Source organism: Suncus etruscus, chromosome 14 (genome assembly GCF_024139225.1).
Source record: "Suncus etruscus isolate mSunEtr1 chromosome 14, mSunEtr1.pri.cur, whole genome shotgun sequence".
Lineage (NCBI taxonomy): Eukaryota > Metazoa > Chordata > Mammalia > Eulipotyphla > Soricidae > Suncus > Suncus etruscus.
The window spans coordinates 94,629,278-94,701,366 of record NC_064861.1 but is presented as its reverse complement, the minus strand read 5'-3'; the positions used below and the strand labels follow the sequence as shown (position 1 = coordinate 94,701,366).

At 39.7% G+C, this 72,089-nt stretch overlaps 3 protein-coding genes across 3 annotated transcripts; 2 read left to right on the top strand and 1 right to left on the bottom strand.

Moving 5' to 3' along the window:
* Positions 1-20,645: 20,645 nt before the first annotated feature.
* Positions 20,646-44,684, bottom strand: LOC126028666 (vomeronasal type-1 receptor 4-like). The gene is made up of 5 exons (XM_049787603.1): positions 44,654-44,684; positions 42,812-42,924; positions 26,383-26,411; positions 23,757-23,878; positions 20,646-21,550 (listed from the first exon to the last, which is right to left on the bottom strand). Exons 1-5 carry the CDS (start codon positions 44,682-44,684, stop codon positions 20,646-20,648), a joined length of 1,200 nt encoding a protein of 399 aa, XP_049643560.1.
* Positions 44,685-45,979: 1,295 nt separating this feature from the next.
* On the top strand, positions 45,980-46,906 carry LOC126028664 (vomeronasal type-1 receptor 4-like). The gene has a single exon (XM_049787602.1). It carries the CDS (start codon positions 45,980-45,982, stop codon positions 46,904-46,906), a length of 927 nt encoding a protein of 308 aa, XP_049643559.1.
* A 3,247-nt stretch (positions 46,907-50,153) lies between these two features.
* On the top strand, positions 50,154-54,373 carry LOC126028663 (zinc finger protein 350-like). Its single transcript, XM_049787601.1, has 2 exons — positions 50,154-50,287; positions 54,067-54,373. The coding sequence occupies exons 1-2, from the start codon at positions 50,154-50,156 to the stop codon at positions 54,371-54,373; spliced, it is 441 nt and encodes a 146-aa protein (XP_049643558.1).
* The last annotated feature ends 17,716 nt before the right edge of the window (positions 54,374-72,089 follow it).

Here is a 72,089-nt window from a genome sequence, read left to right as displayed (position 1 = left end):
CAAATTTTAAATCCTGAGGAGTTCATGTATCCTTATTTTTGTTATTTTTTTTCTTTTGAATTTTGTACCATACCCAGAAGTGCTCAGGGTTTATTTCTAGAAATATGCTCGAGATGACTCCTGACAGGATTAGGTGAAATATGGGGTGTAAGGAATTGAATGAACCCTGGCTATCACTAGAGAAACACCCTTCCCACTATACATCACTCTGACCCCTGTGTCCTTGTTTTTCAAAGCTAACTGAATCCTGGTGATACGTTTCAGTGACCGAATGTATGCTCTACAAGTGTCGATCCTTGCATCAAATCTCAGCATTGTTAAAAAAAGAAACCCCCAAAATCTAACAATTTTATATACATAAAGACAAAAACATATAGATACATGCCAGTACACTTCCATTTTCTTCTTTCTTTGTTATCACATATATTCATTTTTTAAACCTACATGAACTAAATATATGAGTTCACATAGTGGTATAAGATTACACACATATCAAATAATAATTCTTTGGTCTTTTTTTTTACTCACCCATTTTAAAATATTTTACATCAGTCTCTAAATAGAAATACACAGCACTCAGCACAATAGATAAAATTTGGAATCAAACTAGATGTCCAACGACAGATAAGTGGGTATTGTAGATGTGGTACATAAAAATAATGAAATACTACATGGACATAGAAATAATGCAATTTGTAGAAACATGGATAAAAAATGGAGGATATTATGTTAAATTCAGTAAGCCACAAGAAGCATTAAAAAGAATGATATCATTTATGTAAAGCCTTTAGAGTAAATGAATGAAGAAACAATGGTCTAAATGAAAGTGTCTTGAACACCCTTTGCCTCAGAATATAGTAAGAAGGAAAGAAACTGAGTGGAAGAGGACAAAGGAAATTATGAAATAATGGGGGCTAGGGGCCAAATGGCCTCAGGTGTATTATTATTGTTAAAAAAAGACAGAACCGGGGCCGGAGAGATAGCATGGAGGTAAGGCGTTTGCCTTTCATGCAGGAGGTCATCGGTTCGAATCCCGGCGCCCCATATGGTCCCCTGTGCCTGCCAGGAGCAATTTCTGAGCCTGGAGCCAGGAATAACCCCTGAGCACTGCCAGGTGTGACCCAAAAACCAAAAAAAAAAAAAAAAGACAGAACCGGGGCCAGGAAGGTGGTGCTAGAGGTAAGGTGTCTGCCTTGCAAGCGCTAGCGTAGGACGGACAGGACAGCGGTTCAATCCCCCGGCATCCCATATGGTACCCCCAAGCCAGGGGCGATTTCTGAGCGCATAGTCAGGAGTAACCCCTGAGCGTCAAACGGGTGTGGCCCAAAAACCAAAAAAAAAAAAAAAATTAAAAATCTTATTTAAAAAAAAAAAAGACAGAACCAAATATCCAATCCAATAAAAATAACAATGGAATCTAAGAGACACAAACTAAAACAATTAAAAATTATAAAGGGCCTGTTAAATGGGCAGGTTGGGGGGGCAAAAGAGGTGGTATGGGGAATATTGTCAGAGGAAAGTGGACACTGGTGATGGGATTGGACCTGATTCATTTTATGTCTGAAACCCAACCATGAAGGACTTCAAAATTACAATAATTTCGATATACTAAAAAATAAAAAAAGATTTATATATAGTATTGTTATGCTAAATTATTTACTAATGTTACTTGTTTCATATGCTACATTTTTTTAATTTTTTATTTAAACAGATTTATTACATACATGATTGTGTTTGGGTTTCAGTCATGTAAAGAACACCACCCATCATCAGTGTAACATTCCCATCACCAATGTCCCAAATCTCCCTCCTCCCCACCCAACACCTGCTTGTACTCTAGACAGGCTTTCTATTTCCCTCGTACATTCTCATTATTAGGATAGTTCGAAACTTAGTTATTTCTCTAACTAAACTCATCCCTATTTGTGGTGAGCTTCATGAGGTGAGCTGTAACTTCCGGCTCTTTTCTCTTTTCTCTCTGAAAATTATTATTGCAAGAATGTCTTTCATTTTTCTTAAAACCCATAATGAGTGAGACCATTCTGCATCTTTCTCTCTCTCTGACTTATTTCACTCAGCATAATAGATTCCGTGTACATCCATGTATAGGAAAATTTCATGACTTCATCTCTCCTGACAGATGCATAATATTCCATTGTGTATATGTACCACCGTTTCTTTAGCCATTCATCTGTTGAAGGGTATCTTGGCTGTTTCCAGAGTCTTGTTATGGGAAATAGTGCTGCAATGAATATAGGTGTAAGGAAGGGGTTTTTGTATTGTATTTTTGTGTTCCTAGGGTATATTCCTAGGAGTGGTATAGCTGGGTCGTATGGGAGCTCGATTTCCAGTTTTTGGAGGAATCTCCATATTGCTTTCCATAAAGGTTAAACTAGACGGCATTCCCACCAGCAGTGGATAAGAGTTCCTTTTTCTCCACATCCCTGCCAACACTGTTTATTCTCATTCTTTGTGATGTGTGCCAATCTCTGGGGTGTGAGGTGGTACCTCACCATTGTTTTCATTTGCATCTCCCTGAGGATTAGTGATGTGGAGCATTTTTTAATGTGTCTTTTGGCCATTTGTATTTCTTCTTTGTCAAAGTGTCTGTCCATTTCTTCTCCCCATTTTTGATGGGATTAGATGTTTTTTTCTTGTAAAGTTCTGTCAGTGCCTTATATATTTTGGAGATTAGCCCCTTGTCTGATGGGTATTGGATGAATAGTTTCTCCTACTCAGTGGGTGACTCTTGTATCCTGGGCGCTATTTCTTTTGAGGTGCAGAAGCTTCTCAGTTTAATATATTCCCATCTGTTAATCTCTGCTTTCACTTGCTTGGAGAGTGCAGTTTCCTCTTTGAAGATGCCTGTAGTCTCAATGTCCTGGAGTGTTTTACCTATGTGTTGTTCTATATATCTTATGGTTTTGGGTCTGATATCGAGGTCTTTCATCCATTTGGATTTTACCTACGTACATGATGTTAGCTGGGGGTCTAAGTTCAATTTTTTGCAAGTGGCTAGCCAGTTGTGCCAACATCACTTGTTGAAAAGGCTTTCTTTGCTCCATTTAGGATTTCTTGCTCCTTTATCAAAAATTAGGTGATTGTATGTTTGGGAAACATTTTCTGAGTATTCAAGCCTATTCCACTGATCTGAGGGCCTGTCCTTATTCCAATACCATACTGTTTTGATAACTATTGCTTTGTAGTAAAGTTTAAAGTTGGGGAAAGTAATTCCTCCCATATTCTTTTTCCCAATAATTGCTTTAGCTATTCTAGGGTGTTTATTGTTGCAAATGAATTTCAAATGTGCCTGATCCACTTCTTTGAAGAATGTCATGTGTATCTTTAGAGGGATCGCATTAAATCTGTACAATACTTTGGGGAGTATTGCCATTTTAATAATGTTAATCCTGCCAATCCATGAGCAGGGAATGTGCTTCCATTTCCGCGTGTCCTCTCTTATTTCTTGGAGCAGAGTTTTATAGTTTTCTTTGTATAGGTCCTTTACATTTTCAGTCAAATTGATTCCAAGATATTTGAGTTTGTGTGGCACTATTGCGAATGGGGTTGTTTTCTTCATGTCCATTTCTTTCTTATTACTATTGGTGTATAGAAAGGCCATTGATTTTTGTGTGTTAATTTTGTAGCCTGCCACCTTGATATATGAGTCTATTGTTTCTAGAAGTTATTTTGTAGAGACTTTACGGTTTTCTATGTAGAGTATCATGTCATCTTCAAACAGTGAAAGCTTGACTTCTTCCTTTCCTATCTGGATTCCCTTGATATCTTTTTCTTGCCTAATTGCTATAGCGAGTACTTCCAGTGCTATGTTGAATAGGAGTGGTGAGAGAGGACAGCCTTGCCTTGTGCAAAAAAGAAAATTACAGACCAATATCACTGATGAATACAGAAGCAAAGATCCTCAACAAAATCTTGGCAAATAGGATTCAATGCCTCATTAAGAAAATCATCCACTACGATCAAGTAGGTTTCATCCCAGGAATGCAAGGATGGTTTAACATCTGTAAATCTATCAACATAATACACAACATCAGCAACAAGAAAAATATAAATCACATGATCATATCAATAGACGCAGAGAAAGCATTTGATAAGGTCCAACACCCATTCTTGATCAAAACTCTCAGCATGATGGGAATGGAAGTAACCTTTCTCAATATAGTTAAGGCCATCTACTACAAGCCAGAGGCAAATATTGTCCTCAGTGGAGAAAAACTGAAAGCTACTTGTTTTTCTATAAAGAGTCTCAACATTATAAAGTCTGTTGAAAGTCTCAATATCTGGAATGTATAAACCAGTGGTAAAAGACTTTTTAATGAATAAAAGAAATTTTTATCTTGAAACAAATATAAATACACAGAGAAATATATAGACCTTGTCCGTAAAGTTGAAAAAATATAATGTTTGTTGCTTGAAAATCCAAAGCATAAGCACCATAAATATGATAAATACTTCCTGCCTCTTCTTGTAGCTACTATGTTTTAATGTCTATTCAATGAGTTTCAAAGGATCTGATTCCATTACTCAAGATACCAGAGAACATGTCCAAACCCCTTTCATGGCAATATACCCAAGTCGTTCTAAGGACACTGAGATATTAACCTACATATTCCCATCTTTGTCTTGATTTGTTTGGGGGCACATTCAACTATGCTCAAGGCTTATTCCTGGCTTTATGCAATGTTTTTCTTTTTTAATGATCAACACTCAGTGGAAGTTAAATTCACATTACATTATCTTTGGACTCATTGTAGACTGCTCCAATTCAACCCACACATTTTTACCAAAACATGTTTTTTTTATCCTCCTCTACTGCTACTGCTAAGCAGTGTATGACCTCTGTCTTTAAAGATGATTTGTACTCAAAATTCACATCACCCAAAGAGAAAAAAATGATATTGAAAAGCACTGCAAGGATCAGCCACAAAACTCAAAGCACAGAAAACTTATCGCTGACTCCCTCCTACCTAGGGCAGACTTGTCCTTCATCCTAAACTTGGTCTACACTTTACTATATGGGTCAGGGCATTCTTCAGTTCCTGATGGAGGGTTACAATTCTGGTCCTTTGGCCAAGTGCCTATATCGCTTTGTCCTAAAACTGTTATTCCTGGGGAACATGCATATTGAAGGCTGAAAATCACTTTGAGACTTTGTCTCACCCTGTTGACTATTGTTATTATTGTTATTATTGCAGACATTTGTGGCATTTGCACAACTCTATTCACCCATAGTTTAACAAGGTAACTCTTTCCAAATGTGATTATGTTGTACTTGAAATGGAATGCTTGGGAAATGCTCTCTATATTCTCTTGAAAATTCAAGAATTCATTCAGGACACTTGAGTGAACTGGCAGTCCAACATCATGGAAACAAAATATTCTATGTCTTTCCCACTGGACCCCCAAATTGGGGCTTCCTCATCCAGATACAGCAAAGCCTGAACACACAAGTTTCCTGTCGCATGAGCACAAAGAGGCTGACAACTGGGAAACTGGCAGCCATGACTGCAGCAAAGCTCTCTAATGTACTGGGATTATCAATAATTGCCATTGCCACTTGAGAGGAGCAAAAAAGGGTGTAAAAGCAGGCAAAAGTGCTCACCAGGAGAATGATGCTTTTGGTGGCTCTGGTCTCGGGGGAAGACCGGAGGGAGATGTTTGTGCGTAGATGCAGGATCCTCTGTTTGTGTCTGTACAAGATGTAAACCATGGAACTGCTGGCCCAAAGACCTTTTTTGTCAAAGCTGCTGTTGCTGGATGTGGCAGTAATAAATAGAGGGAAGGGACTGTTCTACCAGCATGACAACAATCCACCATAAGAAAAGAGCAACCCCTGAATGCTTAAGGACTTTTGTTCTTAGATGGGCCCAACTGCTGAATCTGGAGCTGATGGTGAAAACCTGAAATACACTCAAGAAACAGACACTCCCGATGGAGACCCCTCTCCCCACTCGGTGCAGATACAGAATAAGTTGGCATGCAAGATCACTGATGAAATTCTTCCATCCAAATATTGCCACTGCATTTAGGACCCCTTTACAAAGGGCCAAGATATTAGCAAATGCCAGATGCTTAATAAACAAATCTGTGCCTTTTAACTGGCACTTGGTGAAATGAAGGACCATGAAACACTGAAGAAGTAAAAGGCTGCCCAGGACCCCTACATTAAAATCATTAAAATCTACATTAAAATCATGCTTATTGTCAAATACATCTTCCCAGTCCTGGGACATCCCCAGTTCCCTGACACTGGTCTTCTGAGCTAGAAATTCTGAATTGGGATCTGATGCATGGCCAGAGCTTTGAGGCACAGTCCACTGAAATCCAATATTCTTCACTTATACATAGTTGTTTTGCCTATTGTTTTGCTTCTCCTAGGCATTTTGCAATGGTTGACTAACTCTGAAAGAACAATTTTGTGTAAAATCAATCCCATGAATGTACCTTACAAAGAACTTTACTGTTCAACACCATGTGGCAGTCTTGCCAGTAAGTTCATTTGACACTTTCATTGCAAAGAGTTGCAAAGTATATACTCAGATCTGCATGTAGGTCAGGCCCAAATGGAGTGATGACTGAACCCCTAAGTGCAATAGTAGCTAGAAAGCAGTGCTCACCTAGATCAATGCAGTGATGTGTCCAATTTTATCCCTGGTTTAAAACTGTCTCTCTTATTTTATCCTTTAATTTTTATTTATTTATTTATTTATTTATTGGTTTCTGGGCCACACCCAGCAGTGCTCAGGGGTTACTCCTGGCTCTGCTCTCAGAACTCAGTCCTGGCTTGGAGGACCTTCCGGAATGTCAAGGATTGAACCCAGGTTCGTCATTATTCAGCCATGTGCAAGGCACACCCTACCACTGTGCGATTGCTTTGGGCCCCTGTTTTATCCTTTAATCCTAAAAACATTTTATCTGTACTTCCTTAAGTTTCATTCTGTCATTCAATTCCGCAGAATAAAGTCAAAGATGAGATGATCTAAAAGGAGTAAAAGATTATATGTAAAAGTAAAAAAGTATTAGAAAAAATAGCAATATTTAAATAAATATTAATATTATTAATAGATAGTAAAGTTTTCCTAATAAGTATTAGGAAAATAGTAAAGAAAATTATTATAAGGAAGTAAAAGTTGAGATGATCTAAACAAAAAATATCCAAGTCGTTAGACAGAACCACTCACCACCTACCCATGAAAAATTGCATGCAGTGAATGTAACAGTGACACGTGTGCTTTTATGTCAGGAACACGAGCATCATGGAAACTATCTGCAAAAATTGAATTCAGATCAGTTTCCTAAGTTTTGCCACAGAAGATCTAGTACATGATAAAACACTGTAAAACCAATGGAAATATGATTCTATTGAAGATCACACACATTAATGTCAAAATTGTTATTCTGAGTGAAGTGAGTCAGAGAAAGAGGAATGACACAAAATAATCTCACTCATCTGTGCAATTTTAAGGAAAATAAAACACAGTGTGGGGATGTTATCTTGAAACAATAAAGAGGATTTAGATGGTCAAGCCATGGTATGAAGCTTACCACAAAGAGCAGAAAGTACAGTTAGATTAGAGAAGAGTCTCTTAAGAAAGGGGCATGCATGGCACCCCTTCATTAATATCAGTGCAAACTGTGTGCCAAAAAAGAAAAAAGAGAGAACTGAAATGTTTGTCCCCAGAAGTAGGTAAAGCATGGTGGTTTGGATGGAAGAGGGTATCAGTGACGGTAAGAGGAAATCTGTTGAGATTGGTGATGGTAATTGCACACTTGAGAAGCTTATTGTAGATTATATGACTGCATTTTAATCCTAACAACTTTATATTTAAAAACTGTAGTATGCACACCCTTTTATCCATGGCGTTTAAATAAAAAATTCATCAGCTAGGAATACACAAGATTTTGTGAATAAACCTGAAAAGACATAAACTTCATTACTATGAAAAGGCACGAATTAAAATCTTCAAGGCACATTTTCTTGAAGTTCTTCAATTTGCTGAGATTTCTTAAGATGCTAACTTATGAATTGATAGCAGAATATTTTTAATCCATAGAAACCACATGTGAGACACTTCTCACATTGACACTCTTATGATGTTAATACTTGCTACTATTTTCTATACATATATCTCATCCATTTTCACTTTTGATAGGGAAAAGGCTCACCTAGTCAAGTCACTATGAAAAATATATTTTTGAAATTTTATTTCAAAAATAAAATTGAAAAGAAAAAGGGAAATAATATCAAGGAGACAGGAGAGAGACCATGAAACATTTCATGCACACAGAATTCCTTCCTGTCTAACCACATCACAATGAAAGAAAAACTCTTATCATTCTATTTGTTTGTTTTTTGTTTTTGTTTTTTTAATCTTTATTTAAACACTGATTACAAACATGATTATAGTTGTATGATTACAGTCATGTAAAGAACACCCCCCTTCACCGGTGCAACATTCCCACCACCAATTTCCCAGATCTCCCTCCTCCCCACCACCCTACACCTGTACGCGAGACAGGCTTTCTACTTCCCTCATTCATTCACATTGTTATGATAGTTTTCAGTGTAGTCATCTCTGCAACTGCACTCATCACTCTATGTGATGAGCTTCATGTCCTGAGCTGCACCTACCAGCCCTCATCTCTCTTGTAACCTAAAACATTTTTTTCTGGACAGTATTATGTGATTCCTACAGTCACTCTACAATTTGATAGCCAAGGAGGGTGGTAGAGTCCAACTCTATTCAGTAGTGATTCCTGAAAGGCATGTAGCATAGCAGAAATAAATAACTATATCCATAAACATCCTAACTCCACAAGCTGGGCCTGTCCCATCTTCCCAAGACTGTATGTTTTCCTTCTGATTACTTCCACAGATTCTCTTATCTCTGCCTCTAAACGATTTAAACACTCACCCAGCTTCTTCTGCCTTTGTTAGCACACACGGGGCTCAGGCTGAGAATCACGGCGTAAGTGTGCTCAGGAGGGAGGCCCCCAGAATGAGATGTTATGTAGTTGGGATTCTCCCGCCCTCTCCTCCACATGGAACAGCAATTACAACTCACAATTCGCACACAGACTTGGAGGAGATACCTCTGAAAACTTCTCTAAGTTTATTTACTAATAAGCAATTACGCGTTTACTATTAACTCTCTTTGGAGGCCTGTGTCATCTCTCAGAAGCTCTGTCTCTTGCTGGATCCCTGGAGTTGCTGCTTCTCAGAGGCATCAAACTGGAAATGTGGAGTGTGATAAGGGAGGACTCCTGAGTCCTGCTGGATTTCTTGGTTCCCTGAGCAATTCTCTACTCAACTTTCCTTTACCAACTTCATAGCTTTCAGCACATCTATCAAAGGAGATGAGTTTTGTGGGTTGGACATTGGTGCACATTGATCTTTAAAATGAAAGTTCTTGCATCTTGTGGGTTTGATATTTAGCAACTTAACATCTTACTGGTGTGAGATGGTATTTGTTCATACCTTCATTTGAGTTTCCCTCATGATATGTAAAAGTGAATGCTTTTTTTTTTTAATTTTATTTTTGGGCCACACCTGGTGATGCTCAGGGTTTATTCCTGGCTATGTGCTCAGAAATTGCTCCTGGCTTGGGGGACCATATGAGATGCTGGGGGATCAAATCATGGTCCGTCCTAGGTTTGCACATACAAGGCATATGCCCTACCACTTGCGCCACCACCCCGGCCCTGAAAGTGAATGCTTTTTGATGTTCCTACTGGCCATCTGGCTTTCTTCTTTAGAGACGTGTTTGCTCTTTTTCTTTCCCCATGTTTAATATGATACCTGGATTCCTTCGTGCTTTTCATCACCCAGTCCAACTGCTCTGACCTCCAGGTTACCAATATTTAGATCCCAATTTATCATGACCCCCAGTGGGTCACTGTCTATGTGCCATGTTCTCTTAGGTTTAACAGCTACTGCGCATGCCCTTTGGCAGCTCATGAATTCCACCTATGCTATGCTTAACTATGCCAGGCCTAATTTAACTAAGGGTTGCTGGCTTTGTTTTGATACAGCTCCCCCTTTTTATGAAGCTATTGCCCTTAATCAATCATTTTTTATATAAATACAACTGTAACTCATTGGTGTTCCACCTCTGACACCCAGAGTCTGACATTTGGACAGGTCCAGGGTAAAGGCTCCTGCCTATATAGTGGACAAGGGAGACGGGTCAATCATCCCCCGTATTGCCTCAATTTTACCAATTAGACATCTCCGTTTCCTGATTGGGCAGTTCCAACCACCAAGCAATGGCTGTAAAAAATATAGGCCTTACCTATACCATATCGTTCCACATTTTTAAGCAATGACCCGGATATATGTGTTGTTGTCTAGTTAATTCCCCAAGTTACTGGCATTCTGTTCGAGATATGTACGCCTCTGCCACTGTGACTCACTTTAAGTGGGACCCAGGCGCTGTGGCTGCTATTACTGCATGGGGTGGAGGGAGCTTTTCTGTTGCACCTTCTAACGTACTGATTAGGGCACTCACAAAATTAAATTTATTTGTAACATTATCCACCCAATTTTTAGGACTGTCTAAAGTCAGAAAAACTTATTTTTTAATTTTTAGTAGCAATTCAAAAATACAATTTTTTTCTTTCCCTAGCTATTTAGGTTACCTATTAGCATAGAGACAACAATCTGCCTAGGGCAATTTTTTTGTTGTTGTTGTCAGATAACGAACAAGTTCTAAGGCTGCTTGGTTTTAAATAATACACATTTTTTTTCTCTTTTCAGCCAAGTTTTAACCTAAAATGTGGCAATACTCAATCATAAACATAGCAAAAAGCACAGCACAATTTGAACACACATTTAAACAAACAAAAAAAAGAACACAAACTGACAAACAAAACAAATAAAAAGCAAATTTTTTTTCAATTCTCATCCCTTATGGGGATAGAGAAAAAACAATCCTCAATGTCAATAATTACCAAATGCAAGTTACTAGGAATGGCTGAAATTCATGGCATGCCCATTAGGGGGAGGTCCTTTGAATTATTCTCTTATTAATCTTTTTAAAATGTACAACATACGTCACTTACAGAGGTTTTTTGTAGGCTGGTTGATAGTCTAATGAGGCCGAATTTTAGATGTTATTTGATTATATGGTTTAAAATTTCCAGTTTAGTTGAGAACAGAGGAACAGAAGCCACTGTTCCATGCAGACTGGGTCCTCCACTATTTTAATTTTGGGGACCCATGAAACAGACTTTTGGGGGTGTGGCACATCCTTTTTTTGTTTAGAAACACGTGCTCTTGCCTGCCCCCGTATATTCAGCCCTAACAAATTATTTCTTAAACCTTAGACTGCTAGAAGCTTAATAAAATCAGAATCTCCATTTCAATAAAATCCATTTAATAAAAATTTAGTTTCAAAAGTTTCAAGTGGAAAGATGCCCACATCTTGCACTTTGGGTCCTGCAGACAGGTTCCATTCACTTGCAGTTTCCTCAATTTTAATAATGGTCCTATTTGCCCCATAATTCAACAGTGAAGAAAACAATGTTGACAGATTCCCATGGGGGGGGGGGAGCTGTGGCCACTGGAGATACTGCTAGAGGGACACTCTTAACTGAAATTACAGTGAAATTACATTTCCACTCTCAAAAACATCTTGATTGTTCTGGCCCTTACTATTCTTATCTGATCTTAGCTCTCTAAGGGCAGTTTTTCCTCTTTTGGAGAAAAATGTCCTATAGCTAGAAGGGAGAGATAAAGGTACCAGTGGTGGCAGAAACACAAGGAAGAAAGTGGAAGCAGTCTGCCAAATATTTGGTTTTTGTTTTTGTGCCACACCCAGTGTCGCTCTGGGCTTACTTCTGGCTATGCACTCAGAAATCACTCCTGGCTTGGGGGGACCATATGGGACACCAGGGTATTGAACCGTGGTCCATACTAGGCTAGCATGGGCAAGTCAGACACCTTATCTCTTATGCCACCACCCTCTTAGCATTTTGGACATTCTTAGCAACACAAGCCTGGGAAGCAGCATATGTTCAGGCCCTTGCAAGGAAGCACTGACAAACCTGGTCACAAACTACCTTTGGGAAGGGCATCTCAGTTCTCTGGAGCAAATCTGTGAGATGCTGCCCAAACTACACATAAATCATTTCAGTTCACACCATGTCAATGGCATTTTCACTCTTGAGACACATTAGAAAGAAATAAAAATATGTATATATTACAGGTTAAAATATTTAATAATGTGAAATGTTACATGTACAGTGCATACAGGAAGTGCATTCAAAGCATTCTTTATCTTAAAGATTGGCCAAAATCTAACTCGACCTGAGAATGGTCCTCAATCTATCTCACTTTTTTTGGTGGGGGAGCCACACCCATTTGATGCTCAGGGGTTACTCCTGGCTAAGCGCTCAAAAACTGCCCCTGGCGTCGGGGACCATATGGGATGCCGGGGGGTGGAACCGCGGTCCTTCCTTGACTAGCACTTGCAAGGCAGACACTTTACCTCTAGCACCACCTCACCAGCCCCAATCTATCTCACTTTTAATCGCTCTCACACTTCTCTAAATATAACTATTACATTTTAAAGAAGTATATCTAAAGTAACAACACTGCCAACACTGTTTAAAGGTATGCAATATCATAGGCTGAAGTTTTCTAGGAAAAACTAATAATACAAGATTTAAATCCTATACATATATCCTTATTTTTTTCTTTTGAATTTTGTACCATACCTTGCAGTGCTCAAGAATTGCTCTTAGCATATGCATAAGATGACAGGATCAGGTATCATATGGGGTATAGGGGGTAGAATGAACCACAGCTATTACTGTGCTAGATAATTGTCTTCCCGACTAAACAGTCTGACCATGTGTCCTTATTTTTAAAAGTTAACTGAATGCTGGTGATATGCTTCAGTGACTGCATGTATGCTTTTCAAGCGTCAATCCCTGCATACAATTTCTGACACTCTTAAAAAAGAAACACAAAAATATCTAACAATTACTTTATATGTATAAAGACACAAATACATGGATACATGCCAGTATACCTGCATTTTTCTTTCTTTGTTATATATATTCAATTTTACACTCACTTGAACTAAAAATATAAGTTCACATTGTGGCATAAGATTACACATGCATCAAGTCAAAAATTGTTTGATTTTGATCCTTTTTAATCACTGATTTCTAAACACTTTACATCTGCCTTTAAATGGAAGTACACAGCACTCACTCAGTCCAATAGCTAAAACTTGGAATCAACCTAGGTATCCAAGAACAGACGAGTGGGTCATGTAGATGTGGTACATATACGTATATGCATAAAATACAATACTACATGACTGTAAGGAATGATGCAATCATGCAATTTGGAGGAACATGGATGGAAATGGAAGATATTATGTTAAATGCAGAAATCCACAAGAAAGAAGAGAAAGAATGATATTGTTTACATATGGTTTTAGAGTAACTGTATGAAGAAACAATGGTCTATATGGAAGTTATCTTGAACACTCTTGGCCAGGGTATATCGAGAAGAAAAGAAACTGAATGGAAGAGGACAAATAGAATTATGAAAGAATGAGGATAAGCGACCCAAAGGCCTCAGGTGCTTTTGTAATGTTAAAAAGGACAGAAGTAAATATCCAAGCCAACAGCAACAACAATGGAATCTAGGAGACCCAAACTAAAAAAAAAAAAAAACTTGAAAATGATAAAGGGCCTGTTAGAAGTGCACTTTGGAGGACAAGAGATTGGTATTTGATATACTTGGGTAACATTGGAGGAGGGAGGTGGACAATGGTGGTAGGAATGAACTTTATGCTTTGTATGTTTGATACCCAACTATGAAGGACTTTGGAAATCACAATGGTTTCAATATAGTAAAATTAAAAAATAATTTTATATAGTGTTGTTATGGTAATTTATTTACTATTGTCAATCTTTTTGTGTGCTACTTATTTTTATATGAAAAGTCTCAACCTTTAAAAAGTCTGTTGAAAGTCCCAAGAGTTCAATATCTGGTATCTATAAACCACTGGTAAAAGACTTTTCTTTTTATTCAATAAAAACAATTTCTAACTTGAAACAAATATAAATACGAAGAGAAATATATAGGATTTGTCCTTAAATTTGAGACTACTTAAGGTTTGTTCCTTGAAATCCAAAGCACAAGCACCATAAACACGATGAAGACTTCCTGCCTCATTCTCATAGCTACAATTAATTTAATGTCTATACCGTGAGCTTCACAGGATCTGATTCCATTACTCAAGATACCAGAGAACACATCCAAACCCCTTTCATGCCAACACACTCAAGTCATCCTAAGGACACTGATAAATTGACCTACAGATTCCAACTTTTGACTTTGACTTGATTTCTCTTTGGGGGCTATATTCGTCAGTACTCAAGGCTTACTCCTGGCTATTTGCAATGTTTTTCTTTTTTAATGATCAACAATCACTCAGTGGGAATTAAACTTACATTATGTTATCTTTGTTACTTATTTTAGACTGCTCCAATTCAACCTGCACATATTTAACAGAAAATGTTATACTTATGCTCCTCTACTGCTACTGCTACAGCTGAGCAGTGAATGACCTTTGCCTTTATAGGTAATTTATTGTCAAAATTTCTAAGACCAGAGAGAGAATATGGTATTGACAATGCTGCAAGAATCCACCAAAAAACTCAAAGTGCAGAAAACTTGTCACTGACTCCTCAGGCCCTCCTGCCTGGGGTGGACTTCCTCTGAATCCTCACCCAAGTCGGCACTTATTGTATGGGACATGACATTCTTCAGACCCTGATGAATGGTCACAGTGCTGGTCATTTGTCCAAGAGCCTATATCGCATAGTCCATGAAGCTGTTATTACTGGGGAATATGCATGTGGAAGGCTGAAAGTCACTTTGAGATTTATTTTGTCTCACCCTCTATTACCATTATTGCAGACAGTTGGCATCAGATACCCTCTGTGGCATTCAGACAATTGCATTCACCCATGATCTAAAAAGAAGACTTTCCAGATGTGTTTCTGCTGTACTTGAAATGAAATGTTTGGGAAATGCTCTCTATATACTCTTGAAAATTCAAGAATTCATTCAGGATACATGATTGAACTGGCAGCCCAACATCATGGAAACAGAAAATACTCTACGTGTTCCCCACTGGACCCCCAAATTGGGGCTTCCTCATTTAGATACAGCAAAACCTGAGCACATTAGCTTCTTGTCTCATGAGCACAAAGGGACTGACAACAGGGAAACTGGCAGCCATGACTGCAGCAAAGCTCTCCAACAATGTACTGGGATTTATTGTAACTGACAGCACCACTTGAAAAGAGCAGGAAATAGAGTAAAAGCAGACAAAAGTGCTCACCAGGAGAAAGATGCTTTGGGTGGCTCTGGTCTCGGGGGAAGACCGGAGGGAGATGTTGTTTGTGCGTAGGTGCCGGATCCTCTGTTTGTGTCTGTACAAGATGTAAACCATGGTGCGGTTGGCACAAAGCATGAGCCCCAGACAGAGCACATCAGGCGATGTCAGCAGCACTGCATATAATATGTCACTGGTAGCGTCATGAATCTCAGAAGAATAATACCCGAAGACTTTTTTGTCAAAGCTACTGTTGCTGGTTGTGGCAGTAATAAAGAGAGGGAAGGAAATGTTCACCAGCATTACAACAATCCACCACAAGTAAAGAGCGACCCCTGTAAACTTGAGGACTTTTGTTCTGAGATGGGCCCACCTGGAGAATCTGGAGCTGATGGCAAATCCTGGAAAACACTCAAGAGACAGACACTACTGATGCAGACCCCTGTACCCACTCGGTGCATATACAGAATAAGTTGGCAAGCAGAATCACTGATAATATACTTCCACCCAAATAATGCCAATGCCTTCCCACTGTGTTATTGCTTCTAACCCGATTCTTTATGGAAGGCATTAGTGTGACCCTCATCTTTATACTGTGGTGATAACACACCTTGTGTGTGAGATCTTATTAAATCAGATTGCCTATGTGTACCAACACTGGAATTTCATAATGAGACCAATCTTCTGGTATATTCTTATCTCAAACACGTGCATATACATTTAAGGTCAGAAAAAGCACAAGGATATTTCTGCATTAATAACTGTATTTACAAAATGAGTATGATAATGATCACTGGGAGATAGACTTGTGGGTGTAAGTCCCTTGCCTGCTAAACCTTCCTAACTCTTTGGATTATTTCTTGCAGGGAATTGCTGCCAGACCAGTGGTGCTTGTCCTATCAGGACAGGGGCATGGGATTCCCTCTCCCCTTCTGGGGATTGTGGAACGCACCACCCACCATTCAACAATATATCAGACTTTATACTCAACAATTTTGGTTTCTCTGTTTACATGTCAAAGGTTTGCCTGCAATGGGAGTAGTCTTCCCAATAAATACTGTGGTCCTAAGAGAATTCTCTCTCTATCTATCCATATATCCACATTCATCTCTCTCTAACCTGGTTAGGATTATTTCCCATGGCAGACCTCATCCTGATACTTCCTCTCCTTCCACCATGGAATTAGATCTTGTAGAATTAATCACTTTCAGAAAATTCTAGTAAACACCATTTTAAATTATATTTATTTTTAAATAGTCTCCATGGAATTACAAGTTATTCATGATTGACTTTCAGGCATACAGTGTTTCAACACCACTCCCTTCACCTGTATCCATTTCACTCCACCAATGACCTCTCATTACCCCTCGTCTGACTCTTCAAAGAAACTTTTAAAAATAAAATACACATTATAAAAGTGATTCTTAAATATTATCTATCATATGGAAAGATGATCAAGTTTAAATAATATTAAGAACTTGTGCTTCTCAGACCCACACAAAGGAGAAATAGCAGAGAGTGAGGGAAGAGGATAAGGAAATGCTCTTGAGTTCACTCTTGCTGCCCCAAAACTGATTAAACTGTTTGAATTTCACATGCTGGAGATACACACAGATTGACTGTCAGTTCACAGCAATATTCAACAAGACATTTAGAAGTATCAGAAAAAATAAAACTGCCCAAAAAAGTAGATGATTTTGTACAGGAGTTAAGGTTTGAGCTGGCACCCAGAAAACCCCAGTTAAATGATTGACACCACCATTTCACCTGAGATTGCTAGGTGCAGGTCTGGAGGCCTATGAACATCTTAAGCATCCTTAGGAACACAAGCCTGAGCAGCAGCTTATCCTAAGGCCCTTTCAAGAAACCACTAACACACCTGGTCTGTTCACAAAGCTCCACTCGAAGGAGATTCTCAACCCTCCAAGCATCTCAGCAAGGTGCTTCCACCCACCCTCAAATCAGTCCAGTTCACACTTCGTCAATGCAATGACATGTTCACTTGTGAATCACATTAGAAATAAAAATATTTAGAGCCAGGCTATAGCACAGCAGTAGAAAGTTGGCCTCGTATGAAGCCTATCCACGATGGACCTTGGTTCAATCCCCGGTGTCCTGTATGACCCCCCAAGCCAGGAGTGATTTCTGAGCACATAGCCAGGAGTAATCCCTGAGCACCACTGTGCATTAGCCAAAACAGAAAAAAAGAAAGGAAAATATTTATATAGCACAGATTAAAAGGTTTAATGATGTGAATTGTTACATGTACAGTGCACTCCAGAAAGTGATTCTGAGCATTCTCCATCTTATAGACAGGCCAACATCTATCTCCAACTGAGAATCATACTCAGTTTGCAGTATCTCTATTTCAATTTACTCACTGTCACATTTCTCTAAATATATCTATTACATTTGTAAAAGTACATCTCAATTATTAAAACTGCCACACTGTTTAAAAGTATGCAATCATAGGTTGAAGATTTCTATAGAAAACTAATAATATGAATATTAAATTCTGAGAGGTTATGTATCCTTATTTTTTTTAAATTTTATACCACAGCTGGAGGTTTACTCCTCAGAGTTTACTCCTAGCAAGTTGCTTAAGATGATTCCTGGCAGAATCAGGGTATCATATGGGGTATCGGGGATTGAATGAACCCTGCTAACACTGTGCTAGACAAACGCTCTCCCCACTACACATGACTCTGAGTCCAATGTCTTTATATTTAAAAGTTAAATGAATGCTGGTGATATGTTTCAGTGATTGCATGTATGCTCTTGCATGTATGCCCTACAGGTATCAACCCCTGCATTCAATCTCTGGCACTGTGTAAAAAGAAATCCCAAAATCTAACAATTACTTTATATACATAAAAACACAAACACATAGATACATATCATTATACTTGTATTTTCTTCTTTCTTTGATATCTTATATATATTCAATCTTTGCACCCTTATGAATTACATATGAGTTCACATTGTGGCATAAGATTACAAACATATCAAGTTAATAGTTATTTGGTCTTTTTAATCACTAATTTCTAAACACTTTACATCAGCCTCTAAATAGAAATACACACACTCAGTACAATAGCTAAGACTTGGAATCAACCTAGAATCCCAACAGCACACGAGTGGGTTCTGTAGATGTGGTACATTTCTATCATAGAATACTACATGGCTATAAGGAAGTATGCAGTCGTGCAATTTACAACAACATGAATGGAAATGGAAGAATTATGTTAAATTGAGTATGCCGCAATAGGATTCAAAAGAATTATATCATTTATAGATGGCATTTAGAGTAACTGCGTGAAGAAACAATGATCGATATGGGAGTTGTCTAGAAAACCCTTGGCGTTAGTGTATAGTGAAAAAAAAAAAGAAACTGAGTGGAAGGGGACAAACTAAATTATGAAAGAATGAGGGTCAGGAGCCAAATGGCCTCAAGTGTATTAGGATTGTTAAAAAAAAAAAAAGAAAAAAAAAGGACAGAAGTAAATATCCAAGTCAATGGAAACAACAGTTTAATCTAAGACACAGAACTGAAACAATCGAAAATGATAAAAGACCTGTTACAAGGGCAGGTCGGGGGCAAAAAACGGTGGTATGGGGAACATTGCCGAGGAAGGGGGAAAAAGGAGGTGGTATTGGACCTGAGTCCTTGCATGTCTGAAACACAACAATAAAGGACTTCGTAAATCACAATTTTTACAATATACTAAAATTTAAAAATGGGTTTATATAGTATTGTTATGCTAATTTATTTACTGTTGATACTCTTTTCATGTGCTACCTGTTTTTATATGAAAAGAGTCTCAACATTTAAAAAGTCTGTTGAAAGTCCCAAGAGCTCAACATCTGGTATCTATAAACAGCTGGTAAATGTCTTTTCTTTTAATGAATAAAAATAATTTCTACCTTGAATCAAATATAAATACACAGAGAAATATTTAGACTTTGTCCCTAAAGTTGAGAAAATATAAGGTTTGTTTCTTGAAAATCCAAAGCAAAGCACCATAAATATGAGAAAGAGTTCCTTCATCTTCCTTGTAGCTACTATTCTTTTAATGCCTATTCAATGAGCTTCATGAGATCTAATTTATTACCAGAAATAATGTTATTTCTGGTAATAATATAATATTATTAAAATGATATTAGTACCAGAAACCAGAAAACATGACCAAAAACCCTTCCATGCCAACATACCCAAGTCATTCTAAGGACACTGCGATAGAGACCTACAGAGTCCCACCTTTCTCTTTGTCTTGATTTCTGTTGGGGCCACATTCCACTGTGCTCAAGGCTTACTCCTGGCTATTTTAATGTTTTTCTTTTTTAATAGTCAGCACTCACTTGGTGTTAGTTAAACTCACATTATGTTATCTTTGGACTCATTGGAGATTGATCCAATTAAACCTGCACATTATTGCCAAAACATGTTTTTCCTATGCTGCTCTACTGCTACTGCTGAGCAGTGAATGACATTTGCCTTTTTAGCTGATTTGTTGTCAGAGTTTTCATCACCCAGAGAGAGAAAATGACATTGACAAGCACTGCAAGATTCCACCACAAAACCCAAAGCACAGAAAAGTTGTCACTGACTCCACAGGCCCTCCTGCCTAAGGCAGACTTGCCCCTCAATTCTCAAGCAGTTCTAAACTTTACTGTACCAGGATTTTCCAGTCCTTGATGGATGGTCATAGTGCAGGTCATTTGTCCAAGTGTCTATATCTCATAATTCATGAAGCCATTATTTCTGGGGAACATTAATGTGAAAGCCTGAAAGTCACCTTGAGCCTGATTTTGTCTCACCCTGTTGACTTTCTATTGACATTATTGCAGACATTGGGCATCAGATATGCTCTGTGGTATTCAGACAACTCCATTCACCTATGGTTTAACATGGAAGCTATTTCCAGAATTGATTAACTTGTAGTTGAAATGAAATGCTCGGGGCCCGGAGAGATAGCACAGCGGCGTTTGCCTTGCAAGCAGCCGATCCAGGACCAAAGGTGGTCGGTTCGAATCCCGGTGTCCCATACGGTCCCCCGTGCCTGCCGGGAGCTATTTCTGAGCAGACAGCCAGGAGGAATGCCTGAGCACCGCCGAGTGTGACCCAAAAACCAAAAAAAGAAAAAAAAGAAAAAAAAAGAAATGCTCGGAAAATGCTCACTAACTTCTTTTGAAAATTCAAGAATTTATTCAGGACACTTAAATGAACTGGCAGCCCAACATCATGGAAAAAAAAAAAACACTCTATGTGTTCCCCACTGGACCCCTCAATTTGGGATTCCTCGAGATACAGCAAAGCCTGATCACACTAATTTCTTGTCGCATGAGCAAAAAGGGACTGACAACGGGGAAGCTGGCAGACATGACCACAACTAAGTTCTCCAACAATTTAATGGGATTAGGCATAATCGACAGCGCCACTTGAAAGGAGCAGGAAAGGGTGTAAAAGCAGACAAAAGTGCTCACCAGGAGAAAGATTCTTCGAGTGGCTCTGGTCTCGGGGGAAGACTGGAGGGAGATGTTTGTGCGTAGGTGCCGGATCCTCTGTTTGTGTCTGTACAAGATGTAAACCATGGAGGTGCTGGCACAAAGCACGAGCCCCAGACAGAGCACATCAGGCGATGTCAACAGCACCGCATATAATACGTCACTGGTTGCATCGTGAATCACAGCAGAATAATACCCAAAGACTTTTTTGTCAAAGCTGCTGTTGCTGGTTGTGGCAGTTATAAAGAGAGGGAAGGGAATGTTCACCAGCATGACAACAATCCACCACCAGTAAAGAGCAAGCCCTGCATGCTTGAGGACTTTTGTTCTCAGATGGGTCCATCTGGAGATTCTGGAGCTGATGGTGAACACCTGGAAGACACTCAAGAGACAGACGCAACCAATGCAGACCCCTCTCCCCACTCGGTGCAGATACAGAATAAGTTGGCATGCAAGATCATTGATAAAATTCGTCCAGCCAAATAATGCCATTGCATTTAGGACTCCTTTACCAAGGACCAAGATATTAGCTACTAGCATGTGCTTAATAAACAAATCTGTGCCTTTGAAGTGGTACTTGGTGAAATGAAGGACCAAGTAATGTTGGAGAAGTGAGAGGTTGCCCAAGACCCCTACCACAGTCTGCATTAAGAAGATCATCCCTATTGTCAAATACATCTTTTCAGTCCGGGTACATCCCCAGATGCCTGATACTGGCCTTCTAAGCTAGAAGTTTTGAAGTAGGATCTGACGCATGACCAGATCTTTGAGGCACAGTCCACTGAAATTCAATATTCTTCACCTTCTCTCACTCCCACCTATATACACGGACCTAATTGTTTTTTCCTATTATTTTGCTTCTCCTAGCCATTCTGCGATGGCTGACTAACTCTGAAAGAACAATTTTTGTGTAAAATCAATAGTATGAATGTACCTTACAAACAATTTGAATGTTCACCACCATGTGGCAGAGTTGCCAGTAAATTCATTTGACACTTTTATTACGCAGAGTTGCGAAGTATATTCTCAGATCTGCATGTAGGTCTGCCCAAGTGGAGTGGGGTGCTGCCAAGGGGGTGTTGCTCTTGATGACTGCAGCAGCCTCAAGTGAAACACTGGCGAGTCAGCTGTGCTCACCTAGATCGATGCAATGATGTGACCAAATCTGTCCCTGGTTTGAAACTGTCTCTGTTTTATCCTTTAATCCTAAAAATGTTTCCTCTGTGTGTCCTTAAGTTTTATTCTGTAGGTAAATCCTGCAGAAGGAAGCTAAAGTTAGAGGATCAAAAAAGAGTAAAAGATTAGTAAAAGTAAAAGTTTTAGGAAAATTAGCAATATTTCAATACATATAAATATTAGTAATATGTGACAATTATTTTCCTATTAAGTATTATGAGAATAGAAAAGAAAATTGCTATTAGGTGTGAAAGTTTATAATATAAATGGAAAAACACATACAAGTTGTTAGACAGAACCACCAACCACCTAGCCATAAAACATTGCATGTAGTGAATGTAACAGTAACTCATGTGTCTTTATGTTAGAATATAAGCTTAATGGAACCTGTCTCAAGAAAATAAATTCATATCAGTTTCCTAATTTTTTCCACAGATAACTTAGTACATGATAAAACAATGTAAGACCAAGAAAACATTACTACATTGAATATCACACATACTAATGTCAAAATTATAACTCTGAGTAAAGTGAGTCAGAGGAAGAGGGATAAACATAAAATAATCTCAGTGATCTTTGGGATATGAGAAAAAGAGAGGACAGTTTGGTGATGTTATCCTGAGACAATAAAGATTAGGTTTAGGAGGGCCAATCCATGATAGGAAGCTTGCCACAAAGAGCAGAGATTGCTGTTAGAGCAGGGTCTACTAAGAAAGAGGCATGGATGTCACCCCTTCATTCATAGCAGTGCAGACTGTGGTCTCAAGAAAACAAAGGGAGAAGTAAAATGCTTGTCTCCAGAAGCAGGCTGAGAATGGTGTTTGGAAGAAAGAGGGCTTCAGTGAGGGTGAAGGGAATTAATTGTGACTGGTGATGGTAACTGCTCATTTGAGAAGGCACATTGTATGACTGTAATTCAATCATCACAACTTTACATTTAAAAAATGTAGTATGAAAAACCTTGCATCCATGGTATTTAAATAAAAATTTCAAAAAATATTCACAAGATTTTGTGAATAACCCTGAAAAGACAGAAACCCCATAACTGTGAAAAGACATGAATTAGAATCCCAAAGGCATATTTTCTTGAAATTCTTCAATCTACTGATTTCTTAAAATGCAAACTTATGAATTCATAGCAGAATATTTTTAATCCATAGAAACCGCATGTGAGACTGCTTCTCCCATTGAAACTCTTAACATGCCAATACTTACTAATACTTTCTATATATAAAATTTCTATATATGCATCTCATAAATTTTGACCTTTGTCAGGGAAAAGGCTCACCTGGTCAAGTGACTATGAACACTGTAAAATTGAAAGTAACAAAGGAACTACTATTAAGGTGAGAGGGAGAGAGACCATGAAACGTTTTCATGCACACAGAATTACTTCCTCTCTAACCACGACACAATGAAACACAAATCCTTACATTACATTTATTACCTAAGACATTTTTTCTGCACAAGATTATGTGATTCCTACAGAGTTACTCTACTGATATTCCCGGAAGGGTGATAGAGCGCAACTCTATTCAGTCTGTGATTCCTAAAAGGGAGGCAGCATAGCAGAAATAAAGAGCTATTTGCTTAAACATCCTAATACCGCAGGCTGGGCCTGTCCAATCCTCCCAAGATTGCCTGTTTTCCATCTGATCCCCTTGAAGGATTCTCTCTGATTTAAACACTCACCCAGCTCCTTCTTTTGTTGGCACACAGGGCTCAAGCTGAGAATCATGGCACAAGTGTGTTGAGGAGGGAGGCCCCCAGAATGAGATTTTATGGAGTTGGAATTCTCCCGCCCCCTTGTCCACCTGGAACAGCAATTACCACTTCACAATTGGAGCGAAGACTTGGAGGAGAAACTTCTGAAATCTTCTCTAAGTGATTATTCACTAATAAGCAATTACGCATTTACAATGAGTCCTCTTGGAGATCTGTGTCATCTTTCAGAAGCTCTGTCTCTTGCTGGATCCCTTGAGTTGGTGGTTCTCATAGGCATAACACTGGCAAGGTTGAGTGTGACAAGGGAGGACACCGCAAACTTCTGAGTCCTGCTGGATTTCTTGGTTCCCTGAGCAGTTCTCTACTCAACCCTCCTTCTTTATCAACTTCACAGACCTCAGCAGATCTGTCAATGGAGATAGGAGTTTTGTGAAGTGGATATAAGTGGGCATTGATCCTTCGCAATGAAAGTTCTTGCATCTTGTGGGTTAATATTGAGCAATGAGGTGGCGGGTTACATGATCGCTGTATGGTTGGTTGTTCTGAGCAGTCTCCATCATGTTTTCCATAAAGGCTGAACTAGACAACATTCCTAGTAGCAGTGCTTGCTTTTTCGTCTCCCACACACTAGCCCTGGTTGTTCAGCTTCTTTAATATACGCCATTCTTGCTGGCGTGAGATGATACTTATTGACACCTTCATTTGAATTTCCCTCACACTAAGTGACAATGAATGTTTTTGATGTGCCTACAAGCCATCTGTCTCTTCTTTAGAGAAGGGTTTGCTCATTTTGTCCCCAGTTCTTAATGTGACTAATGATTTCTTGATGCTGAGTTTTGTGACTTACCATGATAATTTGTGTGCCAATTTTTTCCCCAGTTGGTAGGCTGTCTTTTCATTTTAGCCTCTTTCTTTTGCCAAGCAGAATATTTTTCTTCGTTTGCTTAGTTTGGTTTGGGAGCTACACCCAGTGGTGTTCAGGTGTTACTTCTGGGATTGTTCTCATGAATGACTCTTCTCTCTCTCTCTCAGTGCTCAACTCTATGGAGCGCAAGGATCAATTTCATGTTAGCTGTGTGCAAGAAGATTGTCCCTTAACCCATGATGCCCTTGTTCTGGTACCCATGCAGAAACTTTGAATTTTGATGTGCACCATTTGTTTATTCTTTGCTTCTGTTGTTTTGCCAGTAAACTCATATTGTTAAAAAAAAAACACTTCTGAGGTTCCAATCCTGTGCATTTTGCCTATATTTTCCTAGATGGGTGTCTGGAAATCTGGTTTAAACTCAAGATCTTTGATACACTTCAATTTGACATTCATTGAAGGTTCAAGATATGTTCCCAGTTGCATATTTTTATTGAATTGTTGGAGAGACTCACTTTGCTCCATATCATGTGCTAAGCTTAAGAAGTCGAACAATAATTTTTTGTTGAAAATCCAAAAGAATTCAGCAGTGAGCACACATAGATATGGGCTTTGGGTTTTGGTCAGGGTGGCTTTTTTAACAATTATTTTAATTTTATTATTTGTAGTTTATCTGTTCAGGTTTTCATCATTCAGTTTGGGAGATTATATGGTTCTAGAAATTCACCCATTTCTTCTATGTTCTCCAGTTTACCCACATAGAATTATTTATAATAACCTGCTATGATCTATTAATCCCTTGCCTACTTTGAATCAATTAGCTTTATTTTTCTGGTAATTGTTGCATTTTTAAGACTAACATGTACATTTTTTGAAAGTTTCTTTTTTTTTTAATTTTATTTTGGGGGCCATATCTGGCAGAACTCAGAGCTTACTCCTGGGCTCTGTATTCAAGGATCACTCGTGGTTGACTCAGTAGACTACACTTGGAATCAGGGATCAAACCCACATACAAGGCAAACACTCTACCTACCATATTATCACTCTGACCCCAGCTAGTTTCTTCACACAAGTTATTGTATTGCACATATTTCCTCTAGTCTATGTTGCTATTTGTAGGTTTAAAACTTACACCTTGATTCCACACAAAACAGCTTCCCTCAGTTTTTGAGATCTGTTTGATTACTACTTGGTTTTTATCCAAAACAGAGGTTTTCCTACTTAGCATGTGTCATGGAAATCTGGGTGGGACTGGCTCAAAATAGGCCTTCCATCCTTCCTTCCCTACTTGGGGGTGTATTCTCTGTACTCAATAATAATTATAGTCTGGAAGGCAGCTCTCTCTTTTTCTCTCACTCTATCTCTCTTGATTATATGAGACAGATTGCTACTTGGCCCAACGTATTTCACTCTCAGCTTTGTTTGGATTATTTTCCGTGACTGGCAACCATTGCTCTAGACTTACTTTCCCTGGGTGGAAATACAGTATTTGGTGCCACGACTGGTATTTTACTTGTGTTCTAATGACAAAATATTGTGTTTTTCTTTGATATGAAACACACAATTATTGAAAAAAAATTGTTACCAGCAAGACTTTGTTCTGTAGAGCTTCATGATTTTAGATCTTCTATTTGAGTCATGGATCCAATCTGAGTTGATTTTTTTAATAATATTACTAAGGTCCAGACTTTTTTCTTTAGCATCCAGACTCAGTTCCTCCTGACTTACTTTCCGCCCCTTTGTGTGTCCTCAGGACTCTTGAAAAGAAAAGATAAAAATGAGAGACTTTAGGAAATACCACAATGTCTATCCAAGTGTGCTTATTACTGAATTCTATAAAATCTTCAAAGAAAACTTCCTAATGTACTCTCAAAATGGGTCCTTGACATGGAGCAAAGAGAGCCTCCAACAAATCATGTTGGGAAACAGGCAAGCTACATGCAAGAAATATGCACCTGGGTCCATATCTTGCACCTTCAGCAAAAGTCAAAATAGACATTTGGGGGGGTCCATACCTGGTAATGATATGAGGAATCACTCCTGGTGGGTTCAGGGAACAATATGGGATGCCGGGGATTACACGTGGGTCAGCCATGTGCAAGGCACATGTGCCCTCCCTGCTGTGCTGTTCATCCTCACAATAAACTTTTACATCCTGGCTAATCAGCAGCTGCAATGGTAAGCGTTCCTCAGAAATATATCATCTTCCCAGATCTGCCATTTCATCACCACTACAAATGAAATAATAATTGCAATTCTGCAGGGAGGTGAGTTCACTGATATCAAATTCATATATTAGTGTCTGTCTCCCTCATTCCCATACTTTCAGTTATTCCAAGGAACCCATTCAGCCCAGCAGATGGCACCAGGAGGAACTCCACCAAGTGCTCTGCCTTTCAGTCTGAGAAGCAGAATCTACAAGGAATGGAAGTCTGAGTATGGGTGCATAGATGAGGGAGGAGAGCAAGTGTCTGAACCACACAGGGAGGTGAAATCCCAACAATGAACTGATCTACTAAGGGATGAGGGCTTTGAATCAAGATGATCCCCTCTGGACCCACATGTTGCCTAGTGTAATTCTTGCTTACCTAGTGTAATTCTTACTACCGCAGAATAATTCTAGTGATGATAAAACTAGTGCTTAGATATTGAAGACACCAAGCCTTAGAGTAAGACCGCTTACAGTTGACTACTGTACAGGAAATATGGGCTTGCATATTCAGGGCTATTATATGTGTGTGCATAGTTTGTTCATCCATGTTTGTAACCGAGTAAGGAGAAAGTATTAAGAATTACTCCACTATTGGTGCTGTAGTAATAGCACAGCATGTGGCCAATGTGGGTTCAATACCCAGCATCCCATATGGTCCCCCGAGTCTGCCTAGAGTGATTTCAAGTATAGAGCCAGGAATAGTAACCTGAGTGCCAATGGGTGTGACTTCAAAGCAAAAACAATAAAAAAAAGAAAAGTAACTCCATTCTATGTGAAGGCAATGTTTCTTTATATGAGGTTTATTTTTTATAAGTACTCAAGCCTATTCCACTGATCTGAGGGTCTGACTTTGTTCCAATACCATGCTATTTTAAATATTTATTTTAAATAGAATGTTCCGCAGACATCCAATCAATTGATCTTTGATAAAGGGGCAAGAAATATAAAATGGAGCAAGGAAAGCCTCTTCAATAAGTGGTGCTAGAACAACTGGTCAGCCACATGCGAAAATAAGCAAACTTGCACTTCCATCTAACATGCACAAAGGTCAAATCCAAATAGGTTAAAGACCTTGATAACAGACCTGTAATCAAAAGGTATATAGAAGAACATGTAGGTAAAACACTCCATGACATTGAGACCAATGGCACCTTTAAGGAGGAAACAAGACTGTCCAGACTATTGGAAGTGAAGATAAACAGATGGCATTATATTAATCGGAGAAGTTTCTGCACCTCAAAGGAAATAGAGACTAAAATACAAAGGCCACCCACCCTGATGCCTATGGTTCCGCCCCCATCCCTTGCAAGCCAGGTCTACCTACTCGCTGGTTCCAGCCCCTACCAGTAGGCCAGCCCCCTAACCATCTGACTTCATTCACCCAAGTGGTTCCACCTATTAAAGCCAAGGGCAGTGGACTAGAGCCACACCAAGGAGTGGAATGATGGAGATGCCCCAACTGGGCCTTTCTGCTCCAACTCATCATGTCCTAGAGTCACGTTTCCTCCCTGCCTCTCCCAGCCTCCCTGCTGCCAGTTACTGACAGTCACGGTAGAGACTGACCCCTAATGGACTCTCACTGACACTGGATTTTAGGCCCTGGCATGATTTCTCCCAGTTTATCTCTTTTGCAGTGGGAGTGCTCAAGCAACCACTGGCCCTTCACTGTGTTTTGAAGCACATAACTTGTTTCCAACACTTCACAGTTCCGGAACTGAACTGTTCTGCTCCTGTGTGGGACACCCACCCCACAAAAACAAATCAAAACAAAACAAAAACCCCACAGAAATCCTTAACTAAATGCGACCTAGAGGAAATCTCCTTGAAGTCATAAACAGTTCATGTTGGGTTTGTTTTTGTAGCCACCCCGTGAGTACTCGGGAATTTCTCCTGCCTCTGAGCTAAGGATTCAATTCTGAAAGTGCTCATGAGAAAATACTGGAATAAAACTGGGTCATTGGGTGCAAGAACAGCACTACCTATCTAATCTTAGTGGCGTTAGGTTCAGAGGGGAGGCCTCAAGGGGCTTAATATGCTTGCTTGCACTGTGACACTATGTTAAAATTTGAAATCCCTAATATTGTGCCCCATCAAGCTCAAACCTCATCAATATCTCCCTTCCGAACCAGCTCCTGTACGCAAGTATTCCAACATGGTGGCTACACTGGGCTAATTGGGCGCAGACATGTTGGCTTCTAGGTCATCACAGGTAATGCGGATTGCTATGGCCCTCATCAGCCACTACAACTGTGTTCCCAGGAATGGTGGACTGAGAGGAAGAGTGTGCAAAAAGACAAAAGTTGCAGCCAAACAAGTTTGTTTCTGCAGGTCTGGAGGTTTTATGGTACTACAGCTCGGTTGGAAGCACTGTCCAGAGTTGATCGCTGAGTGCAGAGTCAAGAATAACCCCTGAAAATAGTGCTAGGATACAAGAGCCACTCACTGAGTGGGAGAAACTATTCACCCAATACCCATCAGATAAGGGGCTAATCTCCAAAATATCCAAGGCACTGATGGAACTTTACAAGAAAAAAAATCTAATCCCATCAAAAAATGGGAAGAAGAAATGAACAGACACTTTGTCAAAGAAGAAATACAAATAACCAAAAGGCACATGAAAAACTCTCCACATCACTAATCATCTGGGAAATGCAAATCAAAACAACTATGAGGTACCATCTCACACCACAGAGATTGGCACACATCACAAAAAATGAGAACTATCAGTGCTAGCGGTGATGTGGAGAGAAAGGAATTCTTATTCACTGCTGGTGGGAATGCCGTCTAGGCCAACCTTTATGGAAAGCTATATGGAGATTCCTCCAAAACCTGGAAATTGAGCTCCCATACAATCCAACTATACCACTTCTAGGGATATATCCCAGGAACACAAAAATAAAATACAAAACCCCCTTCCTCACACCTATATTCATTTTTTGTGCTATTTACAATAGCCAGACTCTCAAAACAACCAAGATGTCCCTCAACAGATGAATGGCTAAAGAAATTGTGGTACATAAACACAATGGAATATTATGCAGCCATCAGAAGAGATGAAGTCACGAAATTTTCCTATACATGGATGTACATGGAATCTATTATGCTGAGTGAAATAAGCGAGAGGGAGAGAGACACAGAATAGTCTCACTCATCTAAGGGTTTTTAAGAAAATTAAAAGATATTTTTGCAATAATTCTCAGAGACAAAAGAGAGGAGAGCTAGAAGGTTCAGCTCACAAGCATGAAGCTCAGCACAAAGAGTGGTGAGTGCAATTAGAGAAATAACTACACTGAGAACTATCATAATAATGTAAATGAATGAAGAAAGTAGAAAGCCTGTCTAGAGTACAGGCGGGGGTGGGGTGGGGAGGAGGGAGACTTGGGACATTGGTGATGGAAATGTTGCACTGGTGAAGGGGTGTTCTTTGATGACTGAAACCCAACTACAGTCATATTTGTAATCAAGGTGTTTAAATAAAAATATTCAAAAGAAAAAAAAAAGAATAACCCCTGAGCTGCTCCATGTGAACTGACCAAAAAACACCTGCTTAACAAGAAAAGAAAATCTACAAAACACTTTCCCACTTTTTTCAATACTAACCATCATAAGAATGACAATTATTATTAACATTCTCATTCATATTTGGCTTTTGGCCTATCAAGCAGCTTTCAGTGCTTACTCCTGGAGCAGTGTTTAGGGATCACATCTTGCAGGCTTGGGGGACCATATGGGACAATAGGGATCAAACCTACATCAGCTGCAGCAAGGCCAGCACTCTGTTCTTGTAGTAACTCTCTGACCCAACCCCACATTTTCTTTATTTTTGTTAAATATTTTTGCTGCTACAATGATAATCGTAGAGATAGTGAGAATGGTATTTAATGGTATGCATAGGATCCACTTTGGAGAATGGAAAAACCGATGAGCTGGGGACTTTGCTTCAGGATATACCCACTTGGAGTTCTCCAAGTTGATGCTCTAAATCCAATATTGCCAATGGATTCATCTGCCATCCCTGCTGTATAGAAAACTATGAGCATGTGACATATCTGAAGAATTCCAGCTATATCATTTCATAAAATATGTACTTAAATGGTAAAAATTCTTTGATATTATCACTCTAGTATAAAATGAAAAATAAATACTTTGCCAGACTCTTGTTTAAAACCTATTCTTAAGAGTATTTCCTCGTTCTTAAATGCGGCTGTTTTCCTTAGTAGAGAGCTTGGAACCTTTATATATATTCCTCTTTTTTTGTTTATGTTTGGGTAACACTGATGGTACTCAGGTGTTTCCTAGCTCTGTGCTTAGAAATTACTCTTGGCATGCTTGGGGGATGATAGAACCCAGAAATAGAACCCAGGTTGGCTGCGTGCAACACAATTGCCCTACTTATTGTACTATCACCTTGACCCCCATTACTTTATATTTTAACTTTTTATTGATTGAAATTCTGCGACTTGCAGCCTGGTTAATGATGGCTTCCCTTGCTTAAAAATTCAACACTACATTTCTTATTATCACCTAACTCCCTCAAGGACCCTAACTTTACTCCCTTTGATCAGGATCATTTTCACAATATTGCACGATATATGTTTTCCCAAGGACCTAGTTCCTATTCCTATGAAGAAGTTCATATCCCAGAATATCATACGGTTATTAATTATCAGTAGTAATTTTATATTTTTTTGCAGAGCATACTCATTTGTGCTCAGGGGCTATTACTGATGCAGTACTCATGCGTTGCTCCAGAGGGCGCTTCAGGATTTTACCCAGCCTCTTGGTTGTTTTTTTTTTTTCTGTTTTTGTTTTTGTTTTTGTTTTTTTTAGTTTATTTGAAACTTTTTTTCTTTATTTAAACATCTTGTTTACATATATGATTGTGATTAGGTTTCAGTCATGTAAAGAACACCCCCTTCACCAGTGCAACATTCCCATCACCAATGTCCCAAATCTCCCTCCATCCCACCACCCCCCAACTCCCCACCTGTACTCCAGACAGGCTTTCCAGTTCCCTCTTTCATTCACAAGATTATGGTAGTTCTCTGTGTAGTTGTTTCTATAACTGCACTCACCACTCTTTGTGGTGAGCTGTAGCAGGTCAGCCCCTGAAGAGGTTGACTGATGGAGGGATGGAGAATGAGGCCCTTTTCTTCCAGCTCGGAGCACGCGTCTGCCACCCTGTCTAGCCCACGGTTCTGAGGTGAAACGGCGGGTAAACAGCTCGCAGACAATCAGGCTCGTGGAAATATTTGCTTTATTTGGATGGACAAAACTGAAGTCCAAAGACTCAGATTCAGTTCCAGCCAGCAAAAGGCCCCCGCCTTCCACAGACCCTTGCTCTTATAGTCCAGAGTCAGGTCCCACCCAATGGTGGGATCAGATACCAACCAATGGTGGAAGCAGAATCAGGTCCTACCCTAGGGTGGGGGCAGAATGCCAGGTCACACCCTAGGGTAGGGCACAGATTAGGGTGAGCAACATAGAAATCCCCCAAAATATTTACATACACAACAATTCCCCCTTTTGTTTTTAGTAAACAAACAATATTGTCTACAATTATTAAAAGAAAAATTAGTCAATAATAAAAGAGCGGCTGTTTGCATAAGCGCATCACAGGAAAATGTAAAGAAAAACTTCTAACCTAAGCACAGGGTGTCTAAAACCAGAAACATGTATCAAGGAATCAACTACAAGCTCCTGAGAAGATAAATCTAAGACGTACATAGATCTTTCGAAGAGACACCAGAAAGGTTGTGTAGCAGGCAAGAAGAAGCACCTTTTCTTTATTTGTTGTTGTTGTTGGTGGTGGTGGTGGTGGTCGTTTTTGGGTCACACCTGGCAGTGCTCAGGAGTTACTCCTGACTCCACGTTCAGAAATCGCTCCTGGCAGATACCGGCATTTGAACCGATGACCTCCTGCATGAAAGGCAAACGCCTTACCTCCATGCTATCTCTCCGGCCCCATTTTCATTCAAGTTCAGGTAGACCAGAAAGCCCATCTTTGAGGGCATTGAACTAGGCCTTTATTTCAGAAGAAGAGGCTCATACACCCTCTGCACAGTGGGGAGCCACTGCAATGATGATCAATAGGTATCTGAACTTAGTCCAAGTTCTTAATCCAGTCTGAAGTCCATAAGATGTCTGAAATTGATGTCGACTATTTATAGATGGGAGCTTAAGTCACAAACCAAAACAAAATGTTTAAGGCAGAGACCCTCCCTGTGTAAATAAACAACTTGAGGGCCCATCCAAAATGGATGGAACCTTCTATAAACCTAGTATTTTGCCTATGATGCGCCCACGCAAAAAACCCTGAGAACAGACAAAAATATCATTTGGGAAATTATAGACAATAATATATAACTCACAAACCTAAAGTCAAGAAAGCAAAACCTTAATGTAATACAACATCGATTCCTAATATTAAAAACTAAAATAGAAAAACATTAATTACGATAGTCAAAAGAAGTGTAGTACCAAACATAACTTCAAAGGATTACAGTTATAGGAAGAACAACAGATGTAATTTCTACAGAGTTCAATACCAATCTGTAAATATGAGGGGTCTGGAACTCCAAAAAGACCGGCAGAAGACACTTGATGGGTCTGGAAAAGCGGGTTGAAGCCTTGTACAGGAGATAACATCAAGCTGAATGAAGAAGGAAGGCCAGTACAGTCATCCATGTGTTGGGGCATCCCCAAGCGTTACATCATTACATCATAAGTTGGTTGGGCTTCTGTATTTCCTTTGGGATCGGTGCAATCTTGGGGTAGCCATTGTAGAAACGGTCAACAATAGCATTTTGTATGTGGATGGAAAACCAGAAATTCAGATAGCACAGTTTAACTGGGATCCAGAGACTGTGGGTCTTGTCCATGGATCTTTTCTCTGGTGTTACATTGTGACACAAATCCCAGGTGGCTTCATTTCCAACAAGTTTGCAGCATATATGGTGTAAAACTCCAACAGTCATGGATTTCTTCTTCCCGCCGAGATCAGGAAGCTTGTAGTTGTGGGTGAAGGAGATGGGTTGCACATGTGAAATCCTGAAAATTAAAATGTTAAGGACTAGGAAGAGAGAAGGAAGGATAAGGAAGACTAATTTGGGGAAGATAAAATTAGGAAAAAGGAAACTATATACAAAATATTCAGAACAGACAGACACTAAACAAGACATACACAGACTTCACAAAAAATATGGCCATAACACTCACTCATACTAAAAAATATTTGTTGGAAAGGATCCAAAATAGAGCAAAAGAAAAGAGAATTCAGCTGAATCAACTAAAAGCTCCTTAAAATGTAATAGCCGGCAATTGTTTAGATAAATCATTTCAAATTCACAAAAAAAAATTTTTTTTTATGGTTTTGCCTAGCAGATCTGAAAGAGAATTTCATGCATAATACAAACATGGACAACTCTACTATACGTGTATATCAGTATATATACAAAGTTATTGTATAACAGTAACTTTATGATAATCAATCATAGGCAAGAAGCACTGTGAAGAAAGTCCACCTAAAATTATCATTATGTAAGCGTCTTAAAACCTAAATTGAGGGAAATAAAGCAATGATGTTAAAATAAAAAGAGTGAAAGTCGTTAAATGAGTATACCTAGAAAGAAAAACTACATTAATATGATGAGAAATTTCTCTTTCAGGTGAACCTTGACTAAATTAATTTGTAAAATTTCATGATTAACTGAGACCTAGAGCAATAATGAAATTAAGACATAAATCCATCCTACAAGGAAACACATTGGGGATTCATGATTTTCAATCTATATTCATTGATCATGCCTGTGGAAAGAATCCTAGAGCATTAATAGCAACTGATAGGGAAGTAAAATGATTATCTGGTGTTCATTGTAGATCTCTAAGAAGTATAAAACAGGATGTATGCTGCTGTGGATTTCACCAATGTATTAGGGACTTTTTTGATCTTCTTGTCATCAAAATTGATCCAGTGTTGTTTTGCAGCAATTTTACAGTATGAAGTACAGTGTCCATAGTGAACTTTACCATAATGGTTTGACACCGATGATAAGTTGTATTTCTTAATCTTGCTTTTATTCTCTGAAGTGAATTCCTCTAAATTGAGGTCTTCTAAAGGAAAATCTACATAAGTATGCAATTTTTTTATTTGTTTGCCATCAAAAGCAAAACGTTTCAAGTGTATTATAAGTACTGGTGGCAGTTTCCATAAGTACGTTTTCTTTGAAAAATCCCTTCTATTTTTGCAACTGTTGCACAGAACTTTGTTGTCATAAAAATATTGTCATAAAAATATTAAGAAAAGGAGGAAATGTGGGTGTACCTATTTAAGACCCTAGACCCACCCTTTTCTGGGAGGGGTCTTGGGAACCGGATTGTAGGTGTAACCTTACCTGCTAAACCCTCCCATTCCTGGGAGGGGTCTGGGAAATGTTATATAAGGCTTGGACCAAGGGAATTCGGGCTTTGGGCTTTTTGGCCCTTTTGGCGCTTTGCCTGTTTGTGCTGCTGGGCTTGGAGGAAGATGGCTGAATTGTAAGATGCAGGGCCAAGAATAACTAGGGCTTAAAAGGTTATGAGATAGGCCACACACATGTGGTGGCTAGGGCCTAAATAAAGATGATTCTTCCTGAAGCCTGCCTGTGAGTGAGTCTTGATTATGCCGACTACCTGGGCCGGAATCCGCCAGCTGGATGGGGATGAAGCCACGTGGTTGGGGCCTAAGCACAAAGGCCTCCATCCACCGCCATCCAGCCCCATCGTTAATTATTTGATTCTACAAATGGCGCTCCAAACTTTGACCTGAATCCTGGACCCAACAAAACAGCAAAAATGGTGAGATTTCTGCTCTTTTGTTTCATTTTGGCTCTTTTCGGGTGCACTGAGCCCAAAACACTGGGCCACGTGGAGCCTTGTTCAAACATGGCCGTGACCCCTTCTAGGGAAACAAGGGCAATTAAAACAAAAGAGGTGGAAGCTTGCATCACCTCCAGCCCAGGCCCAGAACTAAAACTTTGTTACAAAAACCAAAAACCTGGGCCTCTTCAAAAACTTATTAAAAGTCTAAATTGGAAACGGAGGAGAAAAAAGACTGTATTTAAAGTGGACTGATTTTCTGAAAATGACCTTTGGCTTGAATTTGGATTTCGACTTTGGAAATTTCGAACTGAACTTTTAGTTTAAATCACTTGGAACTCTGAACATCCAAAGTGCTCCCAGAGGGGAAAAAAGGCAGCGGTGAAGCCCCTGCGGCAAAAAGCTCCAAGAGGCAAGCTCCAAGCAGCTCGGCTCGGCTGGAATCTCGGCTGGGATCGGCTTGGCTGGGCTCAGCTTTGCCCGGAAAAGCGAAAAACCTGGAATCCTCGCTCCAGATCACAAACCAGCAGCGGAGCCTGGAACTACGGAAGAAAGCCACGTGGTAAGATCAGCGTGGGACAAACCAACATCTGAACTTTAAAAGTTTACAAAAGCCATGTGGTGAGATCAGCGTGGGACAAATTAATCTAAACTATGGTTTTAGGTGTAGAAAATTAGTGGGTAGTAATATTTTACTCATAGTTGGTGATGGAATAAGTTTTAATTAGTTAGTGGTTAAAAAATAAAAATATAAGGGAGGTAATACAGATTAGCCCATTTTAACATCTAATTTCTAACCACCTGCATCTTTGTCTTAGTCATTTTCTTTATGATTTAAATGTGTTTTGTTGTCTTTCAAAGTTAATATTTTCAATTGCAAAATGTTTTACTGTGTATTTTAATGTACTTAGCCTGTTTTTAAAATGTATGTTATGCATGTATGCTGAAGTACTTGTGTATAGGAAAAATATAGGAACATGAAAGTTCCAAAATAGTGCTTGGTAAAAAAGCATTAATAGAATTTTAGGTTACAGGTGTAAAGTATATTTTGCAAATGATATGTTTTTGAAAAGGGCTGGTATATTAATTTTCACTCTATTACGTTGGTGCATAAAAATATTAAGAAAAGGAGGAAATGTTGGTGTACCTAGCTAAAACCCTGAAGTTGGGTGCAAAGACCCTAAGACCCACCCATATCTGGGAGGGGTCTTGGGAACCGGATAATAGGTGTAACTACCTGCAAGACCTCCCATTTCTGGGAGGGGTCTGGAAAAGGATAGATAAACCTCTGAGCCAGGGGATTGGGCCCTTTTGCCGTTTCTCTCTTGGCCCGGCTTGGCTTCCTGGCTTTTGGATCTTTGGGCCGCATGGAGCCCAAAGGGAAGATGGCTAACAGGAGATATGATGCAGGGCTAGCAAAATATAGCTGAATGCTTAAAAGGTTGACATAGGCCACACACCTGTGGTGGCAAGGGCATAAATAAAGATGATTCTTCCTGAAGCCTGCGTGTAAGTGAGTCTTGATTACGCCGACTACCTGGGCCAGGAATCCGCCAGCTGGATGGGGATGAAGCCACGTGGTTGGGGCCTAAGCACAAAGGCCTCCATCCACCGCCATCCAGCCCCATCGTTAATTATTTGATTCTACAGTGAGCTTCATGAAGTGAGCTGGAAGTTCCAGCCTTCCTCTCACTGTCTCTGAGGATTGTTGCAAAAACGACTTTTATTTTTCTTAAAACCCATAGATGAGTGAGACTATTCTGAGTGTCTCTCTCTCCCTCTGACTTATTTTACTCAGCATAATAGATTCCATGTACATCCATGTATAGGAAAATTTCATGACTTCATCTCTCCTGACAGCTGCATAATATTCCATTGTGTATATGTACCACAGTTTCTTTAGCTATTCATCTGTTGAAGGGCATCTTGGTTGTTTCCAGAGCCTGGCTATTGTGAATAGTGCTTCAATAAATATAGGTGTGAGTAAGCGGTTTTTGTATTGTGTTCTTGTGTTTTTAGGGTATATCCCTAGGAGTGGAATAGCTGGGTCGAATGGGAGCTCAATTTTCAGTTTTTGGAGGAATCTCCAAATCGCTTTCCATAGAAGTTGGACTAGACGGCATTCCCACCAGCAGTGGATAAGAGTTCCTTTCTCTCCACATCCCTGCCAGCACTGATTGTCTTCATTCTTTGTGATGTGCGCCAGTCTCTGTGGTGTGAAGTGGTATCTCATCATTGTTTTGATTTGCATCTCCCTGATGATTAGTGATGAGCATTTTTTTCATGTGTCTTTTGGCCATTTGAATTTCTTTTTATCAAAGTGTCTGTTCATTTCTTCTCCCTATTTTTGATGGGAATAGATTTTTTTTCTTGTAAAGTTCTGTCAGTGCCCTGTATATTTTGGATATTAGCCCCTAATCTGATGGGTGTTGGGTAAATAGTTTCTCCCACTCGGTGGGTGACTCTTGTATCCTGGGCACTATTTCTTTTGAGATGCAGAAGCTTCTCAGTTTAATGTATTACCATCTGTTGATCTCTGCTTCTACTTGTTTGGAAAGTGCGTTTTCCTCCTTGAAGATGCCTTTAGTCTCAATGTCATGGAGTGTTTTACCGACGTGTTGTTTTATATACCTTATGGTATCAAGTCTGATATCAAGGTCTTTAATCCATTTGGGTTTTACCTTTGTACATGATGTTAACTGGGGGTTCTATGTTCGCTTTTTTGCAAGTGGCTAACCAGTTCTGCCAGCACCACTTGTTGAAGAGGTTTTCCCTGCTCCACTTAGGATTTCTTGCTCCTTTGTCAAAAATTAGGTAATTGTATGTCTGGGGGACAATGTCTGAGAACTCAAGCCTATTCCACTGATCTGTATTGCCTTCTATTGTGCCATATCTCAGACCTGTGCAAAGCATTTTGCAGGGGTCAGAGAGAAAGTATGGAGGGGAGAAAGCATCCCTTGTATGTGATTTGGCCTACCATGGGTCAATCCTTAGCACTCCATATAGTTCCTCGAGCCTGCCAGGAATGATCTCTGAACCTGGAGCCAGGGGTAAGCCCTGAGAACAACCTAGACTGGGGGGAAAAAAAGCTTTTTTTCTATTCTAAAAAAAAAAGTCACATATAAAGAAATATTGCCTCTATATAGAATAGGGTTACTTTCTTTCACTTTTGTTACTTTGTTGTTTTGAGGACATAACTGGTGGCACTCGAGTTACTCCTTGCTCTGTGCTCAGAAATCACACCTGGCAGAATAAGGGGATCATCTGAGCTGCCCAGGATTGAACCCACATTGGCTGCATGCAAGGTAAACCCCATCCTGTGCTATCACTCTGGCTCCAAGAATGAAGTAATGTTTAACACTTTCCCCTCCTCTACTACAAGCATGGAGGAACTAACTGCACATATATCTAATAGCCACAGACATTCAGCCCATGATTCCTGAGCCTCATGTCAACCATAGGCTGGTTCTGTTACTCTAAGTATTGGTGACTTCAATACCTAAGTACCGGTTTCAGCATCACTAGAATTTTTCTGTAATAATAACCCTCAGCAAGCATTACACTAGGCCCCAAGTAGATCCTGAAGAGATTTTCCTAGCCTGTGTGATTCAACTGCTTGCTCTCCTCCCTCAGCCATATACACTTACTCAGGCTTCCTTGAAGATTCTGCTTCTAGACAGGAAGGCAGAGCACTCGATGGGGTTCTTGGTGCCAGTCTACAGGGCTTAATGGGCTCCTTAGAATAACCAGGAACTGTAGAAAGAAAGCAGACAGACACTAATATATGAATTTGTGATCAGTGATCGTGCCTCCCTAGAATTATGGTTATCATTTTATTTGTTGTAGTGATTATTGGCAGGTCTGGGGATCTGAGGATATTTCATAGCATCTGCTGATTACCCTGGGTCATAAAGGTTTATTGTGGAAATGGAACACAGTGGGGAGGGCACTTGCCTTGCATGTGGCCAACCCAGGTGTGACCTCCCGGTATCCTATATGGTTCCGTGAGCCCACCAGAAATAATTCCTGAGTGTAGAACCAGGAGGAACTCCTGAGCATTACCAGGTATGGCCTCCAAAAAGGTCTATTGTGACATTTTGTTGAAGATGCAAGATATGGATCCACTAGCATTATTTTGCATGTAGCTCCCTGTTTCCCCAATATGATTTGTTGAAGAAGCTCTTTGCTCCACATTGTACAACCAGCTTGGAGTGTATCTTAGGATGTGTTCTTTGTAGATCCGATAGAATTCAGCAGTGAGCACTCTTGGAAATGGGACATTGTGGTGTTTACTAAAGTTATTACATTTATATCTTTTTTTTTTTTTTTTTGGTTTTTGGGCCACACCTGGCGGTGCTCAGGGGTTACTCCTGGCTGTCTGCTCAGAAATAGCTCCTGGCAGGCACGGGGGACCATATGGGACATTGGGATTTGAACCAACCACCTTTGGTTCTGGATCGCCTGCTTGCAAGGCAAATGCCGCTGTGCTATCTCTCAGGGCCCTTTTTTTTTTTTTATCTTCTTCTTAAAGTTCTTGGTGACTCAAAGGGACAGAAATAAAGTAGGGAGGAACTGAATCTGGATCCAAAGAATGAAGTTGAAAGTTTACTAATGTAAAAAAGAAGAAAATAGATTGGATCCAAGATTCAAATGGGAGGTCTGAATACATGAAGCTCTACAGAGCCACACAGAGCAAATTCTCTTGCTGCGAGTCAGTTTTACAGCAGTCATGTATTGGTTGTCAAAGGAACAGGAAACAATACAGACCTCCTGAAAATACAAATATTTTGTCATTGAGCACAGGTAAAATAGCACAGAATGGGGAGATGGTTACACATCACAACCTGTGTTAAACTATGTGGCATCAGAGTGATAATACAGTCAGTAGGGCACTCGCCTTGCTTGGGAGTTTGATCCCAAACACCGCATGTCATATGCTGAGTCAAGTAAGAGTGATCTCAGAGTACAGAGACAGGAGTAAATCCCGAGGCCTGCCAGGTGTGGCCAAAAATAATAAAGAAACTATGAACAGAATGTATATGGCTGGGCCCGGAGAGATAGCACAGCGGTGTTTGCCTTGCAAGCAGCCAATCCAGGACCAAAGGTGGTTGGTTCGAATCCCGGTGTCCCATATGGTCCCCCGTGCCTGCCAGGAGCTATTTCTGAGCAGACAGCCAGGAGTAACCCCTGAGCACCGCTGGGTGTGGCCCAAAAAAAAACAAAAAAAAAAAAAAGAATATATATGGCTGTTACTAAAATGAAATAAAACACAAACCAGCTGATTCGGAGTATTCAAGGGACATTGAGTGGTTCTTATGAGTACTTCTATACTGGTAATGTGGAAAACATAGAAGAAATGATGAATTTCTAGATCCATATGACCTCCATATTGAATGAAACTGAATGAAGAAAACCTGAATAGACCAATTGCAAACAAGGAAATTGAATTAAATATTAAAAATCCCACCTGTACCAAACCAAAAGAGCCTAACAAGATGTGCTCACTGCTTAATACTAGTAGATCTTCAACAGAAACGAATTGTTGTACCTTGCAGACAGAATCCACAATGTGGAACAAAGAGTGTTTCTTCAACAAACTATGTTCTCTGTTGGAGAACCAGGAAAGATAGATGCAAAAATATTCAAGTGGATCGATATTGGGTCTCAATGAAAATAAATTTGAAGTGGATCAAAGACCTTGAGTTTATTTTATTTATTTATTTATTGTTTTTTTGGCCATTCACAGTGACTCTCAGGTGTTACTCCTGGCTATGCATTCAGAAATCGATTCTGACTTGGGGGAATATAAGGGATGTCAGGGTTCAAACCCAGGTTCATTACGAGTCAGCCGAATGCAGGAAAGAATCACTACCTCTGTGCTATTGCTCTGGTCCCAAGACCTTGACAATGAACAAGAATTCAAGAATTCAACTCCACTGATAAAAATTGAAACAGAACACTCAGGATTTTAATCCCAGATGTGTTTTGAATGATATGAGTTTACTGGCAAAGTCAACAGAAGCAAAAAAATAAATGAAGCACATCAAAGTTTATAGGTACTGCATGGGTGCCTGAGCAATAGTACAGAGAGTGAGGGTCATTTTCCTTGCATGCAGCTACCTGGGTTTTACACTTGGTATTCAGTATGGTTTCTCCAAGTACTGTGAGGAGTAATTCATAAGGAAGGAGTCAGGAGTAACCCCTGAGCACTGCTTATTTGGCACTAACCAAAACAAACAAACAAAAAGTTTGCTGGGCAAAAGAAAGGGCTAAAATGGAAATACACCCTATTGACTGTTGGGAAAAATTGGCACATGATATATCTGGTTAGGATTATTATTCAAGATATAAAAGGTAGTCACAAAACTCAGCATCAAAAAATCCACTAATCACATTAAAAACTGGGAGAGATGAGCAAACCTTTCTCTAAAGAAAAGAGACAAAATGGAGCGATGTTGCAGCCAAAAGGGTGTTTGCCTTACACTTGGCTGATCCAGGATGAACTGTGATTTGATCCCCTGGTGACCCATATGGTCCTACAAGCCAGGAGTGATTTCTGAGCGCATAGCCAGGAGTAACTCCTGAGCGTCTCTGGGTGTGGACCAAAAATAAAAATAAAATAAAACAAGAGAAGAAATGACCAGTAGGAAATTTGAAAAGCGTTTATTTTTAAATATCAGGAGGGAATTCAAATGAAGGTGTCAATAAATACCATCTTACACCAGCAAGAATGGCATAGATCAAAGGATCTGAAAAGCCATTGTTGTTGTTTATGTATGAGGTGATGAAAAACCACACACTGCTAATGGGAATGTTGTCTAGTTCAACCTTTAGGATAAACATGATGGAGACTTCAAAATAACCAAAAGTACAGCTACCATAACCATAACACTGTCACCCCATTGCTCAATATCAACCCACAAGGCGCAAGCATTTCCATTGAGAAGGATCAATGTTTACCGGTATCCACTTCAAAAAACTCATGTCTTCATAGAAAGATCTGTTGCGTGCTGTGAAGTTGGTAAAGAAAGAGGGCTGGGGAGAGAAATGCTGTGGGAACCAAGAAATCCAGGAGGATTAAGTAGTTACAGTGTCCTCCGTGGTAACACTCAACAATTCCAGTTCTTTGCCCATGAGAACCACCTTCCAGGGATCCAGGTAGAGACAGATCTTCTGGAAGATGACACAGGCCTCCAAGAGGACTAATTGTAAATGCGTAATTGCTTATTAGTGAATAATCACTTAGAAAAGTTTTCAGAAGTTTTTTCTCCAAGTCTTCGCTCCAATTGTGAAGTGGTAATTGCTGTTCCATGTGGAGGAAGGGGCGGGAGAATCCCAACACCATAAAATCTCATTCTGGGGGCCTCCCTCCTCAACACGCCTGCACAGTGATTCTCAGCATGAGGCCCTTGTGCCAACAAAAGAAGGAATTGGGTAAGTGTTCAAATTGGCCAGAGGCAGAGAAGAGAAAATTCTTGTAAGTGATCAGGTGGAAAACAGGCAGTCCTGGGAGGATAGGTCAGGCCCAGCATGTGGAGTTAGAATGTTTAAGGATATAGTTATTTATTTCTGCTATGCTACATGCCTTTAGGAATCACAGACTAAATAGAGTTACTACCTCCCTTTTAGGACTCACAGACTGAAGAGAGTTGCACTATATCGCCCTCCTGGGAAAATCAATATGTAGAGTGACTCTAGTAATCAAATAATCCTGCACAGAAAAAAAATGTTTTTATAATAAAAAGAATGATAAGGATTCACCTTTTATTGTTATGTGGTTATAGAGGAAGTAATCCTGTGTGCATGGAAATATTGTGTGGTCTCTCTATCTTCATGATAGGACTCCCTTTTTTCCTTTCAATTTTATTATATTGTTCATAGTCCGTTGGCCAGGTAGGTGAGTTTTTCCCTGTCAAAAGAGAAATCATATGGGATGTATATATAGAAATTGTATGTATAGAAAATATTAGTAAGTATTGACATTGTAGTAGCTTCAGTGTGAGAAGTGGTCTTACATGTGGTTTCTATGGATTAAAAATATTCTATCAATTCTTAAGTTGGCATTTTAAGAAATTTCAGGAAATTGAAGAACTTCAAGAAAACATGTATTGGAGATCTTAATTCATGTCTTTCATAGTTATGAAGTTTATGTCTTTTCAGGGTTATTCAAAAATATTGTGCTTTCATAATTGTTGACTTCTTAAAATTTAAACATCATGGATACAAGGTTGTTCATACTACAGTTTTTTTAAATAAAAAGTTTTGATGATTGAATAACAGTCATACAATGTACAATAACCTTCTCAAAAATGTTTTGATAATAAATAGAATGATAAGGATTTTTCTTTTCATTGTTATGTGGTTATAGAGGAAGTAATCCTGTGTGCATGGAAATATTGTGTGGTCTCTTTCCCTATCTCCATGATAGGACTCTCTTTTTTCCTTTTAATTTTATTATATTGTTCATAGTCCATTGACCAGGTGAGTTTTTCCCTGTTGAAAGAGAAAACGTATGGGATGTATGTATAGAAATTATATGTATAGAAAATATTAGTAAGTATTGACATTGTAGTAGTTTCAGTGTGAGAAGTGATCTTACGTATGGTTTCTATGGATTAAAAATATTCTATCAATTCATAAGTTGGCATTTTAAGAAATTTCAGTATATTGAAGAACTTCAAAAAAACATGTGTTGGAGATTTTAATCTATGTCTTTTCATAGTTATGAAATTTATGTCTTTTCAGGGTTATTTAAAAAATCTGCTTTCTTAATTGATGACTTTTTTACATTTAAACACAATGGATACAAGGTTGTTCATGCTACAATTTTTTTAATAAAAAGTTGTGATGATTGAATAACAGTCATATAATGTACAATAACCTTCTCAACTGCGCTACTATCATCACCAATGTCAACACAAATCATCTTACCCTCACTGATGCTGTCTTCCTTCCAACCCATCATCCTTGACCTGCTTCTCAGGGCAAACATTTTATTTCTCTTATTTTTTTGACACCACAGTTTGCACTGATATTAATGAAGGGGTGCCATGCACGAACCTTTCTTAGTAGATGTTTCTCTACACTAACTGCACTCTCTGCTGTTTGCGGCAAGCTTCTTACCATGATTTGGCCCTCCTCATCTTCTTTATTGTCTCAGGATAACATCCCACACTGTCTTCTATTTTCCTTATATCCCCCAGATGAGTATATTATTTTATGTTTATCCCTTTTCTCTGACTAAGTTCACTCAGCATAGTAATTTTGACATTGATGTGTGTGATCTTCAATGTAATAATATTTCCATTGATCTTGCATTGTTTTATCATGTACAAGATATTCTGTTGCAAAATTTAGGAAATTGATCTGAATTCATTTTCTTCAGAAAGGTTCCATTATGCTCATGTTTTTTGACATAAACGCTCCAGAGTCACTGACATGCAATGTTTCATGGATAGGTGGAAACTGGTACTGTCAAACAACTTGTATTTTTTGTTTAGATCATCTAAACTTTTACTCCATAATAGTAAGTTTTCTTTCCTTTTACCTAGTACTTATTAGGAAAATACTTACTATGATTACTAATATTAGTATTTACTTAATTATTGCTAATTTCCCTAATACTTTTGCTTTAACATCTAATCTTTTACTCTTTTTTGACCATCTAAACTTTTACTCCATTCTGCAGGATTGACCCACAGAATGAAATTTGACGACCCACAGAAAAAATATTCTTAGGATTAAAGGATAAATCAAAGACAGTTTCAAACCAGGGACAGATTTGGGCACATCACTGCATTGATCTAGGTGAGCACAGCTGATTGTCACTGTTGCAATTGGGGGTTCAGTTATCAACAGCAGCAGCACTCCACTCCACTTGGGCCCGAACTACATGCAGGTCTGAGTCTATACTTGGCAACTCTTTGCAATGAAAGTGTCAAATGAACTTACTGGCAACTCTGCCACATGGAGGTGAACGGTCAAGTTCTTTGTAAGGTACATTCATGGGATTGATTTTACACAAAAATTGTTCTTTCAGAGTTAGTCAGCTGTGGTAAAATGGGTAGGAGAAACAAAACAATAGGAAAAACAATTAGGTCCATGTATATATATAGGTGGGAGTGAAGGTAAGTGAAGAATATTGGATTTCAGTGGACTGTACCTTGAAGCGCTGGTCTGTGTCAGATCCCAATTCAAAATCTCTAGCTCAAAAGACCAATATCAGGGAGATGGAGCTGATGTTCCAGGACTGAGAAGATGTATTTGACAATAGCAAGTATCTTCTTAATTCAAACTGTGATAGGGATTTTGGGCAACCTCTCACTTCTCCAACATTACTTGGTCCTTCATTTCACCAAGTGCCACTTAAAAGGCACCGATATTTTTATTAAGTACATACTTGTAGCTAATATCTTGGTACTTGGTAAAGGAGTCCTAAATGCAATGGCATTATTTGGGTGGAAGTATTTCATCAGTGATCTTGCATGCCAACTTATTCTGTATATGCACCGAGTGGGGAGAGGGGTCTGCATTGGTAGTGTCTGTCTCTTGAGTGTTTTCCGCGTGTTCACCATCACCTCCAGATTCTCCAGGTGGGCCCAGCTGCGAACAAAAATCCTCAAGCATGCAGGGGTCGCTCTTAACTTGTGGTGGATTGTTGTCTTGCTGGTGAACATTCCCTTCCCTCTCTTTATTACTGCCACATCCAGCAACAGCAGCTTTGACAAAAAAGTCCTTGGGTATTATTCTACTGTGATTCACGATGCTACCTGTGATATATTATATGCGGTGCTGCTCACCGCCCCTGATGTGCTCTGTTTGGGCCTCATGATTTGGGCCAACAGCTCAATGGTTTACATCTTGTACCAGCACAAACAGAGGATTCGGCACCTACACACAAACAACATCTCCTTCCGGTCTTCCCCCGAGACCAGAGCCACCCAAAACATCTTTTCCCTGGTGAGCACTTTTGTCTGCTTTTACACCCTTTCCTGCTCTTTTCAAGTGGTGCTGTCAATTATGAATAATCCTACTACATTGTTGGAAAACTTAGTTGTGGTCATGTCTGCCAGCTTCCCCGTTGTCAGTCCCTTTTTGCTCATGCGACAAGAAACTAGTGTGATCAGGCTTTGCTGTATTCTGATGAGGAATCTCAAATTTGGGGGTCCAGAGGGGAACACATAGACTATGTTCTATTTCCATGATGTTGGGTGACAGTTCACTTATGTATCCTGAATGAATTCTTGAATGTTCAAGAGAATATTGAGAGTATTTTTTGAGCATTTCATGTCAAGTTCAGCAGAAGTGCATCTGGAAATAGTCTTTTTAAATCAGGGGTGAATGCAGGTATCTGAATGCCACAGAGGGTATCAAATGCCAAAGTCTGAATAATGGTAGTTGTCAACAGAGTGAGACAAAATCAGCCTGAAAGTGACTTTCAACCTTCCACATGCATGTTCCTCAGGAATAGCCGCTTCATGGACTATACAATAGAGGCAATTGGACAAATGACCATCCATCAAGGACTGAAGAATGTCATGTCCCATTCAGTAAAGTGCAGACCCGGTTAAGGATTCAGGGCAAGTTCAGCCCAGGCAGAAGGGCCTGAGGAGTTCAGCGACAAGTTTTCTGCGCTTTGGCTTTTGTGGTGGACCCTGGCAGTACTTGTCAATGTCATATTCTCTCTCTTATTGATGAAATATCTGACAATAAATAACCTATAAAGGCAGAGGTCATCCACTGCTCAGCAGTATCATTAGAGGAGCATAAGAAAAACATGTAAATATGGTCCCCCGTCCCCCGTGCCTGCCAGAAGCTATTTCTGAGCAGACAGCCAGGAGTAACCCCTGAGCAGCGCCGAGTGTGGCCCAAAAAACAAAAATAAAGAAATAAATAATGAAAAATCAAGATACATGGACCCCTCAGATTTAAATATTTGTATTATTAGTTTTCCTTAGAAAACTTCAGCCTATGATATTGCAAACCTTTAAACAATGTTGGCGCTGTTATTACTTTAGATGTACTTTTACAAAATGTAATAGTTATAGAAAAATGTGAGAGTGAGAAAGTTTCTATAGAGATATTGCAAACTAGTATCATGTGCAGCTGGAGGTAGATGTTGGGCAATCTATGAGATGGAGAATGCCCTGGATGTACTTCCTAGAGCACACTGTACATGTAACAATTCACATTATTAAATTTTTGATAATGTCTTTATTTAAACATCGTGATTCCAAACATGATTGTAGTTGGATTTCAGTCATAAAAAGAACACCCCCTTTCACCAGTGCCACCTTCCCATCATCAATGCCCCACTCTATCCTCCTCTATCTCCCTCCTGTATTTGAGACAGGCTTTCTCTATCCCTCACTCACTGATATTGCTATGATAATTCTCAGCATAGTTCTTTCTCTAACTGCACCCCTCTTTGTGGTGAGCTTCATATTATGCTAAGTGAAATAAGTCAGAGGGGGAGAGAGAGAGAGACAGAATAGTCCCGCTCATCTATGAGTTTTAAGAAAAATAAAAGACATTGAAATAATTCCCAGAGATGAGGGCTGGAAGGGCTGGCTCAAGTTGTGAATTAAAATTTTAACCTGTGATATATAAATGATTTTTATTTCTAATGTGTCTCACAAGTGAACATGTCATTGATATGATGTAAACTGGTTTGCGGGTAGGGTGGGCAGCACCTTGCAGAAATGCTCAGAAGAGTTGAGAGGCTCCTCTCAGTGGTACTTTTTGACCGGACCATGTGTGTCAGGGTTCCTTGCAAGGGTCTGAGAATACACTGCTGCTCAGGCCTGTGTTCCTAAGGATGCCAAGTGCCCCCAATGTGCCAAAGACCCTGCTTTGGATGGCAGAAAAAAAAAAAAAACAGATGGGAGAGTTCCCTCAAGGAACCAGCCCATAGCCCAACACTAACCAGTCAATGCCCGTGGTTTTTGGAGGCGCCAGATCTCGCAAAATTTGCAGGCTATACTCCCCAGCAGGACACCACCTTGCTCGTTAGCTCTGCCCCTTGCAAGACCAGGCCCTGCAGCCAGCATGCCTTTAGCTTACTAGGGAGACTAAGTGCCATCAACAGGCCCCTCTCCTTAACAGGCCCCACAACCTTAAGGCTCTCCCTTAAGCAGGACCCTTCCGGATTTTGAGACCAAGCCCCTTCTCAGGCCCATCCGGTAGGCCATCCCTGTCATGGGGACCATATCAAGAGGTCCTGCCCTTTCAGCAGATCCCTCAACCCTAAGGCTCCACCTGAAGTAGGCCCAGTCCAAGCCAGGAGACCATTCTCTATCAATAGGCCCTGCCCCTTATGCATGCCCCTCTCGTCCAGGGATACCACGCCCCGCCTATAGGCTCTGCCCCTCCAGCAGGCCATCCTTGTTCCAGAAGATTCCTTCAGGTCAACAGACCCTGCTCTTTTTGTAGGTCCAGCAATCGCTAAGGTGCCACCCCTCCAGTAGGCCTCATTGCAGAAAAGATCAGGCACCATCAACAGGCCCCGCCCTGCTGCCTATGGCTCCTCCCCGTCTCTGGCAAGCCAGGCCTACTCTACTGGCTGGTTCTGCCCCCTACCAGTAGGCCATGCCCATAGACATCTGACCACCCCCCCCACCTGGTTCGCCAAGAGCAGCGGATTAGACCCACACCCAAGAGCAGAATGATGGAGACCACCTCAACTGGGCCTTTCAGGGGCCTCTCCCTGTGGAGGGTCATTCCTGGAGCTTCTCCAGCTCACCATGTTCCAGAGCCAAGTCTCCTCCCTGCTTCTTCCTTCTCCCTGCTGCCAGTTGCTCAAGTTTGACAGGCTAGGTAGAGACTGACCCCTAATGGACTATCACTGACACTGGATTTCAAGCCCTGGCATGATTTCCTCCACTTTATCTCATTTGCAGCGGGAGTGTCCAGGCTCCCGCTGGCCCTTCGCTGCGTTAGGAAACATGTAACTTGTTTCTGCCATTTCACAGTTCCAGAACTGAACTGTTCTGCTTCAGTGTGGGTCACCCTGACCCCAACCCCACAAAACAACAACAACAACAACAACCCTCCCACCCCGAAATCCTTAACCAAATGCGACCTAGGAAAAAACTGCTTGAAGTCATAAACAATTCACGTTAGGTTTGTTTTTGTGGCCACCCCGGCAGTCCCCAGGACTTTCTCCTGCCTCTGCTCTAAGGCATCACAACAGACAGTGCTCATGCGACCCTACTTGGGTAAAACCCAGGTCAGCTGCTTGCAAGAGGAGCACCACCTCTCTAATCCCAATCGCGTTGGGTTTGAGTGGAGACCTCAAGGGGCTCAATATGCTTGCTTGTTCTGAGACACGTGGCTACAATTTCAACACCCCAATGTTGTGCCCGCATCACGCACAGAGCACCTTATCAATATCTTCGCTCCGAATCAGCTCCTGTACGGCAAATGTTCCAACATGGCGGCTGCTAGTGGGCGACATGGGCGCAGACATATTGGCTCCCTGACCCTCACCGGCCGCCGTAGCGGTATTCCAGGGACCAGTGGGCTGGGAGGAAAAGCGCGCGAAAAGTCAAAGCTTCGGCCCCTCAAGTTTGTCTCCGCAGACTTGGGGAACCCTAGAAGGGTGTCAGGGATGGAACATGCATTGTGCCTGCAAGGCAAGCGCCTTACCAGCTATACTACTTGTCAGTCTTGTCTCTCAATCTTAAAGCAGGATGTTCATTAAGTAGAATTTCCAAAGTCAAGTCCTCTTTCTTCCCAGAGGCCAAGATAAATCCCACAGTGAAAGCAGGCTTAGTGGTGGATTTTGGCAGAAGTATGGGTTCCTTAGAAGAAGGGAACTTATGTTCTGGTGGAATTTTCTCCTCCTGACTGGCTGAGCAGAAGACTCCAGTGGATGGGGAGGAAAGTGAAGGATTTGGGCATTAGCCTTGACTTGGACACTTCTGACTTCAGCAAGATTTCTGAACAGGAGTTTGGGGGAAATCCAGAAGACTCAGGCAACATTCAGTTCAGCTGTTTCCCAGACATGCAGAAAATGATCCTGGCTCAGGTGATTTTTAACAGTATATTTTAATAGATATGTTTGTGTTTCAATTCTTTCCCCTTTTTCCTTAGTGATTGTCAGATATAGCAAACCCCCTTCTTGTTGGGGGCTATTGGGCCACATCTGGCTGTGTTAAGGGCATGATCCAGATTCTGTGCTCAGAAGTCCTTAAGGCTGGGCTTAAGAGAACCCTTTGGAGGGGGGGAACAAATTGAGGGTGACTGTGTATGAAACCAGTGCCCTACTTACAGTTCTGTCTCATTTGAACCCCCAAACTCTTGAAAAATTTTTGTTGTCTGGTTTAGGGATTCTCTGAAATGCCAAGGTTTGAACCCATTTCTGTCACATGTGATGCAACTGCCTGTCCTTTAGATGATCACTCTAATCCCCATTCATGATTTTTTTTTCCTAGCCCCCTTATCCTATATGGAATATTTCCTTAGGCCTACAGACATGCAGTCTCATTCTTTGTATTCACTGTGAGATATCCATATCCATACATATAGATAACCTGAGTATGTGCTTATAGAAAAACTTCTTAGGTGTGTGAATGAATGCATGACTGGGCCTACTGGATTAGACATTTTTGGTTTCTACACTTAAAAAGGAAAAGTTGATCTGGAGCAATAATACAGCCTGGAGGGCATTAGCATTGCATATGCCAAACTGACTGGATCCCTAACATTCCATATGGTCTCTGTGCATCTCCAGGAGTGATTCCTGAGTATAGAGCCAGGAGTAACCCCCGAGTATCAGCAGATATAGATAAAAAAAAAATTACAGCAAAAACAAAACAAAAATAGAAGGAAATTTTTGCTGGAATGAAAGAAGCAGGAAAAGTTTCAGTGCCTTTTTTATTTTTTAACAGAAAACTATTGATTTGATTTCTTAAATTCTTTGGCTGTGGCAGTAATCACTGGCATTTGCTGCTGTGGCCAAGGAGTTCATGTAGCAAGTGTGGGAGCTGCTGGCACCTGCATAGAAGTCCCTATACCTTGACTAGATGGAGAACTTTAATCAGCTGGTGTCCATGGACAAGGACAATGCCAGCCTCCCCAACCCCCTGTGCCATGATTCTGGCACTGTCCTTTCCATTCTCAGCTTCTGAGGTACTGATGAGTCTGTGATGCTCAGACGTGGTATATTCTGGGTTATCTTTCTGTGCCCAGATTGAAGGGTATTTTTCCCTCTGAAATTTGAGAAGACCCTTTGAATTATAGCTGTGGACATTGTTTTATCCTTTGTGACATGGTCAGCCCTAATAACTCCATTGTCCCTAAAGCTTTCATTTTCCAGGACCAAGTTTTCAAGTCAGCAAGCCAGACACCCTGTCAAAACTGTAATGTGGGGAATAGACCTAGACCATGAAAGGGAAAGTGCTTAGTGTAACCCATGCAGGTAAATGAGAGGCTCCAGGATGGAGAACCTAGACTTCTTGTTGGTGAATGAGGAGTTGAGATTAGTCAGCAGCTGGACTCTACATTTCTGTTCTTGTTCATAAAGGATGTTGGCTTGGATTATTCCACAGTGGTTAGTAATTGGAGGAAAAGATTTGGGAAAGATGAAAAGGTTGACAGGTGGTGAAGGGGCGAATGTTGGGAGCTGTCTGACATGCCTGGCCAAGAGAGATCAGGACCAGAATATGATGAGTTTTTTAGATTGTGTGTTGGGTTAGCATTTCTCACCCATATGGTCCCCACTATGAGCCCCAAGGATGTTTTAAGGTGGGGGTGGAAACAGGTAAAAATTGCTTAAATTGGAGGCCAGCGCACAAGACTAGAGTTCAACAATTGTGCCATTGGATCAGAGGAAGGAAGATTCGAGGGGGAGCCTAGTCAGGGAAAGATGGAAAACCCACCTATGAAAGGCAGAGAAAATCTCTGCTCATGTTTTGTGGGTTTTATTGTTTTTGATTTTTTGTGTGTAAGAGAGTTTGGGTCATGCTTGGTGGTATTTAGAGATCATTCCTGGCAGTGCTCAGGGGATCCTTTATGGATACCAGGAATCAAACTGGTTCTGCTTAATGCAAAACAAGCACCCTTTCTGCTATACTAGCTCTCCAATAACTCTGTCATTTTCTGGAATCCCCTGTACTGAACTGCGTGAGTCCCATCAATTATCCTAGTCTCCCTACAGCTATAATCACATTTCTTTCAGTGACATCCATGTCCATCCAATGCTGCCTCTCATCCATTTCCACAATCTGCAGTATTTACCTTGTGCTCTTTCAACACACTTTTGTACCAGCTGGGTGACCATGAGGAATGTGTTGAGCACAGGATGGGTTAATAGTTATGGCTAGGCATGTACCTGGCTTTCATGAGTTTGAATAGTCTTTGGTTGGCAGCTACCTGCACCTTACCTGTTTGCCTGGAGTAGGTTGCATGCAACTTCTATTCAACCCATCACATCCACTGCTTGTATATTATAAGCTCTGAATGTCTGGTCAAATCCGTACTTATTCATTGTAATTTTTTGTTTTAGAGGTTACCATGTCCTACTAGGGATGGAACCCAGGACTTCTGCATGCAAAGCATGTGTTCCAATCTCTTGGTCAATTGTGAATTTTGTAATCTTGCTTCTTTTCATTCAGTGCTTTTACCTATAGAGTGGTATTACTTTACAGTGTTTAGAAAACTCAAGCATGGGTTTTATTGGAACAGTTTTCATAGATGCCTCAGAAGACAAAACAGCACATGTCCAGGCATTTCAGACATGTTTATTCATTATCCCTTTTTATCTCACAAGTCTGGGAAACTGATGATCTTCTGCCAGAACATTCACAAAACAAAAAGGATAATGGCTTGAAACAGCCTTGAAAAGAATGCATTAGAAAATATTCTTCAAAAAAAAATATTCTTCATTCACTGAGGATTCATGCTGTGTTGAAGCAAAATCATGATCTCTTCAACTTTCATGGAAATAGCATGTGGTCCACTTAAATTTCAGTGATGCAGAGCAGAAGTTTTCAAATCAAGAACTCAGTAGAGATGACTGGGGATGGAAATCTGTTTTCAGAGTCACCATGAGCAACATCCACTGAAATTCATCCTTGCTGAAAACCAAAAATTCCTCAGCACCAAGACTCAAATCTTCCACCCTCATAAAATACAGAGTTTAAAAATACCTCACCTGGCAAGGAATGTGGGAAATAATTCCTAAAAAAAGTTCTTGCTCAGGGATCACAAAAATTTTATACAGGAGAGAAATCTCAGTGTGGTTGATGTGGGAAAATCTTCTGAAGAACGTTGATGCTCTGGGAGGAAGCAGAGCATTAGAGGCTACATAATGGGGCCAAACATTTCTAATGTTCTTACTGCAGCAAAGTCTTTGTAACAAAATCTTGGTTTGGCATCTATCAGAAAACACACACTGGAGAGAAACTGTACAACTGTAGTGAATGTGAAAAAGTCTTCATCCAAAAACGGAATCTTAAGATTCATATTCAAATTCATATAGGGGAGAAACCTTATTTATGCATTGAATGTGGAAAAGCTTCAGCCAGAAGTTGTGGCTTACAGTGCATCTGTGATGTCATCAGGAAAGACCTTTCTGTGGTCTCTGTGGCAAATTCTTTTCACAGAACAGACATTAAACATCAGAGGATTCACAGAGGAAAAAAACTATGAATACAGTGAATGTGGCAAAACTTTTAACAAGAAATCCAGCTTACTGAGCAAGGAAACCACACAGGAGAGCAGCCTTTTGGGTGTGGCAAATGTGGAAAATCTTTTAGAAGTATGTCAGTCCTTAATGACCATCAGAGAACCTACTTGTTAAGAGGGGAAGCGTTCCTCCTTAGCACAGCCTGGTGCGCCATCAAAACAAAATTAAAGCAATATTTGAGAGCTTCCTTTTTATTATGTAGACTGACTTACGGCCTTATCTTCAGTCTATTTCTTCATGTCTTAGAATTTATCAAATATTTTAATGCTTAGATCCAGTTTCCAGAACTGAGACTAGAATGTTACCGATGAATGAAATCCACAGTGTCTTCAAGTGAGCAAGATTCAGATTATACTTTAGTTGTGGGGAAGGTGGTTCTACCAAATGCTTCTTGGAGATCACATGGCCAATAGTGGCAGCACTCAGCTATTGGTTTTAGTGTTAGAATCAGGGATGCTGAAGATTGCAGTGCAGTGGGGAGACAAAGCAGTGCTGGGGGATGAACTTGGAGCCCAGAATAGACCAAGCACATGTGCCGTCCCTTTTTACAATCTCCCTGGAACAGTGGTGTCTATGATCTCACTAATTTGTATGAATGTAAATATGATGTAAACCTAGAGTTCATTGGTTGAAGGGGATATCATTATAATTTTGAAGGAGGCACAAGTCTTCTTCATCGAATTATGCACAATGAAATACAAGGTGAAAATTTCAAGGGCTTTCAAATTTAATGTACACGTGGGAGCTTCAAGCTTGACCTCTGAGTACTGCCAGGTGTTACCACAACGAATAGAACCCCAATAAACCATTTCCTGTCTTCATGAGGTAAGAATAAGAAGTTCCTAAGTTTAGTGGCTTGGCTTTTTTCTTTAATACTTTATTGAAATACTGTGGTTTACAAAGTAATTCATACTATAGTGTCTCAGCCATTCAGTGTTTCAACACCAGTCCCATCAACAGTGTGATAATTCTTCCATTTACCCCAGTTTCCTACCTCCCTCCCAGGAATACACCCTTAGATGATACATAATAATGTGTTTTATATTGCTCATTAAAAGTAAATGAACTTATGGGGTCATTAAAAACTACAATAAAAGAAAAATGTGTGAAAATTGTTTATCTCACAATGGGGTCATTTTGAATGTCATTGCCTGAGGGTTGACTAGGCTGTTTGTTGCTATTTGAGTGTGTGTGTTATTGTTCATGTTTGAGCTTAGTTGGCTTCTGTGCTCCTTCCCTAACTTGCAGTGCGCCTACTGGGATGCTAGTGTTGTGAAATTTGGAGGTGTCATGCAAAGTCATATGTTTTGGAAACTCCAGGATCTGTATTACTGGGTCAGTGTACTGGCAGCTGTGGGATATGTAGGTGTGATTTCTGAGGCTTCTATCAGTACAGGGTTGAAGTGTATAAGGAACTGTGCCCACTTTCACGCTGAAGAAATCTCGGTTTTCAGTCCCAAAATTGGTGTGCCTAGAATTTTCATCAGTTTGGAGTCTGCTGCAATGAATGGTGAAGTAGCAAAGTTAGCCTATTGGCATGGTGGCATTTGTGAGTTTACCTAGTTTTAATGTTTAATTAAAAACTAATGAAGTGAAAACCAGTAGGCTAATGAAGTATGTTATCTCACCGAATAGAGTGACAATACCAAAGAACAAAATTATCCTAATTCTGGGATGAAAGATACAAAATTGAGTAAAGGGGCACAGGAAAAAGGAAAAATGTTTCCTAGAAAAATTAGATTACTACATTTTTTTTTGTTTGTTTTTTGTTTTTTGTTTTTGGGCCACACCCATGACGCTCAGGGGTTACTCCTGGCTATGCGCTCAGAAGTCGCTCCTGGCTTGGGGGACCATATGGGACACTGGGGGATTGAACCGCGGTCCATCCAAGGCTAGCGCAGGCAAGGCAGGCACCTTACCTCTAGCGCAACCGCCCGGCCCAGATTACTACGTTTTTAAGCTGATAGACCCCTTAAGTCTAAGTTCATTACAGGTAGTGTAGAGGTGGGCTCCTCCTATAATGTTTGGATGAATCTTCAAATCTGCTTATAGCCTGTAATTATAGCATTTTTGTCATTTACTGAATTGAAAGTCATCACAACTGTCTCCCTTTTCCTCATTATCCTTATCAATGTTCTGGTGATCATTGTGAGATGCTTGTCTTTTCTATGCAAAGAAAGACAAATAGGACAACCTTATTAATTTGTCAAGGTGGATATGTTTTGTGTTGATCTTTTTTTTTCTTTTGGGGGGATGGAGGGAGAGAGGAGGAGAGGGAGAGAAGATCATATTTTTCTAATCAACCCTAGGTAAACTGAAATACTGATAACTTATGTCTCTATAGCTACATTACTTTGAATGGTAGGTAAAACAAATGGTGATAGGGGCTTGAGTTCAGCTTTGCACAGGGCTGCACCAGGTTTGTTTTCTTGTGCCCTTGTTATCGTGATCAGCCATCAATTTCACATGCTGGAGATTGACGCAGATTGACAGTAGGTCCACAGCAATATACGACAAGACATTTACAGTAACAGAAAAAAAGAAAACTGCCAAATAAAAGGAGATAATGGCTAGATTTCCCTGGTTTAAAAAGCTATGGTGAGAGGAATGTCTGTGCTGTCATCAGAGCCATGGGTAGACTAAGTGGGGTGAATGTGGGAACCACAAAGGGGCAGTTGACACTGTATAATCTCGCATTAATATAGGTACAACAGACAAACATGAGTCGAGAAACTACAGTGCTAATACAGGAATTAAGACTTGAACCTAGCACATAGCCAATCCTGGTTCAGACCTTGACACCATATTATAGTTCGAGATTGCCAGGTGCAGCTCTGGAGGCCTCTGAGCCTCTTAGGCATCCTTAGCAACACAGTTCTGAACAGCAGCACATCCTCAGGCCCTTGCAAGGAGACATTGACCCACCTGGTCACAACGTACCACTGGGAGGAACCTCTCAACCCTCCTGAGCATCTCTGGGAGATGCTGCCCACCACACCCACACATGAGTCCAGTTCCCACCATGTCAATGACATGTTCATTTATGAGACACGCTAGAAATGAAAATATGTATATATCATTAGTTAAGATATTTAATAATGGGATTTGTTATATGTACAGTGCATGCAGGAAGTGTATTCAGAGATTTCTTTGTCTTAAAGATTGGCCAACATCGAATTCTATCTGAGAACAAAATTTAGTGTGCAGTCACTCTGTTTCACTTTTACTTGCTCTCGTATTTCTATAAAGACAACTATTACATTTTTAAGTACATCTAAAGTAATAACACTGTCAACACTGTTTAAAGATAAGCAAATATTGTAGGTTGAGTATTTCTAGGGAAATTAATAATACAAATTTTAACTCCTAAGGGGTCTGTGTATCCTTAATTTTTTTTATCATTATTCTTTTTTCTCTTTTGAATTCTGTACCACATCTGATGTTCAGGGATTATTTCTAGCAATATACTTGAGATCATTGCCGGAACAATCGGGGTATCATATGGGGTGTAAGGGACTGAATGAACCCCAGCTATCACTGAGAGTGACAAACGGCTGCCCCACTATACATTACTCAGATCCCTGTGTTCTTGTTTTTAAAAGCTAACTGATTGCTGGTGATATGTTTCAGTGACTACCGGTTTGACCTTCTAATGTCAATCTCTGCATTCAATCTCCAGCACTATTAAACAAATCCAAAAATCAAAAATAACTTTACTTACAAAAAGAAAAATATATAGATGTATGCCAGTATATTTGTATTCTCTTTGTTATCTTATTTATATTCAAATTTTACAACCATATGAACTATATATATATCTATATGTATATATATATGTATATATATATGAGTTCACATTGTGTCATAAGATTATACACACATCAAGTTAATAATTCTTTGGTCTTTTTTTGCTTTGGGGCCAACCCTGGGATGCTGAGGGGTTACTCCTGGCTTTGTGCTCAGAAATCGCTCCTGGCTTAGAAGACCATATGGGATGCTGGGGAATCAAACCAAGGTCCATCCAGTGTCAGCCATGTGCAAAGCAAAAGCCCTACAGCTGTGCTATCACTCCAGCCCCTCTTTGGTCTTTTTTAATCACTGATTTCTAAACACTTTACATCAGCCTCTAAATAGAAATACACAGCACTCAGTACAATAGCTGAGACTTGGAATGAACCTAGATTCCCAACAACAGATGAGTGGATCATGTAGACGTGATACACAGACACACACACACACACACACACACACACACACACACACACAATGGAATACTACATGGCTGTAAGGAATGATACTATCATGAAATTTGCAGCAACAGGAATAGAACTAGAGGATATTGTGTTAAATGCAGTAAGTCACAAGGAGGATTCAAAAGAATATCATTTGGGACTGGAGAAATAGCACACTGGTAGGGCATTTGCTTTGAAAATGGCTGATCCAGGACCTACGTTGGTTCAAATCCCAGCATCCCATATGGTCCCCCATGTCTCCCAGGAGCGATTTCTGAGCACTGAGCCAGGAGTAACCCCTGAGTGCTGCTAGGTGTGACCCAAAAACCAGAAAAAAAAAAACAAAATAAAAACCAAAAGAATATCATTTATAGATGTTATTTAGAGTAACTGCATGAAGAAACAATGGTCTAAATGGGAGTTGTCTCAAACTACCTTGGCCTCAGATGACAGTAAGAAGGAAAGAAACTGAGTAGAAGAGAACAAACACAGTTATGAAGAAAGGATGGGAGCGGAACAAGCAGTCTCAGGTGTATTAGTCATGTTAAAAAAGGACAGAAGTATCCAAGCCAATAGCAACAGCATGGAATCTAAGAGGCCCAAACGAAAACAATTGAAAATTATAAAGGACCTGTTGTTATAAGGGTGGGTTGGGAACAAAAGAGAGTGGAATGAGATGTACTTGGAGAACAGGTGGAGAGAAGTGGACACTGGTATTGAGATTGAACCTGATTACTTGTATGTCTGAAACCCAACTATGAAGGACTTTGGAAACACAATGGTTTCAATATACTAAAGTTAAAAAAATGGTTTTATATAATATTGTTATACTAATTGACTATTGTTAATCTTCATGTGCTACTTGTTTTTATATGAAAAGAGTCTCAACATTTGAGAAGTCAGTTGAGGGGCCTGAGAGATAGAACAATGGAAGGACATTTGCCTTGCACGCAGCCAATCCAGAACAGACAGTGGTTTGAATCCTGGCATCCCATATGGTTCTCGGTGCATGCCAGGAGCAGAACCAGTGATTCGGAAAACCCCCCCGTCCAAAAAAAAGGAGTCTGTTGGAAGCCACAAGAGCTCAACATCTGGTATCTATAAGCCACTGGTTAAAGTTTTTCCTTTATAACAAATAAAAAAAATTTTCTAGCTTGAAACAAAGATAAATACAAACAGAAATATATTGACTTTGCCCCTAAAGTTGAGAAAAAATAAGGTTTGTTCCTTGAAAGTCCAAAGCATAGGCATGGCAATATGAGGATGGCTTCCTGCCTATCCCTCTTGCTGCCCTTTTTTTAATGCCTATTCAATGACCTCCACTAGATATGATTCCATTACTCAAGAGTCCAGTGAATACATCCAATCCCCTTTCATGCCAACATACCCAAGTCATTGTAAGGACACTGATATATCAACCTACAGGTTCCCACCTGTGTCTTGGTGTCAATTTGTGTTTTGGGGCCACATTCGACTGTGCTCAATGATTACTTCTGTCTCTTTGACTTTTTATACTTGTCAACACCCTCTTGATGGGACTTAACCTCGGTTTATGTTACCTTTGGAATCATGATTGACTGTTCCACTTCAACCTGCATATTTTCAACCCAAGATTATTTTCCTATGCTATCTCCTAATATTGCTGTGCAGTGAATGACCTCTGCCTTTAAAGTTGAATTGTCAAATTTTCAATAAACCAGAGAGAAAATAACATTACCAGGAATGGCAAGGATCCACAACAAAATACAAATCCTAAGAACACAAAACTTCTCACTGAGTCCTTGGTTCTTCTGCATGAGGGCTAATTCACATTTGTTAAGGAAATTGTATATCCTACAACAGTATGCAATTTATGTAGAAAACTGTCCAGACGGACAATGACAGTGCTGGTCTTTTGTCCAAGTGTCTATACCGCATAGTCCATGAATCCACCATTACTGGGAACTTGCATGTGGAAGGCTAAACATCACTTGAAGACTAATTTTTTTCTTGCAAGATTGAATCTCTGGTGCCATTATTAGTAGACATTCGGCATCAGATTCACTCTGTTGGCATTCAGACATCTACATTCAACCATTTTTAACCAGGTAACTATTTCCAGGTGTGATTATAATGAACTTACAATGCAATACTAAGAAAATGCTTTTGATATTCTGTTGAAATTTCAAGAATTTGTTCAGGAAGCTTGAATAAACTGGCAGCACAATAACATGGAAATGAAAACACTCTACCCCACTGGGCCCCAAAATTTGGGAATCCTCATCCAGATGCAGCAGCGTCTGAGCAAACTACTTTCTTGTCGCATGAGCAAAAAGGGACTGACAAAGGGGAAATTGGCAGCCATGATTGCAGCTAAGTTCTCCAACAATATAGTGGGTTTAGTCATAATTGCCATTATCACTTGAAAGGAACAGGAGAGGGAGTAAAAGCACACAAAAGTGCTCACCAGGAGAAAGATTCTTTGGGTAGCTCTGGTCTCAGGGGAGGACAGGAGGGAGATGTTGTTTCTGCGTAGGTGCCGGATCCTCTGTTTATGCTGGTACAAGATGTAAAGCATGAAGATGCTGGCCCCAAGCATGATTCCCAAACAGAACACATCAGGAAAGGTTTTCAGCACCGCATGATATATATCAAGGTGTGGTTCATGAAACACAGCAGAATAATATCCATAGACTTTTTTGACTGAGCTGCTGTTGCTGGACGTCGCAGTAACATAGAGAGGGAAAGTATAGTTCACTAGCATGGAAATAATCCACCACAAGTAAAGAATGTGCCCTGCATGATTGAGGACTTTTGTTCTCAGAGGGGCCCACCTGGACGATCTGGAGCTAATGATGAACACCTGGAAGACGCTCAAGAGACAGATGCTACCAATGGAGACCCCTCTTCCCACTCGGTGCAGATACAGAATAATTTTGCATGCAAGATCACTGACAAAACTCTTCCACCCAAATAAGTCCATTGCATTTAGGACTCCTTTCGAAAGGACCAAGAAATTGCCTACTATCAGGTGCTTAATAAACAAATCTGTTCCTCTTAACTGGCCCTTGTTGAAATGAAGGATCATGTAATGTTGGACAAGTGAGAGATTGCCCAAGCCCCCTACTACAGTCTGAATTATTAAGACCACTCCTATTGTCAAACACATCATCCCAGTCCTGGGATATCCCTAGATTCCTAATATTGATCTTGAGCTAGAAATTCTGAGGTGGGATATGATGAATAACCATAGATTTGAGAAAAAAAATCCACTGAAATCCAATTTTCTTTACTTACTCTCACTCTTGCCTACATTCACTGGCCTATTCATTTTTCCTATTATTTTGCTTCTATTAGCCATTGTGCAATGGTTCACTATTTCTGAAAAAACAATATGTGTGTAAAATCACTCACATGAATGTACCTTACAAAGAACTTAATTCTTCACCACCATGTGGCAAAGTTGCCAGGAAGTTCATTTTACACTTTCATTACAAAGAGTTGGAAAATATTTACCTAGATCTGCATACAGCTCAGGCCCAAGTGGTGGTGGCCAGCTGAGGTGCTAAGAATGCTCAAAAATGGATGCCTGGTACAACAGTGGCGAGTCAGCTGTGCTCACTAAATCAATGCAGTGATGTGGGAAATCTGTCGCTGGTTTGAAACGGTCTGTTTAATCTGTTATTCCTAAAAAATTTCCACCTGTGTGCCCTCATGTTTCATTGTACAGGCATATATGCAGAATGGAGTAAAAGATTGGGTGACTGAAAAGGCGTAAACGATCAGATGTAAAAGTGTTAGGAAAATTAGCAATATTTCAGTAAATATTAATATTAGTAATAAAGTAACAGTATTTTCCTAAAAAGTATTAGGAAAATAAAAAATTAAAATTACTACTAGTAGTATACTTTTACATGGTGTAAAAAACAAATACTACAAGTCGTTAGACAAAACCATTCACCACTTATCCATGAAACATCGCATGTAGTGAATGTAACAGTAACTTGTACTTTTAGGTCAAGGAACATGAACATAATAGAACTTTTCTCAAGAAAATGAATTTGATCAGTTTCCTAAATTTTGCCACAGAAGTCTAATACATGATAAACAGTGTAAGACTAATGAAAAGATTATTACATTGAAGACACACATTAAAGTCAATATTATTAGGCTGAGTGAAGTGAACTAGAAGAAGAGGGCTAAACAGGAAAAATCTCACTTATCTGTGGGAATAAAGAAAATAAGACATTTGTGGGCATGTTATTCAAAGACAATTGAGATATGAATCAGCAGGACCAATCTATGATAGAAAACTTGCCACAAAGAATGGAGAGTGCACTTACAGTAGAATATGATGTACTGTCGAAGGGACGTGCATGGCATCCCTTCATTAACAGTAGTGAAACCTGTGGTGTCAAAAAAGAAAAGAAAAGAGAGAAGTAAAATGCCTTCCCTAGAAACAAGTGAAGGAGTGTGGATTGGGAGAAAGAGGGCACTAGGCAACTGTGAGAGGGAAACTGTCGACATTGATGATGGCACCTGCACACTTGAGAACATTATTTTGTATTGTATGACTATAATTTAATCATCACAACTTTATATGTAAAAAAAACCTGTAGTATCAGCAACCTTGTATTCATGGTGTTTAAATAAAAAATTCAATGGCAAGGAGTGCAAAAGATTTGTAAATAACCCTGAAAAGACCGAAACTTCATAACTACAAAAAGACATGAATTGGAATCTCCAAGACATGTTTTCTTGAAGTTCTTCTATTTTATTAAGATGCCAACTTATGAATTCATAACAGAATATTTTTAATCCATGAAAACCACATAATGTGAGACTTCTTTTCACGTTGAAACTCTTACTATGTCAATACTTACTAATTTTTCATTTTCTACCTTTAACAGGGAAAAGGCTCACCTGGTCAAGTGATTATGAATAGTATAATAAAATTGAAAGAAAAAAAAGTACTATTAAGGATAAGAGAGAGACCGTGAAAGGTTTTTTTGCACACAGAATTACTGCCTCTCAAAGCACATCACTCTAAGACAATACTTTGCATTCCATTTATTTCTTAAAACCCTTTATTCTGCACAAAATTATGGGATTCCTAAAAGGGAGGTATCACAGCAGGCCAACAAATAACTATATCCTTAAACATCCTAACTCCACATGCTGGGCTGTCCATCCACCCAAAACTGCCTGTTTTCCTCCTGATCACTTAAACAGATTCTCTCATGGTCTCTGCCTCTGGCTAATTTAAAACTCACCCAGCTCCTTCCTTTGTCAGCACCTGGAGCTCAAGCTGAGGATCATGGCGCAGGAGTGTTTGGGAGGGAGGCCCCCAGAACGAGATTTTATGGAGTGGGAATTCTCCCGCCACCTCATCCACATGGAACAGCAATTACCACTTCTCAAATGGAGTGCAGACTTGGAGGAGAAACTTTTGAAACTTTTCTAAGTGATTATTCACTAATAAGCAATTACGCATTTACAATTAGCCCTCTTTGGTGGCCTCTGTCATCTTCCAGAAGATCTGTTCCTTCTGGGATCCCTGGAGTCGGTGTTGCTCAAGGGCAAAGAACTGGAAATGGTGAATGTGCCAAGGGAGGACACAATGGACTCCTGAGTCTTCCTGGATTTCTTGGTTCCCTGAGCTGTTCTCTACTCACCCCTCCTTCTTTCTCAACTTCACAGCACTCAGTAGATCTGTCAGAAAATATCTGAGCTTTGTGGAGTGGACATAGGTGGGCATTGATCCTTCCCAATGAAAGGCCTTGCATCCTGTGGGTAGATATCAAGCAACGGGGTGTCGGGTTAGATAGTAGCTGTATTATGGTTATTTTGAGGAGTCTCCAACATGTTTTCCATAAAGGTGAACTAAACAACATTCCCACTAGCAGCACATGGTTTTTCATTTCCCCATACATGAACCACCAGCACTGATTGTTTAGATTCATTGATATGTCATTCTTGCTGGTTTGAGATACTTATTGACTACTTCATTGGAATTTCCCTCATAATAAATGACAATAAATGCTTTTTGATGTGCCTATGAGCAATCTGTCTCTCTTCTTTAGAGAAGGGTTTGCTCATCTTCTCTCTGAATTTTTAATGTGATTACTGAATCTCTTTTTTTTCTTGAAAAATGACTTCAAAATAAATCTTTATAAGGATAAGTGATGAGAAATCTAAGTTTAGGAAAAACTACTTGATAGAAGCTTTATATGATAATATATAAATCTAACACAATTAATAATAGTTAAAAGTTTAAAAACCCTGAGATATACAGTTCTCAGAGATGCATTTAACTACCAATATTAAGCTTTAAACATTATTTGGATAAAGCATAATTAACCTGACAGCAATGCACTAAACTTATTTTTTTCATTTATTTTTATTTTATTTTTTTAATTTTTATTTTGATCATATTGGCTTACATATCTTTCACAGTAGTATTTTATGTACATATTAACATTGAATCAGGGGAATACCCATTACCATAACCAAATCATCATCCCCATTCCCTTCCTGCAACCATAAACCCCCTTCACCCCCCAGATTGCTAGAGTAGGTGGTCCCCTCTTTGTCTAGCTTACTATTAGTGATCATATATCTGTTTGGTCCTGGTACCCTCCCTTGTTTCCCCCTCTATTTTAGAGGTGGAGCTCGATGATTTGAGTTATGTGGCTTTCTTTGAAGGAAAGAAAAACAATAGAATGGAGTAAAAAATAAAAATAATAAAATAAATCAAATAAGCTGAAAATGGCGGAGTCCTTCTTGAGGCTTTCAACCTCAGCTTGAGTGAGGACATGAAAAAGGTAATTGAAACACCATATCAATACAGAAAGAAATATCAAATTCAATATCCAGTGAGCACTACAGCAATAAAGACAAGCACCACTCAATAGTCTCAGTTCTGAAATCAAACCATGCCGGAGTACAAAAAGAGAGAGAAAGATAAAATAAAATTGAAGACATCAACTTCAATATCTACACCAAAATAAAGACGTCAATAAAAATAGATCAATCAGTAAATTTATATGTGAAAAAATGATTATTTTGTGCTTATTTTTTTTCTTTTTCTTTTTTTCCCTGCATAGGCACAGTAACTATTGGGGATATTATAGAGGGAATTCCCTTGGCCTAGGAGATACAGGGTTTCTCCACACTGAAGTATACTGTCGTGGGATTAACTATAGACTCTTTGCATGATCATTTACTCTTCCCTCAGTGCTTTTTTGGTGTATAGAAGACTTCTGCTTCGTCATGGATGGTAAAATCAGACCTCTGTATCTAGAGATCTTGGTGTCTGTACAGCTCAAGGAATGGAGCTTATGATGAAGTCTTTCTTTGTGGTTCTAGCAGTTCTGCTTCTTCGGTGTCGTTTTAATCAATCTTCTATAGTTGGTGGTCTTGGTCATTACATTGCTCCGATGATGGAGCCTGGGATAGAGTCTTTCATTATGCTTCCGGAAGACCCGTTCAGTTGCGATTGTCTCAGTCAGACCTCTGGAATTGGAGATCTTGTTTGTTGAACAGATCGTCGACCAAAAGCTAGGCTAGTGCTTGTTGTTGTTGTTGTTGGTCCCGGGATGCATACTGTCCAGTCCTGGTTGTAACAACCAGTCATCTTTATATAGCAATCTTGGCTTTTGCACAGGTCAAAGAGTGACATGTTTTCTGATTTTGTCTTATCGTTGGATGATGAGGAAGGACAACTTGCTCTTGGATCAAGTTGTTCCCATTTCTTTGTTGTCAGATTATCAATTTAGAACTGTCGCATGTTGGTGTCAGAGCAGCATTATGGATGCCCTGGAGGGAATTTGGTTCCTGGAGCTGTTGTGAAGAACTCTGTTATTTCTATGTCTGGGATCCAAGAGTCAGGGCTGGACGGTCAGTGCTTAATTCCCTGGGGTCTAAGTTGGTTCCATAAGACGTATGTTCAGGGTGGAAGATGCCCCTGTGTTGTAAAAAAAAAAATTATAAGTTCTTATCCCTAGTAGATCAGAGCTTGTTTTTACACGTAAAATTTCTTCTTTTTTTTTTAATATGCCTTAGCAGGAAGAAGTGGTGTTACATTATATTGCTGGTGGATTTCGGGGTGGAGAGAGAAGAAAACAGATACAGGACAAAAACTAAAAATATATATGCTTACACATCTCTAAAATTTTTCTTTTTTCTTTAAAAAGAAAGATTAAATAAAAGACGTAATTAAAGGAATAAAGTGGGGCTGGGAGAGATAGCATGGAGGCAGGGTGTCTGACCTTCCTGCAGAAGAATGGTGGCTCAAATCTCGGCATCCCATATGGTCCTCTGTGGCCCCCAGGGGCGATCTCCAAGCATAGAGCCAGGAGCACCCTCCGAGTGCCGCCAGGTGTGGCCCAAAAGAAACAAAAACAAATCAAATCAAAACACAAAAACAAAAACCAAACAAAGAAAAAGAAAAAAAACAAACAGAACAAAACAAAACAAAACAAAAAAACAAACAAGAAGAAAACAAAGAAAAAGGGAGAAAGTGATACAGGAGATTACAGTTGGGGAAAAACGAGATAAAAGGTAGTGTTCTATAGGTATATACTTATAATGAAAGTATAGGCTTCCCCATTGTCTTTTGAGAATTCCTTGTGAGTTGTGGGCTCCAGGCAGGGAGGTCTTGGGTAGAGTTCTTGCAGTGGGAGTCCTTTTGGAGCTAGGTCCCGTATCAAGCCACAGTCCACATTAGGGAGAGGTGATTAGGGGGGCCACACTGCATGAGTCAGTCGGGGTGTTGGTTGTATTTTCTTGCCGGGAAGGATGTGTGAGTTTGAGTGGGAGTCTCTTCACTTGGGTACTGAATCGTTGGGGTAGGAGGTCGGTCTTGATGCCTAATGGATTAAGAACTGAGGGTGAAGAGTTATAATGTGGTGGGGATATTGGGGATGGATTGGAGGGTTGAAGGGTTAGTCAGATTTCTGAAAAGGGGAGAGGGAATAAGGAGGGGTTATATAGGGTATAGGTATGGGTTGTTTGTGGTTTAGTTTTGTCTCTTAAGGAAAATTCCTATCTCTTGTGTGCTCCTGCCCACATATAAACATAGAGAAGTTAGCTTAGGTATATATTAATGTAGAGAGGTGGGGAGGGCAAGAGATGTGCTGAGTACAAAAAATAGGTAAGTAAAGTACTTGTAAGGAAAAGAAACTAATAGATCAACTGTTGGGTATGTACAGGATTCGTGTCTCGAGTACTAACCCTTGTGTTAGTGAGGTCTATCTATGTAGGTGTTTACCTTTTGCAGTATTGTCCACAGCACCCTATATGTCAGCTTTCCTTTCCTATAAAGGAGGTAACCGTGTGGTTTTTGTTTGACATGGATTGAATTGATGATAATGAGGAGGAGAAGGTAGATGAAGAAGAGAGAGACAAGAGAGAAAAGGAAAAACAAAAAACAAACCAACAATCAAACAACAACAACAACAACAAAAATATGAAGTAATGAGAGGGGAGGGTAACAGAGCAAGGGCATGTTAGTTTGCTTGGACGTGTTCAATGTTTAGGCCCTGTAGTATAAATCTGTAGGTCACGGTTGTTACTTCGGTGGTGATTACTGGATTTCTTGATGCTGAATGACTAATTTTGTGACTAGTTTATATATCTTGAATAATAATTCTATCTTGATGTGTCATGTGCCATTCTCCTCTCCCCATTTTAGCCTCTTTCTTTTGTCAAGCTAAAAGTTTTTGTTTGTAAGAGTGATGAGTTTAGTTAGAGAAATACATTTTGAACTGTCCTAATAATGAGAATGTATGAGGGAAATGGAGAGCCTGTTTAGAGTACAGGTGGGGGTTGGGTGGTGTGGAGGGAGACTTGGGACATTGGTGATGGGAATGTTGCACTGGTGATGGGTGGTGTTCTTTACATGACTGAAACCCAAACACAATCATGTATGTAATCAAGGTGTTTAAATAAAAAAAAATTAAAAAAAAAAGTTTTTGTTTGTGTGTTTTGGTTTGGGGGCCAAACTGGTATTGCTCAGGGGTTACTTCTGGCTCTGTACTTATGAATTACTCCACGCACTGCTTGCGGGACCATATTGAATACTGAGGATCAAACACACATCAGCTGCTTGCAATTTATATTCTTTGATTCTGTTGCCTTTGCCAGTAAAATGAAATCTAGTTCAAAACACTTCTGAGGTTATTGTCAGAGTGTTCTGCCCAATTTTTATCTACAGATTTCATGAAATCTGGTTGAGACTCAAGGTTTTAGATCCACTTCAATCCACAAATTGATTTTTATTGAAGTGCAATATGTATATAGTCACTTTTTTTTTCATTGACCTTTCCTGTTTCTTCAAAAAAGAACACAGTGTATTGCTCCACGTCTGAACCCAGCTTGAGAGATGCAACAGTAAGTTTTTGTTAAAGATCTGATAGTATTCAGCAATAAGCATACCAGGATAGGGGCATTTTGTTTGGATTAGGAAAGGCTATTTAATAACTATTTCAATTTCATTGTTTGTAATTGGTCTGTTTAGGTTTCTTCATTCAGTTTTGAAGTTATATGGGTCTAGAAATTCATTTGTTTCTTCTAGGATCTCTAAATTTCCAGCATAGAATTATTTATAGTAACCTCTTAATGTTCCTTGACTACACTGAATTAGGTGCTTTGTATTTTGTTTTGTTTTGGTGACTTCCATATACTCTGTTGATAGATGCTGGATTTTTTTTGTTTGTTTGTTTTTTTGGCCACACCTGGCAGGCCTCAGGGTTTACTCATGTCACTGTACTCAGAGATCACTCTGATTTGGCTCAGTGTACCACATGTACTACATCTGAGTCATTCTCTGTGGTCCAAGTAGAATTTTTTTTGCACAATTGCTGTTGTTGGTGTCAGGTTTCTGTGGATATCCTACACAAAAGTCAGAATGATTTTAAGCGTCCTCTAGTTCCACCTCACCATTGAAGGGTAATGTGGAGAGCCCTACCCTGAAAGCAGCTTGTTGCTGTTGTTAAATTGTCTGGATGTTAAAAGAACCCTCTTTGGCATAAGTCGATAACAGGGCAGCAGGAGGGTCTTCCCTGATAGAGATTTGCTTCCTGGTGATGTTATAGACATTTGTGGTTCTTTCTGTACATGGTATCCATGGTTTAGGGGTGAATGGACAATGCCCATTCTCCTGAGGCTAGTCATTATGACAATGTTCAGGGTATAAGGCCAACTGCATTACAAACTTTGTGTGTTCCTAATTCTATTAGATAAGAACTTGTCTGCATATGTAATACTTTCCCATTTTAATGTGCCTATGCCAAAAAGGAACAATGCTACAAGGTATTATTGGTGCATATGGGGTCTGAGGGAACAAGTCCATCAATCTCTGTAACTTGGTTCTAACATGAACAGAGACTTCTCTAACAGAATTCCTTATTGAACAGATCTCACACACACACACACACACACACACACAATGCTGTGTGTATAGTGACAAATTGTCACTATATAAGATTATATTCATGTACTATTTAAGTCTCTAGAAATAGTAGGGGGTGTGTAAAATATGGAGAACCGCTTTTATTGGTGATTTGGCCTTGTGGAGTCTGAAAAACAGCTCCCAGTAGTTCCATATTAGGAAATGCCCTGGAGTGGGGAACTTCTCAGAAACCGAGTCTGGTAGCAATCAAAAGTCTACAGTAAAGGGAAGTGGAGACACATAGTTTCTTTTTTTTTTTTTTTAATTTTTTTTTTTTTTTGTGGTTTTTGGGTCACACCCGGCAGTGCTCAGGGGTTATTCCTGGCTCCAGGCTCAGAAATTGCTCCTGGCAGGCACAGGGGACCATATGGGACACCGGGATTTGAACTGATGACCTTCTGCATGAAAGGCAAACGCTTTACCTCCATGCTATCTCTCCGGCCCCTTTTTTTTTTTTAATTTTTATTTTGATCATAATGGCTTACATACCTTTCACAGTAGTATTTTAGGTACATATAAACATTGAATCAGGGGAATACCCATCACCAAATTTGTCCCTCCCCATCCCAGTTCCCCTTCTGCAACTCATATACCCCATCATCACCCCCCGAACTGCTAGAGTAGGTGATCCCCTCTTTGTCCAGCTCACTATTAGTGATCATATATCTGTTTGGACCTGGTATTCTCCCCGTCTCCCCCTCTATTTAAGAAGCGGAGCTAGATAAATCAAGTTATATGGCTTTGTTTAAAGGAAAGAAAAGCAATAGATTGGGGTACAAAATAAGAGAAAAAAGTCAAATATGCTGAAAATAGGCGGAGTCCTTCTAGAGGATTTCAACCTCAGTTTGAGAGAGGATGTGAAAGAGGCAATTGAAACACCACCATATCAAATTAAGTATCCAGTGAGCACCACACAACAGATTCAGTTTTAAAATCAGCTCATGCCAGAGTGCAAAAAGAAAGAGAAAGAGAAGATAAAATAAAATAAAATAATATTGGAGACATCAACTTCAATCTCAACACTAATATAAAGACATCAAAAAAATCGATCAATCGATAAATAAATATGTGGAAAAATGATTGTTTTGTGCTTTTTTTTTTCTTTTCTTTTTCCTCCTGCATAGGCACAGTAACTATTGGAGATATTATAGAAGGAATTCCCTTGGCCTAGGAGATACAGGGTTTCTCCCCCCTGAAGTGTACTGTCATGGGATTAACTATTGACTCCTTGCATGATCATTTGCTTTCGCCTTAGTGCTTTTATGGTGTATGGAAGACTTCTGTTTCGTCATGGATGGTAAAATCAGACCTCTGTATCTAGAGATCTCTCTGATTGTGCAGCTCAAGGAATGGAGCTTATGATGAAGTATTTCTTTGTGGTTCTAACAGTTTTGCTACTTCAGTGTCGTTTTAATTTATCTTCTGTAGTTGGTGTTCTTGGTCATTATGTTGCTCCTACGATGGAGCCTGGGATAAAGTCTTTTGTTATATTTCCAGAAGACCCGTTCAGTTGCCGTTGTCTCAGTCAGACTTCTGGAATTGGAGCTCTTGTTTGTTGAACAGATCATAGACCACAAGTTAGGCTAGAGCTTTTTGTTGTTGCTGTTGTTGTTGTTGGTGGTGGTGGTGGTCCCTGGAGACACATAGTTTCTTAACACAAGTTATATCTCGCTGGCAGCAATACTTTGCTCTGTGCTGCTCTACAAAGCTTCATGATTTCAGATCTTCCATTTGAATCTTGGATACAATCTGAGTTGATATTTTTATGACATTACTAAAGTTCGAACTTTATTCTTTGGCATCCAGACTCAGTTCCTCCTGACTTTCTGCCCCTTTGTGTCTCCAAGAGTTTCAGAGAGATAAAAAAAAAAGAGAGAGAGAGACTTTAACAACCCCTCCAGTGTCTCTATTCCAATTGTGCTCACTGCTGAATTCTAGTAGATCTTCAAAGAAAATTTCTAATCTACTTCTGAAACTGGGTCCATGACATGGAGCAAAAAAGAGATTCTTCAACCA

What these genes read in the sequence shown, in the direction of transcription:
- LOC126028666 (XM_049787603.1), bottom strand. Translation starts at nt 44,684, where the DNA reads ATGGGTTGGAAGGAAGACAGCATCAGTGAGG. An exon ending in GGAAGACAGCATCAGTGAGG is followed by an intron (nt 42,925 to 44,653) that starts GTAAGATGATTT and finishes ATTTACAATTAG; the next exon opens with TCCTCTTGGAGGCCTGTGTC. An exon ending in CCAACAAAAGAAGGAGCTGG is followed by an intron (nt 21,551 to 23,756) that starts GTGAGTGTTTAA and finishes ATTTGACAATAG; the next exon opens with GGATGATCTTCTTAATGCAG.
- LOC126028664 (XM_049787602.1), top strand. Translation starts at nt 45,980, where the DNA reads ATGTATTTGACAATAGCAAGTATCTTCTTAATTCAAACTGTGATAGGG.
- LOC126028663 (XM_049787601.1), top strand. Translation starts at nt 50,154, where the DNA reads ATGGCGGCTGCTAGTGGGCGACATGGGCGCAGACATATTGGCTCCCTG. An exon ending in TCAAAGCTTCGGCCCCTCAA is followed by an intron (nt 50,288 to 54,066) that starts GTTTGTCTCCGC and finishes TTCTTACTGCAG; the next exon opens with CAAAGTCTTTGTAACAAAAT.